The following is a 72089-nucleotide window of genomic DNA, read 5'->3' on the forward strand; positions in this document are numbered from 1 at the left end:
GGTGAAAGTTAAAGTCTCCAAGGAGGATGAAGACCATGGAGTTGATAATTAGGGGTATGATGAAGTCTGTGATGTCACTGGCAAAATTGGCGTGGGTTTTTCATGTCTGTATATGAGAGTTCCGCCTAGGGAGAAGTTGACTGTGATGTGCAGCTTGAACATGGAATGTTTCATGTAGCCAGTAGGGGTCTCCATGTAGGTGGGGCAGCTGATGTTCTCCTTGAATATGATGGTGACTATGCCTCCAGGCTTGCTCTGACGGCCTTGCTTGGTGAGCTTGTAGCTGGCCGATTTGACTGTAGTGACGCCCAGTGCAGAAGTTGGGTTTAGCCATATTTCCATGATGAAGAGCAGGTCCGAAGCATGGTTGTGCAGGAGGTTCCATATCTCCCTGGCGTGTTTGGTGAGTGAGCAGATGTTGCCCATGCATGCAAGTGTGGCATGTCGAGTGAGTGATGGTTAGTTTGTATGAGCGTGAGTGGGTAGCTGGTTTGTGTGAGTCTGCTGGGTGATGTTAGTGCAGGAGTGCTGGGGGTGGAGTGTTGGAGAATGAATGAGAACTTTTCAGGAGATTTATTTGGATGGTCCTTCCATGTTGTGTGGTGTGGTGGAAAGCAGAGTGGTGAGCCAGTGCCGGAGTTGAGGGTACGGAGGAACGCAGCAGGCTAGAGGTGGATAGTGGGAATCAGGATTCAGGGCTGGGGGTAGTCCAGGCACAGACAGGCGCAGACATTCTTGTCTTTGGTGTGCCACTGTGTGTGTTCGTGCTGTGGCTGCCATTAAGTAGGTCCTAGCAGCGGTGAGGAGGGCAGGGAGCAATAGGCGGTGATGAGATGGATGATGGGAAATGAATTTCTCTTGAGTGGCTTTATCATTTTAAGTTGGTTTTGACAGGAAACCAATGATGGCATTTTTCTGTGAAGTTAGGTCATAGGAAATGAAGTGATGTTACTTCCTGTGCAGAAGGATGATGGCAAATGAAGTTCTCTTGTTTGGCTTCTTCTTTTGAACACAGTTTTGGCAGGAAATCAGTGATGTCACTGCCTGTGCAGATGAATGATTGGAAATGCAGCAATGCCACTTCCTGTGCAGATGGATGATAGTAAATGGAGACTGTTTGCTTGGTTTCTCATTTTAAAGACTGTTTTGGCAGGAAATCAGTGATGTCACTTCCTGTTCAGATGGATGATGGGAAATCACTATACTGAAATGAAGCACTTTTGCATTTTCTACTCAAATGCAACCACAAAATGGCATAACCCTAGTTGTTTGTGTCTCTGACTGACTATGTGTGCATCTCTGTGTATCTGTACACTGTTACATTTCAGCAGCACATGGCCACAGTGATTCTTTCAGAGAGAGGTTGTGCCATGTAGTCGCACATATCTTGCTCTTTGTGTCACCCTGACTGCATTGTCAATGTACTGTTTTTAACTAATGGTGTGGGCTATATTTACGGAGTACTATTCAACACCAACTGAATTCTTTCAGAGATTACATTGTGACAAAAGCAAGGCAGTTTTTATGAGTGCACATGCATGTCTAGCACGTAGACACATTATGATGTGTGTTCTGAGATGACTGAAAGGAATGTTCTTTTACACTGGGTCTCATAGGCCCGGTGCAAGGGGGTCTGAGAATGCTGAGGGGTGCTCTGTTTTATGCTGTAATGGGCTAGCATGAAATGATGGATGGGAGAAAATGGGTTACAAGTGACATCATTCACTAAAGCAGGGGATTCTACCATATACATTGCAGAAGATACCATCTCAGCAAACCCCTTTCAAGGTTTAATAAGTTGTTTAGAGTGACTAAATTAGAGAGCATTACTATTCTCTGGTTCCCAGGGGACAGATTCAGCATACTTTTTCTCCCCTGCAATGTGGTAGGTTGTAGCATTCTCCCTCTTCAAAGTAGCAGTCGTAACAATTCTTGTAGAAAATGCCATCCTCTCCTCTTAACGGTGTCATAATCCTATACCATCCTCTGTAGTAATGTGTACCTCCCATTCCTCTCATTGCTGCCATAATAGCCACACCTTGGCAGATGCATGGTGACTCCAGAATAACCTTGGGTGATATTTCCATCGAATCCTCCACCCCAGATGCACGGAGACTTCAGGAAAACTATGTATGAAATGCCACAAATCATTTCTTAATGCGCTATCATGAGTAGCCAACTTTGCACTGAGACATTTTTTAGGTCAAGCCTACCGGACAGCATAAGCTCTCAGGTTGCAAACTATATGTTGTGGACTTACCAAGAACATAGAGGGGCTAGCAGCCTACCAATTGCTTACCATTGGTTGGATTTACTGTCACACTAATTTGCTCGCATCTTATTCAATGACTTGTCGTGGTCATTTTGTGTCTGTCCCTTCCCTAGAGCAGTTGTATTTACTTGTGTCCATCCACAACTCACTTTTATGGAACTACTTTTTTTATTTTGTCTTAACCACTCCACAAGTGTGCATGTGTTTTCCAGCTGACTCTCTAGTGTTCTTCTTTCCCCTTCCATCCTCCATATTGCTCTCTCGCCTGTGTGCTTCTATCCGGCCCCCTCTGTGATGCACTCGCCCATGTGTGCTTATACCATCCTGCGCTGCTTTCTCCCCTAAGTGCCTCTCCCCCTAGACCCATGTTGCTCTCTCCTCATTTTCTTTTCTCACCCTGCACTCTTTGTTGCTCTCTCTCACCTATTTCCTTTTCTCTGCACTCAGCTGCACCCTCCATGTTGCTTCCCCCCTCAGGTCCCTGTATTGCTTCCGCCATCCCAATGTTGATTATGCCCCTCCAGTTTGCCTGCCCCACCTGCTTTAAAAAAAAAGTTTCGTACATTTGTATTCTTTTTTTGTACAGCTCTTACTAAAAAGAAAAAAAGACACCCACAACTTTTTGTAGGCGTGTGCATGCGTGATGGGCTTGCCTGCAAAATCATTTGAACAGCTGCATCATATACTTGTTTTTTCTTCTTTAGCCATGCCGCACAGTATTGGGGATTCTGTACAGCATCAATAAAAATCATTGACAAAGCCAATAGGTCCCAAAGGAAAGATCTCTTTAGTTTGCTATTGCTTGTTTTACAGTAGCGTTGTTGACAAGGAAAGCTTAGGGTATATTAATTCTTTCTATGCATAGGATGGTGCTTTTGATAATTACATAGAATTTCTGAGACAATGGACAGATAAGTGTTTAGGTTTTTTACATCTATTGTGAAAGGTTTCTGTGTGTTCCAAAAGAGCTGGCACAATACCATGAATGTTCAGCTCCCGAAAATGGTACCTACTCATACATGCCCTTCAAAGTCTAGTGACCTTGTCTGAGAAACTGGAAACCGGTCACAAGTGGAACAACAGTCTTTCCCGACCCCTCGCCTTCCCGCCCCACCTGAACCACAGCTCCAGCTCAGCTCCTTACCAACGGCTGATCACTTCTTTATCAGCTTCCTTTGCACAACCACCTTCATCATCACACTTCAAGCTGCAGAGGTACATGTCTTCTTTTCTCCCCTACAGAAATTAAACCTGACAGCAAAAAACGTGGAATGTGAATTTTCTGTGTTTTCGTCTACATATCAACTTTGTGGTTTCATGCTATACTCTCTATTGTGTCTAATGTTGCCTTATGATATAAACATTCATTCTTTAACACATAGATTCTTCATGTGATAATATACAGATGTACCCTAGACTAACTGAAGACAGCCGCCATGCTTGATAAGGTTTATTTTACAGTGTCTTCCATTCAGGTCTTTATTGTTCCACAAATGGGAACTCTACGAAACAGTCAATCTGCTGTTTTCTTTAGGATTGTGTTGTCTTCATGTGATTGCCTTTCTTATCCTGCATCAACACATTTTTGACCCCTCTTGGGACATGGGGTCATTATCAGGCTGTAATTAGTCTGGGTTGTCTTAGTATAGTATTTCTCAGTTGTAAAAGAGTTTTAATTGTAGGTTGAGTTTTAGTTGTTCTTTTGCAAAGTGTCCTTGATGCCCGTAATTGTCAGATGCCAGGACCATACTTTAATTGAGAGTGGCTTAGGTTATGTCGGATGGTCAATTCATCCCAAATAAGCTGGAACTGATCGAACATGTTCTGGTGCACGTCTTGGTTTTGTTGAATGTCCCAAACTCATCCTCATTTGGGTTGTCCCAAGAGGAGAGGAAAGATATCCAGAAACGCGAATAAGTTCACCAAATGCCCCCAAACCCCACTGCAGTGACAACATCAGACTTGGATCACAAGCTGTAGGGACTCCAAGCCACCTTGTTTTATAACCCTTTGTCCCAAGTTCTGACGCGGTTGTTGCTTTCGACCGATCAGACTGACATGAATGATTGAAATGCATTATGTGGGCAGCAGTGGTGGGGGAAGCCAATCAATCAGTTGATGTTCCCAGACAATAGTTCACAAAAAGGGACCTGATTGGGCTTTTAACATAAAACCTTCCACTTGGGTAACTACCAGTGGCGGCCCCTCCGCTATGGCAGAGGAGTGTCACCCCACTACTTTTAAGCAGTGCAAAAAAGAAACTTAAAACGATAATAACTTTGAATTATTATCGTTTTATGCTTTGTGCTGCTTTGTGGGCAGGGCTGCTCTGCTCTAGAAGAAGGGCAGGGAAGGAGTGGTTTGCCCACACCTAAGTGCGCAATACTTGTTTGGTCGTCCCTTCCGGGCCACCCAAAACAGTCATGCGCACTTTCCCTGTTCTCCATGAAGGCTGCATTACAGCCTGTGTGGAGAACATGCCCAGGCCCCCATCCCTGGCAGAGCGTCCAACCAGGATGCTTAGAGCAATCACAATGCTGCTCTGCAGCATTGTGATTGAGATTGGTCAGGGGAGCCTGGGTGCTTACCAATCACAATGCTGCATTACAGCGCCCCCCCCCCTCACCCTCTTGCATGACATGCCCACCCATCCACCCGCAAACTATGCTGCCCACCACTGGTAACTACTACAAAGATGACTACATGAATACTCTCCACCCCAGCTTATTTCTCGTCTGCTCCATCAAGCCTCGCTGTGGCTGATCCACAGGTATCAAGTTATAAGGGCTCATGGAGCTTTGGACCCACCAATCATTTATCATAGGAGCCAGAGGACCGGCCAGGATCTTTCACATTGTTTATTCACGTCAGACCTGGCTGTGGGAGAAAGCACTGCGCACATAGGACGGGGCGAGGTAGAGGGAAGGAGAACTGCAGGTCGCTGTACAAGGGTGGGTGGCAAACTTCACTCAGCCAGGTGAGTTTGCAGAGTTTTGCCAACTTTGAGCTCTGCTGAGAATGCGGAGTTCGGCAAAACTCTGATTCCTCGGTGTGGCGGAGTTTGCCACTGCCTCCCACCCCCAGAAAGAGAAGATAAGGAGTCTTACCTGGATCTGTCGTTCTCTGTGCTCGGGCTGTCCTCCTCCTGGCTGACTCCTTGTCCTCGGTGGGGCAAAACCCCTACGCTGCAGGACTTGTGAGGACTACTCATGCGCAAGTGCATTCCTCCCAAGTCATGCAGCGTAGGGGTTTTGCACCGCCGAGGACGAGGAGACAGGAGGAGGACAGCCCAGGCATGGAGAACGACAGATCCAGGTAAGCCGTAAAGCAGGTGGCAGTCTGGAGGTGAGGAACCCTCCTGATCTGCTGCCTGCATGCATAGTTAGGGCAGAGCGGAATTCCATGGAGTTTTTAGACAACTTCATGAAATTCCGCGCAGTGTCACTCCGTCAACTCTGCCCACCCGTCTTGCTGTATAGCACGGTGTTTGTTTTCTATAGACCTGGGGCCAGATTTACAATGATGTGATGCAGCGTAACGAATCGCAGCAAGACAACTTGCTGCACTCGCGGCCAGCATGACTCGCGGGTTGGGGGGGGTAGGGGGTCGTGCGGGGAGGGGGGTTAATTTAATTTTTAAAAATGTTTTAAGTACCTTCGCCTCCGGTCCCAGACTCCCATGTCGCGTCTCCTGTTCTCTCTGTGCTCACAGGAAGCAGAAGCAGGCAGCCTCCCTCTCCACCCTTAAGCCAATCACAACGCTGCAATGGCAGCGTTGTGATTGGCAAGGACACCGTCCTTACAGGCGTCTATGGGGAGGCCGTTTTCTTCATGCAGGCTGCGCAGCAGCCTACATGGAGAAAACAGAGATTGCTATGACTGGTTGGGTCGGCCCTGAGGCCGACCAAACAGCCAGCGCCCATAACATTGGGCTAGCCACTCCTCCCCGACCCAACCCAACCAGGCATACCCTTCTGCTTTCTCGCAGTGCGAGAAACAGAAACGTAAAATAGTATTTATACTATTTTACGTTTCTACTTCTCGCAGTGCCAGAAAGCAGTGGGACGACGCTCTGACGCCCACGTGGAGAAACCGCCCCTGATTTGCTGTGATGTGTCACATGGAGAGAACAGGAATGTGCCATATCTACTAAGATAGGGCATGTGAGAAGTTGGCCTGGCATATGCTATCCACTAGGTAAAGTGAGCACCTTGCACCAGTCCAAACGACCCTTATTGATGATTAGGTTAAAGACAACCTTTATTGAAAGCTATCCTAGTGGTAGCTATGGAGAGCAGCCTTCAGGCTAAGTCTCGAAGGAATGTAAAGCAGCTTGGTTTACCAGATTATAACCTCCTGAATGACCAAATGAAAGGAGAACCACACAAGGTATATATAAAATATATGTATTTATTTCTAAACACTCTCTACTAACCTCTTTATGAGATTAGAGAACAAGATACACATATTAAAGCACTAGAACGACAGTAAATAGCACAATACACAGTGGGCCCCAGGTGGAGACCAAACCATATATTAAGAAAGTGGTATAACAACCACGTCTTGACTAGACACAGTGCCTAGAGCACGTAGAATCGCAGGGACCCCAAGGAACCACCCAAGGTAGTGACACAGGGGACCCACGAGGGACGTGTGCAGTGTGAGAACACAGCCGCGAGCTCTGTACAATCCTATGGGAAAGTCACGGTTAGAATTTTACAGATTAAGGACACTTAGGAGAGGACTTTAAGCCAACCCTTTGGAACATAGAAGGTTCTAATGCCAGCACCCTTGAGAGTACCGAGGTACCCGTGTTATCTATCCCAGGAGAATCGGGTGCAGGGGGGTCAAGTGGTGTCGGAAACGCTTGTTGATTTCAATGGCGTGTTGCGAAGAAGTGCTGCTGCCGGGAAGATGAGAAGTGTCCGGTGTGATCCAAGCCTGGATTGGAGCTGAAAAGAACCTGAAAGCAGAGGGGAAAGAGTCTGTGTCACTTCACAGTGACCAGGGTCACGATAGACCAATGCCCACCAATGTCGGGTGTTTCAGGTGAGATGAGGTGAAGCTTTACTCTGCAGCCACGGGGACTAGGAGATGTCGACAATGACCAAAGTCCACAGGTGAGCTGTTCCACAAAGGATGGTGAGTGCTGGGGGGTCAGTGTCTGGATTGGAGATGAACAAACCTTTGCAACTGCAACCAACGCGGTAAGAGAAAAGATGCTTCGGTGAGGACCAGCAAGGTCCTGAGGACTCCCCAAGGGATGGAGAGTCAGGGCACATCTGGAGCAACCAGGAAAGCCCACTGAAACTTAAAGTTCCCATCTCAGGGACCCACAGGTCGACGTACCAGGGTTCGTGAAAGGACCTCGAGAGAAATCACAAAACACCAGCCCATGGAGCACTCGTGGAGTATAGGCCGGTAATCTTCATGGAATCACTGCTCGGGGTCTGGACTACAAGTAGCCCAAAGCACAGCCTCCGGGATTGCCAAAAATCATATGCTGCTACAAATGTGCACTGTGTCCAGGGGTACGGGTTGCACAATCCCCACGAGGGCTGCGGGTCTCAGGTTTGCTGAGAGCATTAGTCGGCCTCGGTGAAGCTTGGGAACCCACCTCCTGTGTTGCAAAATCTTCGGAGTCCTTCAGGAGCTGCATAGATGCAAACCGGTCAAATGCGTTTCAGGTGCCTGCCTTGCAGGGTAGTAACTCCTTTACTCCAAGGAAGATTCTTTGGTAATCCAACGTAGTGTAGATAGTTGAAGTACGTAGTTTCTGTAGCAGAGTTTCGTCCAGGCAAATCCAAAGTCCTGTAGGAAGGGGTGGAACAAACTCTGGGAACCCACCTATGGGAGGGTCAGAACAGAATGGTAGCTACACCCATGTCCTTTGTCCAGTTACCGCCAGAGCAGGGGCTGATAGCCCATGCAACTGGTTTGAGCTGGACTATGCACAGGGACACCAAATGTGCCCCCAGTGCAGACATCAAAGCACTCTCAGAGTGCACCCACCCAGCCCCAATACACTAAAGCCTGTCTGGGAGGTGGTCACACCTCCCTGTGACGGGAAACCTATTGTCCAGCCTTCCCCTGCCGGCGTTTTGTCCAGCAGCAGGAGGGCAGACTCGTGTCTGTGGCTGGCAGCATCCATTTTGTGATGCCAGGGTCTGTGAAGTTAGTACCGGGTGCACCGGTGCTGTAATTTTCTCCCTCTAGTAGAGTGGAATCATACCTCCCACACCAGTTACTGGTGTGAAGGTATGATTCCAAGGTGTTTGACACCAAACACGACATGTTTCCATGCAGCCGTTTTAAAGTTAGCATTTACAGCGAGGTTATAATGCACTTAAGTATATATGGTTGGTTGCATCACAAACAACCCCGGAATATAGGTTCCGAAAGCTGTAGAGGGGCTCTGCTCATGCATGGGCACCCTCTCACATAAAGCCCAGCATCCTGCCTTCAGGATTGATAAGGCCTACCATAGGGGTGACTGATAGGTTTATATGTGCAGTGATAAGGATCGATATAGTGAACCTGTATCTAAGTAAGGGGTGCATGCACCACCTTACACAGGTTGCTGTGTCATTTTGAATGGCCTCCCAGGGGTGGCTTAATACATGCTGCAGCACCTGAGAGGCCTCTGGGGTACCTATGCCCTGGATACATAGTATATCATATACTAGGGACTGGTAAGGGTACCCCAGAATCCAATCTGGAGTGTACCTAAAGTACATGAACAACCAATTTAGGGAGAAAGCAGATAGATTGGGGCCCAGATGAGCAGGATCCCAGTCAGACTAAGTCGAAAACCAGCAAAACACCAGGAAAAAAGTGGGGGTAACTATGCAGTCAGATTCAATTCTCCTACATAATCCCCCCCACCACCCAAACAAGAGGAGATAAGGCTAACCTTGGCCAGTTGAGCCTTTATTGACTAAGTGGTCATATAAGGAAGATCCTACCCTAGCATGGATACCCCCTGTCTTATGGTCCACTAGGCAGTCCCTACCCATAAGGGTATGGGATGGTCTCCGAAAGTTGGGATTTCTACCTGCAGTGTGTTTTGGCAAAGTAAAAGTCTGGTGAGGTATCTGAGTAGAGAAGTGAGGCCCTACTAAAGTTGGTCTCAGCTTCCTCAGATCATTATGGAGGCCTTTCTTTCCATGACTGAGTCCTGGTCTGAGTCTGGTCCTAAGAGTCAACCTCTGGCTGCCTACAGCTGTGGGTTGGGTCCCTTTGGTTGGAACACTGGAGGGACATGGTAGGTTTGGGACCATTTGGTCCCAGGTTTGCTTTTGCCCAACAGAGTCCATCTGGGGGTGGTGCCTATTCAATGTTGAGGGATCCCTCAGGCGGTTGAGGAATTTTCACCTAGCTAGGGCAACTAGACTGGGTGCCCCTAATCTGTTGATGGGGGGGTTCGTCTGGGCAGTAAGCCCTCAGGGGGCCACTGACCTCCCTGACCTCTGCAGCCCTAGGCTGAATAAGGTAGGATACAGAGGGGCAGGTTACCTGCTCCAGACTGGGTACCACCTTGGAAGGGTCCCCTATCATAAGGGGTGTTGCCAAGACAGGCCTAACCACCTCTGGGGCAGTTCCTTCAATAGGGGTAGGATCAGTTCCCTGAGGAGGCTGACCCTTACCTATAGTCGGGGGGAAGAAGACTTTTCTTCAACCCTTGTGCTCTCTTGTGGAGTAGAGTGGGCCATTCTTTCAGGCTCCATCACTCCAAAATTTCCCTGGGATTGGGCTGTGACCCTAAGGGCCCCACCAACTCTCTCAGGGAGGCCTTGCATTCTCAAATGGGCCTGGTGTTCAACTTCAGCCCAGGCTGACATTTCCAGATCATTGCCCAACAGGCAATCCACAGGCAAGTTTGGGGACACTGCCACTCTCTTTGGGCCACTGACCGCTCCCCAGCTGAGATTGACTATGGCCATGGGATGATCTGTCCTGATACCATCAATGTTGATCACCTGGTACTTAAACTCAGGTAAAAGCTGTTTAGGGGGGACTAGCTGCCCTATCGCCATGGTGACACTAGCCCCTGTGTCCCTGAATGGCAACACCTTCTGACCATTGATTAGTGGCACCTGTCTGTACTTGCCCAAGGAATTGGGGCTGACAGTAAAAGTGGCAAATCCCATGCCACCATCACAGACTGAGAAGGCCTGTGAGGGGGACCGACCTTTCTAAATTATAGTCCACCTCAGTTCCCCATGAGGACCCACCTACCTTTTTGGGTGCACAACTACCAACTGGGGGATTACTACTTACAGTACCAGGAGGAGAGGTAGTATTGCTAGGAGGAACATTTTCCTTATTGCTGACCCTTGTGCAAATGGGATCATTTTTCCAGTGGCCTGGCTTTTTATAGACATGGCTATAAGGTTTCTTTTCAGGGGAGGAAGGAGTTTGGGACCCACACCCAGAAGAGGAGTTTTGGGGCCCTGTAGTGGATTTATCTCTTGCTTTATCCCCACCTTTCTCTTGGGTCTTAGAAGAATCTTTCTTCTTGTCACCACCCTCGATCTTTGACTTTACTCTAGTTCTGACCCATTTGTCTGTACATTTCCCAATTCTTGGGGAGAGGACAGATCAGAGTCCACCAGGTACTGGTGTAAAAGCTGGTTTTGACAATTATTAAGAAATGCTCTCTCGTAATCAAATTGTACAATCCTAAAATGTCATGCACCTTATCCAACCTTCCAGAGCCTTAGTAGCACAATCTACAAAGTCAACCCAGTCTTGAGTCTGTGCCTTTTGGGTATCTCTGAACTTTAACCTGTATTGTTCAGTGGTTAAGCCAAACCCATCAATCAGAGCACTCTTCAAGACTTTGCCATTATCAGCATCCTCTTCTCTAACAGTGAGGGGCTTGTCTCTACCTTTCTCTGCAAAGGAGAGCCACAAGATTGCTGCCCACTGCTCCTGAGGGACCCTCTGTTCTTTACAGGCCCTCTCCAGTGCAGTTATCCATTTGTGGATGTCATCCACACTCTGGTAGGGAGGGACAATCTTGTTCAGGTTCCTATGGTCATGAGTATGTTCTGTACCTCTACTGTTGCTGCCACCATGGGGCTCTAACCCCAACTTTTTAGAAGCACTCTGAAGCTCCAGGGATTCCCTATCTAATGCCAATTGCTCTCTCTTGATCCTGAGCTTAGCCCGCTCAAACTCAAGCAATCTGCACTTCCTCTCATAAGAGGATTACCTTGTATGAGAAGTAGAGGTCCCTACAGATGTACCAGAATGATTAGACTCCTGAGAAGGAGATCTTGATCTTCTTGGTAAGCTGTTAACCCCTCCAGGTGGGGTAAAGAGAGGGCCACTGAGGCCTTCTCCCTCACCTTCAGGAAGAATTGGATTGTCCAGGTTAGAATCATCTTGATCGTCCTGGTCTGCATCAGAGTCTAGGTCCTGGATGTTTTCACTTCCTGGCCGTTCCTCTTCTGCTGTCCCACCCAACTTGCCTGCCTCATCAGACCCTGGGGTCTTTCTGTGGTCATCTAAAAGCAAAGCCTCTATGAGGCGTTGAGTTCTGGGGTTTTTCCCTGTCGTCAGTTTCCTAGCTGTACATATACTCCTCAATTCTTGGAATGGGATATGGTCATACTTAGTGGTCAGAACCCCACTGGCTTCTGTCCTAGAAGACATACTAGTGTTGTGTGGTGTGGCACCTACCTAACCTAGTGGGAACTACTAAACTCTCTTGAGTTTTGCAAAATGGTGTGCTAGACCCTTGACTTACCCAACTATAAGTTCAGTTGAATTTACTTTATTCTAGTCTTGTTTATATGTATCTAAGTACCTTCAGTGGTTTTCAGTTAGTCACTTAATGAGATTATCTGGTAAAGCAATACCAAGCTTGAATCCCAACCGCTGCACACCAATGTGAGAAGTTGGCCTGGTATATGCTGTCCACTAGTTAAAGTGGGCACCTTGCATCAGTCCAAACGACCCTTATTGAGGATTAGGTTAAAGACAACCTTTATGAGGGGACGCATGCAGTGTGAGAACACAGCCACGAGCTCCGTACAATCCTACGGGAAAGTCGCGGTTGGAATTTTACAGATTAAGGACACTTGGGAGAGGACTTTAAGCAAACCCTTTGGAACAAAGAAGGTTCTAAGGCCAGCACCCTTAAGAGTACCGAGGTACCTGTGTTACCTATCCCAGGAGAGCCGGGTGCATGGGGGTCAAGTGGCGTCAGAAACGCTCATTGATTTCAATGGCGTGTTGCGAAGAAGTGCTGCTGCCGGGAAGATGAGAAGTGTTCGGTGTGATCCAAGCCTGGATTGGAACTGAAAAGAACCTGAAAGCAGAGCGGACAGAGTCTGGGTCACTTCACAGTGACCAGGGGCACGATAGACCAATGCCCACCAATGTCGGGTGTTTCAAGTGAGATGAGGTGAAGCTTGACTCTGTAGCCACGGAGACCAGGAGATGTCTACGATGACCAAAGTCTGCAGGTGAGCTGTCCCATGAAGGATGTCGAGTGCTGGGGGGTCAGTGTCTGGATTGGAGACCAGCAAGCCTTGGCAACTGCAATCCACACGGTCAGAAAAAAGAGGCTTCGGTGAGGACCTGCAAGGTCCTGGGGACTCCCCAAGCAATGGAGAGTTAGCACACGTCTGGAGCAACCAGGAAAGCCCACTGAAAGTTAAAGTTCCCTTCTCAGGGACCCACAGGTCGACGGACCAGGGATCGCGAAGGGACCTCTACAGGAATCACAAAACACCAGCACACGGAACACTCGTGGAGTGTAGGCCGGTAATCTTCAGTGGAATCACTGCTCAGGGTCTGTACTACAAGTAGCCCAAAGCACAGCCTCCGGGATTGACAAAAAGCATATGCTGCTGCAAATGTGCACGGTGTCCAGGGGTACTGGTTGCACGGTCCCCACAAGGGCTGCTGGTCTCAGGTTTGCTGAGAGCTCTAGTCAACCTCGGGGAAGCTTGGGAATCCACCTCCTGTGTTGCAAAATCTTTGGAGTCCTTCAGGAGCTGCGTAGATGCAAACCAGTCAGATGTGTTTCAGGTGCCTGCCTTGCAGGGGAGTAACTCCTTTACTCCAAGGGAGATTCTTCGGTCATCCAACGTAGTGTAGCTAGTTGAAGTACTTGGTTTCTGTATCAGAGTTTCGTCCAGGTAAATCGAAAGTCCTGTAGCCAGGGGTTCCTACTTTATTCCCAAGGAAGGGGTGGGACAAACTCTGGGGACTCACCTATGGAAGGCTCAGGACAGAGGGGTGGCTACACCCATGTCCTTTGTCCAGTTTCGTGCCAGAGCAGGGGCAGGAAGCCCCTGCAACCGGTTTGAGCTGGACTATGCACAGGGACACCAAATGTGCCCCCAGTACAGACATCAAAGCACTCTCAGAGTGCAGCCAGCCAGTCCCAATACACTAAAACCTGTCTGGGAGGTGGTCACACCTCCCTGTGACAGGAAACCTATTGTCCATCCTTCCCCTGCCGGAGTTTCCTCCAGCAGCAGGAGAGAAGACTCGTGTCTGTGGCTGGCAGCATCCATTTTGTGATGCCAGGGTCTGTGAAGTTGGTACTGGGTGTACCGGTACTGTCATATTTCTCCCTCTAGGGGGAGGGAATCATACCTCCCACACCAGGTACTGGTGTGGAGGTATGATTCCAAGGTGTTTTACATCAAACACTACATGTTTCCATGCAGCCGTTTTAAAGTTAGCATTTACCGTGAGGTTATAATGCACTTAAGTATATATGGTTGGCTGCATCACAAACAACTCCAGAATATAGGTTCCGAAAGCTGTAGAGGGGCTCTGCTCATGCATGGTCACCCTCTCACATAAAACCCAGCACCCTGCCTTCAGGATTGATAAGGCCTGCCATAGGGGTGACTGATAGGTTTATATGTGCAGTGATAAGGATAGATATAGTGAACCTATATCTAAGTAAGGGGTGCATGCACCACCTTACACAGGCTGCTGTAGCAGACCTGTTGTGTCATTTTGAATGGCCTCCCAGGGGTGGCATAATACATGCTGCAGCCCCTGAGAGGCCTCTGGGGTACCTATACCCTGGGTACATAGTATACCATATACAAGGGACTGGTAAGGGTACCCCAGAATCCAATCTGGAGTGTACCTAAAGTACCTGAACAACCACTTTAGGGATAGATGAGATAGACTGGGGCCCTAATTAGCAGGATCCCAGTCAGACTAAGTCGAAAACCAGCAAAACACCAGGAAAAAAGTGGGGGTAACCATGCAGTCAGATTCACTTCTCCTTTAGGGCACATTCTTGCTCTCTCACTGGGCTGGCGCACACAGTAGCCTAGCACCAACGCAGGCACCTTTACACCATGGTGCAAGGATGCATGCTTTGCAAGCAAGATTATATTTGTGCAAGAAGGGATACCTTTCTGCATAAAAACAATCTTTAGAGCTGTTTCCCTCTTTCGAAGTGTGCTGCAGAATGCAGCACACATAGAATTGGGAAAAACGAGGAGAAATGATCCTATTACCACATTACAGGCTGACCGTGTGCTTTACTCGATGAGAAACAGTCCATTTTCAACGTACCCACTAGAATTACCTCACTTAGGGGCATAGTTACAACGAGGCGATAAAAAATTATCGCCGCTTTAGCGGCCGTTTTCGGCTGAAAAGCAGCGATAATTTTATCGCTATATTAGCAAGGTCACGCTAACGCGTGAAACATTGCTTTAGCCTGGGGATTTCTAACGCCCAGCTTTGCATCTCTAATGAGATGCAAAGTGGGCGTTCCTGACCTGACATGATAGGAGAAATGTCGCTAAGCGACATTTCTCCTATCATCAAGCCCCACGCTATGAAGCATAGCGTCAGGAAAAGTAGCGATAACCCCTGTTATCGCTACTTTCCTAACACCTGCTTCAGGACTGATTTAGCCATAATATCCTATGGAAGGAGGATATCATGGCTAAGTTTGTGAGTCCCTATCAACAAGCTAACGTGAGATTATCGCTGGGTTTCCAGCGATAATCCCACGTTAGCCAGTTAGCGTGAGGATTTTTATCGCTATTGAGATTAGCATTGCTAATAGCACGCTATCTCAGCGATAAAAATCCATGCTAGCCGACGATAATTATCCTAGCGCTAAGTGCGCTTTGCGATAATTATCGCCGATTGTTGTTGATATGCCCCTTAACTCTTTAAATCTTGTCTTTTCGGTTCACTTAATTGCTAAACTGCCCCTAATTGAGTAGGTAACACATATGTGATTTACCGTAATTACTATAATTCAAGATGTTCTTTTCACATTTCCACATGTGGCATTTCGCCCTCATGGACCTACTCATATGACAGGGCCTTGGCCCCCACCAATAATTAAATGAACCTCGTTCCCATGATATTGACCCCACTGTTTTGTTCTTTTTTCACCACTTTCTGCTTCAGAATACCCCTATTACAGAAATACAGGATTCTTAGGGCATTGTTTCACGCCCTGGGAGTGAGGACGCGGAGGACTGGCTGAGTGTTTTAAGTATTGTAGCATTAGGTTATTCGGCAGAAGCTGTACCCCAAGGCGCTCCTGTGAAGGTTGTGACGCAGTCATCTTGCTCCCAAGGCGCTCCTGTGAAGTTTGTGACTCAGTCATCTTGCCCCCAGGCGCTCCTGTGAAGGTTGTGATTCAGTCATCTTGCCCCCAAGACGCTCCTGTGAAGGTTGGGACGCAGTCATCTTGCCCCCCTCCCCAAGGCGCTCTTGTGAAGGTTGTGACGCAGTCATCTTCACCTCCAGGCGCCCCTGTGAAGGTTGTGAGCAGTCATCTTGCCCCCGTCCCAGCACCAAGGTGCTCCTGTGAAAGTTGTCATCTTGCCCTTGGAGAGGCCGGTATTGGTGAACCTCACATGGGAATGTCCTCATTGGTGTTGTCGTGGTAAGTCCCACCAAACATTTCACGCGCCAGGCTTGTAGGGTGACTTGGGCACTAAACGTTCGGGGAGGTGTGAGGTGAGTCTAGACCCGGGTTCGGCCTGCCTCTTCTTTCACTTTGGGGAGAAGGGCTTTCTAATTCTGGACTGTGGCGGACTTGAGAAGCCCACAGAGAGGCGTCTTGGTTCTGGAGGGGTAGTAGGTCATGCGTGTGCCCCGCTGCAACCCCATGACGAGTCCTGCTCCCTGCGCGTCCTCCTCTCCAACACCCCTTTCTTGATTAAAGTTCCTGGGGCCTGCAGCGCCCTTACACACAGGGCTGGAAGGTAGGGTTGCCCTCTCTGAACAAGGGAGCTCTGAACAGAGAACAAGTCTACCTACCTTGCCCCTCCTTCCCACATCACAGCCCTTCAGAGTCGGCAGGAAGAAAAACTCCCGCGGTGGGCATCCCACAGAGAATAAACCCGATTGCAGTAAGTGACCACGTGCAAGGCACTGAATGATGCAGGGCTACAGGGTCGCTCCAAAGAAGATGCAGTGCACTGTGAGCAAAAATGACCTTACGGAAGACGGATACTAATGCAGGGGGCGCAGTGCCATCCAAAAGAGGCAACACTTTCAGTGCAAAAAGGCGCCGTGTGCCAGACCCTTAATAATTCAGACCGCGCAGCGCTACCTCGGAGAAGAACACTCCCAGGGTACCAGTGACCCTGGCCCCAGACTCGGCAGTGTAGAGGGCTCAGTGTACCCGGAGATGACGCAACACTCCAATCACCCCAAAGAAGAGAGAACACTCGTAGAGCAACACTGGCCTCGTGCCAGACACTTAGGGACAGATTTACAAGCCTCTTGCGCCACTTTTGCGTCATTGTTAACATAGGAATAGTGACGTACGGGTGGTGCAAGGTGCTTGTAAATAAGCCCCTGAATTACGAATGAAGCAAGGAGGCAGTGTGGGCGCGCCCCGCGCGCACCAAGGTGTGCATTCAATATTTGGGGCCTCCCCAGAAAAGAGAGAACAGTCCCACTGCAGAAAGTGACCTCGTGCCAGACACTTAACGATGAAAGAAGCAAGGGGGCATGGGGGCGCGCGCGCCAGGTGTGTGTGTGTCTGCAGTGGAAGTGCGCTCTGGCCTCCCCGGAAAAGAAACAAGACTCCCGCTGCAGCAAGTGACCTCGCGCCACACAGGAGATACAGAGGGGATACGTAATTGCCCCCACGGAAGAGGCAACGATTTTAGCAGAACACGTCACCTTGTGCCAGGCAGGAATAGTGCGAGGGGAGTGTGCTGTCACCCCATAGAGGTGGCAGCACTCCGCGTGCAGCTTGTAATAATCTTCAAGGCACTGAATAGTGCAAGGGGCCGAGGCACCACCGAGAAAAGGGAAAACACCTGGGCAGCAAGTTACCAAGTGCAAGACTGAGTAATTGGGGGAGGGGGAGGGGCAAGCGAGGCTACGCTGCTGCCGGGTTTTCATGATGAAAAGTGGTTTCTGAAAACCGAGTTTGCGTTTGCCTTGAATATGTAATATTTCTCATATACGACGTTCACTAATTAATCACTAATATAGGTTGTGCACATATAAACACGCGTGTAACTGGAGCAACAATGACCACCCTTCACTGACAAGCCCTTGTTGTCCCACCGCCACGTGTTAGGACTATGCTATTTATATTACAGCATTTGCCAGCCGTCCTGCAATTCTGTAGCGCTCTACTTAACACGGGCTACTTTACCCGATGATCCTACCAGAACCCTTTTCACCTCCGCAGACGGCTCTGAAATGTTGGGAATGCTATACAAAAGCACCAAATGTCGTAAAATACAGCCGCTACTCCATTTCACTGACGCCCATCGGGGTTCAGGTGCGGCAGCTGAGTGGAAGCCGTATCACCTGAGAGGCATCGCCAGAAGGAATGATGCTGCGTCGGCCGTTTGACACCCAGAGTTGCCCGTGGGCAGGATTATCCCTCAAGGTCGCCTGCCCGGTTACTGGCACCGGGCAGTGTAACTTTGGGAACACTCTTAAGCGATGGCCTTTTATCATTTACTTTTATTGTCACTCTCTGCGCTTTTCTTTTTAGGCTCCGACAGATAATCCAGCCATCCTTCCTTCCTTTTCCTGTGATGCGGCCTTCTGTCCATTCAGGTAAACAATCAGCTACCCTCTGGCATTCTACCTTTTTGCCGTCGCTTTGATGCATTTTTTTCTTTGTTGATTTTTTCTTCCTGTCTCTAACATTATTATTTCTCTCCTTTAACTCTTTCCTCTCCTCTTGCCTCCCTCGTGTTTCTTTTTCTTTCATACTCATTCCTCGCCTTACTCATTCCTCCTTCACATCTTATCACCATTTCACTTTTCTTTCTTTCTTTCTTCTTTCCTTTCTTTCTTTCTTTCTTTCTTTCTTTCTTTCTTTCTTTCTTTCTTTTCAAAAACTGTTGAAGGAGTCTTTTCAATGTATTATGACACTGGATTTCAGCTAAGGTGAGTATTCATGGGCTCACCCTGGCACGCATATTCTCTCTTTTAACACCGAGCTTTTCTTTACGAGTTCTAGTTTACTCCTAGTTTCTCCTACACGCCTTGTAAAAGAAACTCATACTCAGTTTCCGATCAGTGAATTCCACCGTCTTCTTTGTTAGATGTCTTCAACTTCCCCCTTCTATGTATCCTCGTCCATAGGTTACCGATCCACTCGCCCGCGGGTTCGGGATCAGAGTGTTAGCAATGGGCACCTCGACAGCCCCTGGTACAAGGTGCCCGCGGATGCTGCGGGGCGTGGCAGGCCTTATTCCCACTCAAGTCTCGCGATCTATTCTCTAACATACCTATGCCAGCCATTGCCTCCAGCGCGCAGTGCAACCGAGTTTAAATGCATGTATTGAGTGGATGTGAGTTCACAAAATGTGTCGCACTCCCCTCCCCCTCAGCACCTTGAGACCCTCGCGGGTGAGTAGCGCGCTTACAATTCCCTGATTGATTGATTGCGGGTAAAGCTGCAACGTCTAGTCAGAGGTAGCAAGCGCTATATAAATGTAAATGCAGAAAAACAAAGTTCACTCTGACGTCACGCGATGTTTGTGTTTCAAGCTCTCTCGTCGTCGGATCCTCGTAGCGCAGAAGCAAATCAACAACAAAAAATAGACGCATTATTTGGAAAGTTAGAAGATCTGCTTTCAAAGGACAATTTTACTTTGTTTGCCAACCTATCACAGGCGCTAGTTTAATCATGGGTCGAAGCCACGGTCGAAAGTTAGGGGTTAAGTATGACGGGCCAGCATAGCACGCTTTTAAAAGAAGGGATGCGAGGCCACTCGCCCTGTGCCCGGGAAACTGCAGGCCTCTAGGGCAGAGCCATGGCAGTGCCTGCTGTAGTGTCAATCTGACACCGCGCCATTCAGCACCCTTCTCAGTGGACAGCGCCTCTACATTAAAGTGTTCCTGTTGCAGTAAGGCTCTGGTCCAGGCTCTGTCACAAGTAGATATGGCATACACAGGGCCCGCAGGATCCAGGCTTCTTCACCTCTCATAAAGATGCACTCCCCGGCAGCCCTGTGCCAATAAGCGACAGGCTCTCACCCCTCGGTCGCTAATACTTGTTATTGTGTCACTGTGTGCGGCGTCAAAAGCTGTTAAACTTTTTGGCGCGCCCTTTCTATATTAAACTTCTAGTTTCGGTGCTGTTTATTCTATATTTAGAGTACATATATGTACATGAGGATCAAAATGCGCGTGTATATACATTATTCCTATTTCATTTCTCTGCAACAAAACGTGCGAGGGCCTCTAGGCGCTGTCTGGACGGGCTTTGAGTTTTATAAATCGTGCAATAGATCAAGAACCGTGTGCGGACTGGCTGTTACTACGACCCTCTTGTGCAGCACAAGCAACAGACGCCCACCTCTCCTCCCAAAAAAAGGAGTACAGTAGGTGAGAGAGCGCACTATAGGTGACCGCCTACAGCAGAGCAGGGTCACGGACTCAACTCAGCCGTTCAACCTCACGAGGAGGATACAAGCAGTGCCACTGAGTTGAATAATTATAACAGCTGTTGTTTTCGGCGCTACTCATAGTTATTGCCAGAGGTTATGATATTTCTAGCTTTGAGGCCTCGCCACACATATTACTCACGTCAACTCGCTTACAAGGCCCGTCACCTTTTGAATGAGGTCTTATTCATACATCGGCAGGCGAATCTCTCCAAACCCACCGCTGCTTCTTTGCTCGCGTAAAGTGCCTAGAAGGGGCGCTAGAATACAAAATGCCACAGTTAGCAGACGAATTGCAAGGAAGGCCAGTGAGTGACAACCCCGTAGACACCTGCCAAACAGGTATACAGCAACGAAGGCGGCACAGAAAGCGCTAGAAAACGAAGCGCTATCGTTTATTGTTTGCTTGTGAGCTGGAGAGCCGTAAAGTTACCAAGAGTCAGACGCCGGACAAACGTTCGCACTGCACGGAGTGGCTCTTGTGAAGGGCGAGTGCTTTTAAATGCCCGCCGCTTCGCGCCTAGTGGGCAACCACTGCACCTTCTCTCGAAGCACTAGACTGGCGAGGTGAAACCGTCCAAGAGTCTCAAGACACGCTCTGCAGACTTGTTCCGTTTGAATAAAGGCTCGTATTTTTGTCAAGTGCTTTCCCAAATTATACAACCACCACTAACTGTCAGTTCATATAATAGGTCAAACTGGAAACTTTCAAAACAACAGATTAGGGACATTATATTAAAGTGGCTATACATCATATAATTCCTCCACATTGACATCAAACGTATGCATCTAAACTCCCCACCCAAATAAATCTGACGAATCAGCCCGATATATAATGGTAAAAAAAGGGTCGTGTAAAACCGTTATATATATATTGTTAAATAAATATGTTTCTAAACTATTACCAGATATACCTGTTGCTCGCGGAAGTCCGACTGGTCCGGCTGCGCAGCAACATTTTATAATAATCTTCTGTATATAAATATTAGGTTTCCGACATTTGATGCAAAAAACATACTTTACCACACAAAAAATGCTTTTTAATCCAAATTTTACATACTGTGGAAAACTGCGAATGTCTTCGTTGGTTTTAAACCTAACGGGGCGTGTGGGCTTTCTCGCTTGATACATTCGAGTGCTCTAGAAACAGCCCCCAGACAAACTCTAAATGTATCATTGATTGCACCAGACACGTGTTTCGCGTGTCTGAGAATAAACACAAAGGCAAATTCGTTGACAGTCAGATCTACAGTGTATTGTTCATGCACTAAAAATTAAAAAAAGAAACTCTTTAAGAATAAATACTACCCTTTGTTGCCCTTTCACGGATTTATAATTTACATTAATATAATTCATGTGCTTTTAAAGTGTGACTGAACCTCACATTTAATATTACAATGAACGATATATCATAAAATGTATACCTGTTGCGCCAGTAATAACACCGACTTTAAAATGAGTCACTTGTCGTTATATACGAAAATTGGCCGCACGTTTTATACATATCTTTATTTATGGACTTTTCAGGTTATAAATGTAGACATGTTCATATTAGAAGACAGTCGAGAAATGAGATGCTACACGAAATTTAAAAATAAATATTGACATTTTAGGACACTCATTTCAATAATATTCATTGGTGTTTAATTTTGGAGTGTTTTTTATTGATAGGCTAGTGCAACCACTGCGGCTCCCACGTGAAAGTGGAAATTATCATGAACATACAACGAATCCCACAGGCTGGTGTCGTCTGTGATGGAAATTCCAGCTAAACTTGGTTTCAACTTGATCCAGTTGCAGCATATGTTTTTGGAACACTAGACTGTACAAGTCAAATGTAGAAAACAAGGGAAATTCAACAGTTTGAATAAAAACATCAACAGAATCTAATACACGCCCTTAGATACCACTCAAAAGTTTTAGGCAGAACCTGCAATAGCCTAGAATGTTCTCCACAGCAGTACCGAATGGACATACAAAATGTCAAAAGCAGCGAACTCAAAGTAGAAACCAGTGTCCCTGGGCAATTGGAATCCCGCCAGGGATAGGTTAGGTAATTTAGACTGAATATCATTTACAACTTTTTTTGTGAGCAGTTGTGTCTTACTTCATGCTTAGCTATAAATTATTCGTATATTTTACGGAAGTAAGGAATGTTAACCCCTAGAACAAAAATCTTTGTACATTTCAACTTGGTTAGTGAGTATGCATGTCTCATTCCTGGAAATTCGTAAGTATGATAGAGACATAGAAACATGAGACACAACTATTCACAGGCATGAGAATTCAGAAGTATTTCGTAGCTGAGACAGGTATAAGACGCATCTACTTACAGTAGAAAAAGGTTGCGCAACATATTTTAAGCATGTATTAAAACCTTGCGAGTTAGCTCCATCTAAGCAAAGATAATTGGGTTATCTGTCTCTGCCAACAGTCAACACCGCCTCTGCCAGTCCAGTTCCAGAATTTAATAGAACGTCTTTTCTGAAATATAGCTCTCTAGTGATTTCACTGTACAATATATATAGAGATAAATATTTTCGTCTGCACAAATGAACACAAACATAGTTATTAAATTAATGTCCACTTGCACCACTTTATTGAGGCGACAGTCTGAGCTGGGTGAGCAGTGGGGCCTGCTTCTGAGTGTGCCAGTCTACCTCAGGAGAGCACCTCCACGGTCTGCAGACTCCCACCTTTGCTCTCTGGGCCCCTGCCCTGCTCCAGGAGGGCGCCCCCTGTGGTCGGGGAGCAGAGGTGCTGCGGGCTGAGACTCAGAGTCGCTGGCATGGAGGGTGTAGGCTTGATGGGGAGCGGAACAGCAGGCAATGTCTGTCCAGGTGGGCTGCACAGGGCCTTCATATGTAACCCGAATGGCCCGTAGTCCCCAGGCCCGGAATCCATGACATGGGGCCACACCGAGCTGACCACACTGCCCAGCGGACCGGACATGGGGTAGCCCAGATGGTGCATGACCGAGGCGAAGGGCAGGCCGCCCACTACACCCTTGTAGTCCCGGCCAATGATGTTCTCTATGGCGAAGGGGTGCTTGAAACCCGAGGGCTGCAGGCCGTAGGGCGCGTAGTGCGGAAGCCGCTCAGCGGCGGCGGCCATCTTGGCTTGGGCTTGCGCGTGCTGCTGCTGCTGGTGGTGCTGGTAGTAGTGCAGGGCCTGCTGGCCCTTAGGGGGTGGAGGCTCAGCCCGGACCACTTTGAAGCGCTTCCGTCGCCGCAGAAAGCTGCCGTTCTCGAACATGTCCCCGCAGCCCGGGTGTAGCGCCCAGAAGCTGCCCTTGCCCGGCTGTTCTGGCCGTCGCGGGATCTTGATGAAGCAGTCATTGAAGGAGAGGTTATGCCGCAGCGAGTTCTGCCAGCGCTGCGTGTGCTCCCGGTAGTAGGGGAAGCGCTCCATGATGAACTTGTAGATGTCACTCAGGGGCAGCATCTTCTCCGCCGAGTGCTGTATGGCCATGGCAGTCAGCGAGATGTACGAGTAAGGCGGCTTCTGGTCGCTGTAGGAGTTCTTGCCCGGCCGAGGCATGACTGGGCTTACAGTCCTTCACTCCCAAGAGTTCAAGGGCGACCCTCTGAGAAGGTGCGCAGTTTAGTCAGAGTTCAATTTTGGGAGAGTTAAGTTTTATCAAAGTACCCTTCACAAACTCACCACTGATCGCTAGTTGTGTTCCCTTTGAAGTATAAAAGTACAAGTTGAACTTCGCCTTTTTATTGAGTATATGCCAACTTTTCTCTGCGTGTCACTCCAAGTGCTGCCTGCTGCGGTGTGGATGTCTGGCTCATCACAGGATAAGGTCCCCCTCACAGAGGGCAGTCAGGTGAGAAAGAGTGGGCCGTGGGACGTTTCAGTCTCAGACCATCGTTTTTTAGTTCAAATAGACCCTGAGTATGTGGGGCCGAGTTACCGGCACCGCTGGTGCTCCAGAGACTGAATGAAGGCAGGGTCTACGCTAGCAGAGTATGCAGAGAACAGGTGTAAGATCGTAGGTGCTCTGCAGGGTACGCACCGAATATTCCGCCCGGGAACGGGATGAGTTAAGGAAGAACTGAAGATGAGCCCCGGAAGAAGAGGATGGGAAGGAAGAGGAAGAAAAGCGGAGAAGTTGGTGCCTAAGCTGAGTGGAGACGAGGCGACCAGAAGGGAGCTCTTCCTCCCACTGACTGTCAGCTCGCTCCACACTCTGGTTTTGTTATAACGGCTGCAATTGAGATCCCCCTCTCCCCGCCCTCCCACCCCCTGCAGCAAGCACTTCATCAGCCCGAGCACATGACAATGGCTACAGGGGGAGTCTGAGGGGCAGCCAAGACCGCAGCCCGCAGCGTGGTTATTAGAAGGACCAAGTCGAGCCAATGGGCCACTGTGGGAGGCTTCAACGCGGTGTGGGGTTAAACTGGAGAGAGAGAGGAGGCGGCAGAAAGATGATCCACAAGGATGAAGGATGAATCGGATGATAGGAACGGGCAAAGACGAAGGAGTAAAACGGAGAGGGAAGGGAAAGAGGAATGCGAGGGGTAGAACGACGAGATAAAGGATTCGTGGAAGAGAGGGTGAGGGGAGTGAAAGAGGGAATGAATGATAATTGGGCGAGAGGACACTAGGGGAAAGAAAGAGGCCACCAAAAGTGGACAGGGGCAAGAATGGAAGAGAAGGAACGGGGAATGTCAAGAAAAAATTAGGAAGGAAAGGAGGAACACAGGGAGAAATGATGGAGAGTGGCCAAGGACGAGGGAGCGAAGAATAACTAAAAGAGGGAGGAAAGAAGCACAGTAGGAAAGAAGCAGGATGGGAATGAGGAAGTAGGGATGATGGTACAAGACGGAACAAAGGCGAGAAGGAGAAAATAAAGGAGGAAATGCTGGACGGTAGTAAAAATTATAAGTGGAATGAAAAGAGGTAGACAAAGGAACAAATGAGAAAGGGCGAACCTATCAGGAAAGAAACTCCAACAGGAGAATGTATTAGGATGTCTCAGTGGGACAGCCACGGCCACTGGCTCGACGTAGTCCTGCAGATGGCCACCACGGCCATCCGCAGGACTAAGTCGAGACAATGGGCCTTGCAGAAGTCTTCAGGACATGTAAGATTCAACTGACGAAACGGGAGGAAAGAGGGCTGGAAGAGAAGGGGCTGTACAAAGGAAAAGGGAAGGGACAAAGAGGAATAGAATGAAGGACGAGAAACGGGCAGACAGGTGAGAAAAGAGAAGGATGAAAGAACGAGAAGACGAACAGAAGGAATTTATGTCTGACTGAGGAAATTAAGTGTGCAAAGGAGAGCGGAAGTAAGCAAAAGAAGGGGAAGCGGGACGCAGCACGGGCGAAGGAAGAGCAAGAAAGTAAATTTAAGAAATAACAAAAAGAAAGGTAGAAAAATAAAGACGGGAAGACAGTAAGATACGGAAAGGATAATGGGTGGGAGAAGGAATGAATAGGGAATGCAGAAAGAAGTGGTCATAAAAGGAAGTAAGAAAGAAAAATAAAAGAAGGAAAGAAAGAAAGGTGTGTAGGAATGATGGAGCGAGGGGAAGGGGCACAGCGAGCAGTACTGGGCCCAAGGCGAGAAGAGGCAACTAGCGGCAGCGGGCTTTACTTTGAGGGAGTTTTCTTCATGAAATAGGTCTGACGTTGAACGGCAAATTGCATCTTTTTGATGTGGCAATTAAAAGCTTAAGAGCACACAAAAACATGCCCGACAGACGTGCGGCCGCACAATAACCCCTCACACATAGACACGCTTTAGGGAGGGACACACAGTGATGCGCAGTGAGTTCGTCCGTGGCTAGAAATGACCCTGCGGAAGCGAGTGAAAAAAAAAGTATATATAGAGAGAGAGAGACCACAAAGGCCAAGATAGAGGGAACGGAGAAAGAAGTTGCAGAAGGAACGAGTAGAGAAAACGCGGGAAAGGGGCCAAGTGAGGAGAGGAGATACAATTAAAGGATTTGGGAGGGCGTTAGGGGGACAAACAGACACGACTGAGAGAGACCGAGAGGGAATTAGAGTTGCTAAGTGGGGAACAAGAGTTGGAGAGAGCGGAGGGGCGAGACGAGAGAGATGTGGCATTGGAGACAAGGCATGTAGCCGGGCGAGAGACAGGTGTAGGGCATGATGAGAGAGGGAGACACTGGCTTGTGGGGATGCCCTGTGTGTTCTTTGCCACTGTGTATCCGTGGTATCAGCACTGTGCGAGCGGTGCCATGGTCCAAGGCTTTATTTGTGACAGTTTCCATATACCCGTTTATAAAGGGAGGAGAGAGAGACCCTACAACCGGTACGCAGGGTGAGGCGTTGGGAGACAGTGCTGTAAACCCCAGGTTTCCTGGCTGAAAGCTGCACTTGCTGCCCTCAAAAGTATCCCTGTACCACTGGGGATGCAAACGATGGAGTGTCCCGTGTGCTGCTCCTCTGCTTCCGGGTGTAAGGTGACAAGGTCACGGGGACAGAGGGGGCAAGAGAGAAAGTCAACAAGGTGGGGGGGGGGCGGAGGGGGGGATAGAGCAGCGATGGGAGGTAGCGACCGGTGAAACAAGCATCCTTGCGAGGGCACACGTTTTACAAAAGCAGAGGAGCTGATGGCAAATGCCCTCCCAAAAGAAAGAATAATACTTTTTTATGTATTCACACTTGAACCAGTAGGTGTGTAGCACTTGGTGATTATTTTTACAGTACTCACGCCAGTAAGAACATTTCACAGGTGGGTGGGCAATCAAGCGGGTAGTGGAGTGGTGTCTTTTTATCTTTGTAACTGAATGCGCCTAAATGGTAGCGCCCAGAAGCAGCACTTACATGGAAAAGGGGAATTTTCATCAGGGTAAAGAGATGTGTATATAGTAAACCATAACGCCTCAGAATTAGGGATTTAGAAAGTTATAAAACACACCATTCGCATTTTTCTGTGAAGCTCGACTGCATTGCATGTAGAGATTTCAGTAAAAACTCAGGTAAAGTGTAACTTGAGATGAAATGCGCTGCCCCTACAGTTTGGGGACAGTGTGTGTGGCACCACCACAGCATCCTGGTATTATTACAATGAGTCCGAGTGCCTTTACCTGTCAATTCGACGTTCAGTTCTCTAAATGAGATTGTGGACGATGCAAGCAAGTGATAATGTTACTGGGGTTTATTGCTGTGGGTAGACCCAGCAGGACATGTTGTTCACTAGAGGGCATGCCCCCCCACCCAGCACACACATCCCTCCGAGCCCCCGTCTGCAGTAGCTCCTGGATCGTGGTCCACGCAGCCAGACATCATTCACCACATTCACCTGCAAACCACCGGATACCAACCCGCCAGGCCGCGTGGTCTGTGAGCACCCCTGTAAATCTGCATCTACTGAGTGGCTTGTCTTTAATACAACTATCACGGGTACCGTAGATCGGCAACCAGTGCTGGCGAGCCTCACGTCCATCGAGAGTCAGACCCGTCCCGCGACTGCAGCCATCTCCTTGCACCGTGTATGTGTGTGTGTGTGTGTGTGTGTTTCCTAAACCACAACAGTGTTTTTGTAATGTATAAACTATAGATCTACGAAGCTGTGTTGGGCATCTGGTGTTTTGACAAGATATTATTAAAACAGTTTCCGGTTTAATCCGCAGTAAGAAGCATCGTGTTAAGTACCGCCCGCGTTCTTCCACGCCTGGTGTGCAGTCAGCAAAGCGCCTAGAGGCCGTCCTCTGGGCGATTCTCACAGGCGCACAAGCTTCGCAATCCGAGCTCCGGAGCTCCCAATGCAGAGGGAGGACGCGAGGGCACGTGCGTCCCAGGGACCCAAGAGAATGGACAATAAAGCCCAACTTCCAGCACAGCATGTACTGTGTTCTGAAGGACATTGAGGAGACAACGCACTATGAGGTAGATCAGTATGCCCAAGCCCAGAATCACACAATGCAGTCAAAGAAACAGCTGGGAGTGAAACCAAGGTTGATGGACGCAAAATAAGCCTGGCATTAGAGCGCGCCCTCCCCTTCCTCGTTAGGATGATGGTCAGTTAATTCGAAACATAAACGGGCACGCGAGAGGCCGTAAGTCCACTAAACTAAGGGCCTGGCCCCACAAATAACACCCCGACACGAGTCAGAGGAGCATCGCTCTGGACAGTACATTGTATTTTATTTTCTGGGCCATGAACTTGTATCTTGCCTTTTCCAAAAACAGTTCACATATTGAGTGGTACAACTTTTAAAGAGTGAAGAAAAGCAGACAGAGGTAAAACTTAGCAGAATTATTCAAATAACTATTACTTCTACGTTGAAATCCTTGAAGTCCAGAGAGGTAATGAACATACTTATCTTATCTTAAACACTGGTAACTTTCTCACCCGCAGATCTATCCGAATGGTGGCTAAAAGCCAATATTATTAGTATTATACGACATGTAATAATCTTTGTTATTATATGTGGCGTGCAGTGCAAATGGTGGGTTTATTGTGTACGAGTCGTGCTGTATGTAGAGCAACTGAATGTGGTGGATGTAATATTGTATGGGGTGCGGATTAGGTGTGCGCGGTTTCTGAGCGTCCCTGGATTGTCTGTGGCATGCTCTGCAGTGTGTTATGTGGGTGCGAGCAGCAAGTTGTGTGTTTTGTGGAGAGTGTATTGTGCATGGTGTAATAATGTATGCGGTGTATGGCATACGGTGGCCCGCCATTTGTTTTACATAGTGTGTGTGGTGTTTTCTGTGTGGCCGGGGTATTTAATATTGCGTGTGGCATGTTTTGTGTTACATATTGTGTGTGGTTCATTGCGAGAGGTGTGACGTGTGTGGTATGCACACTCCCTTTGAGACAGAAAACACCTAATAACATATAAACAAATCCACAAAAGGGAGCCACAGCCTTTCAAAGGGAATTTGGAGCGAGTCAGCAAAGATGAGATCTCTTCCCCGATAAACTTTTTAAAACTAGAATCTCACTAAAATGTTCTTTAGAAAGTAGATTTTGGCCAACGCAGTGCGGGATTTAAAGAGACTTCGTGTTAAATGGCGCATTTAACAGTGTGTTTTCCAAATACATTGGATATGGCGATATTCTTTCCTTACCTCCGAAATAATTCTAAAAGAGCGCGGCTCCAGGAGTTTTCGCTCAGTTCGACGACAAATACGCATTCAAATAACCCACATGCTGTGAAAAACACGACACGGAACGCTACTTCACACATTGTATGACATTCTGTTTCCTTTGGTGCCTTAATATTTCTTGGTAAAATTTAAAACTTCAAAAATAGATTCCAGCTCGGAAATGCTTTCGTTTAATGTTCTTCAGAGAAATGCAATCAGCGGTGGTATGAATCTGGGAAGCTCATATATGCCCCGCGCGTGCTTAAAACCAGTACAGAACTGGCGACGCAAGCGCCCACGGGAGGCGCAGGTATGCAGTGCTAACAGTGGCACCTGTTTGGCCTAAAGTTCCAGTTGGCAGAGCTCCCGCGCCAGGCTGGGGTGGGCAGAATTTATAAACACTGCGCTGGACAGAGACCGTGGCCACTGACGGCGTGTGCGTCATTTCTAGATGTCCATGAAACTTTCCGCACATAGGTGGTCTACTCTGGGACAGGGCTGAACAGAAGCGCAAATCACGTCAGAGAACAGAACTTCCAGGCACTTCTGTCCAAAGATCAGGGTTGATTAGACGCTGGGCACAGTTTCTAGGTATTACCGGGCAGCGGTTCCACTTCCTGGCCAATGCGGAAGTGGACTGTGTGTTGTGGGCTAGAGCTCCCTGTCAATGCAGGGGCGAGGCGATTTCCCAGGGGTTACTGTTCGGAGGCGTTGTCAATGTTGAGCTGAGTAGATTCTCTTTATGTTGCCGGGCAGAGTCCCTGCGACAGGCACTGGTGGGCACAATCCCACGGGGGTGTTGGGTAGAGGTGCTGGACGTTGCTGGAAAAGGCAGGGTCCTAGGCACTGTTGGCTAGCTGTCCTAGAAAGGCAAGGGAATAAAGAGTCAAAAACATCAATACAGGCAAATCAGCGTTTATGGGCAGAGCTGGTATATGTAGATGTATATGTCAAGTGTCTTCACACCCATAAGACCAAGGGGATAGTGAACCTGCATACCTGCCTCACTATTATTTTCCTTTGAGGGGTAGAACAGCACCCCTAGTTATGCAAATGGCACATAAATAAAACAGAAGCAGCATTTGCAGGGAGATTCCGAGAAGAGCCAATCGGGAGAAACGTGACCATTCACCTACCTATAGAGTCATGTGATGTGCAGCATCTGAAGCAGTCTGATTTTATTATGCATCCCTAGGCTCCAACGTGTTGATATTTGTTATTAGAAGGCACAAGGCCAAGCTTCTGCTAGAGCAGGGATTCTTGTATCTCAGTCTTCGAGTATTTGACCCTTGACCCCGCCATTGGTCGATGGATCCTTGTTTGTTTGTGGATAAGGAGAATTGAAAAGGAGCAATCATTTACATCAAACACATTGAACTGCATTTGAGGCTTAACAAGAATCAATAGAGAGAGTTGTTGTGAGTAAAAGGGTTTTATAAACAAATTAATTCAAATAGATTTATTTATTCAGTATTTATATATATTTCGTCATCATCATTACAAATTCAAACAATCCAGTAGTCAGTATTTCAAAAGAAGATAAAATACCACATTAATAAGAATTACAAATACAATTGAGAAAATACAGCATTAATAAGAATTACTAATAAAATGGAGAAAATACAGCAAGTGAATTCCATAAAGGAAATCCCAAATTTAAGTTAATAGAGGTTTAGGCATTTGAGGTCAGTTTCTTCAATGAGCAAGGTAAGGCGTCAGTTTCAGAAACCCAAATGAACAGTTCTGGTGAGAGAATGAAAATGCATAGGTATGAAGCCTTCGTACTTAAGCAATGGAAAACTTGCAAAGCGGGAAAGTATTCTCAACTATAAATCAGCAGGCATCAGGGACTGCTCCTCCATTAGGGTGGAGGAGCGTCGCCCCACTGCCTTCTCACCTTACGAGAAGCAGAAACATTAAAATGGCATTTTAAATACCATTTTCTGTTTCTGCTTCTTGCGCTGCGAGAAAGCAGAATGGTATGCCTGGGTGGGGGCGGGCCGGTGGGCGAGCAGGGGAGGAGTGGCTTGCCCAATCGTGAGGGCCCTGACTGTTTGGTCGGCCCTCTGGGGCCGACCAAACAAGTCATGCGCACTCTGCATTTTCTCTTTGTAGGCTGCATGCAACCTACATAGAGAAAATGGCCTCCCTACAAGCACCGGGCTGTGCGCCGTCTGCACCAATCACAACGTTGCCATTGCAGAGTTGTGATTGGCTTAGGGGAGGGGAGGGAGGATGCCTGCTTCCTGTTCCTGCCAGAGACATGAGGAGCAGGAAAGCAGCAGGAAAACACGGGCGCGGGACCTGGCCAGGAGTGGAGGCGGCGCAGGACCTTGAAAGGTACGTTTTAAAATTTATTTTAAAAAAAACCCCATGCGAATCCCCATGCAAATCAGCGCACCCACCACCCCACCCGCGAGTCATACGAGCCGCGACTGACAGTCATACCTAGTCTGTGGGTGAGAAACGATAGGGCTCAGAGACTCCCCCCACACCCACAACCATGTGTCAGCCTTTGCATTGCTCTCTACAAACTTACAGGTAGGTAGCCATCTTAACAGGGAGGTGGTGTTTGAGGGTGGGAAGCCAGCAATACAACTCCCACCAGGCCCCCTTGTCCCACAGATGAGCAGGATGAAGCACTCCCCCCGCCCACAACCATGTGATAGACATTGCATTACTCTATTCAAACTCACAGGTAGGTAGCCATCTTATGCTCACTTGTCCCACCCCTAAGCAGGATGGAACACTCCCCACACCCACAACCATGTGTCAGACATTGCATTGCTCCCTTCAAACTTACAGGTAGGTAGCCATCTTATGCTCTCTTGTCCCACCCCTGAGCAGGATGGAACACTCCCCACACCCACAACCATGTGTCAGACCAGTAGCGGTCCGTGGAGGGAGTTCCGTGGGGCGGTGAGGCGGGGCGGGGGAGGGGCAGGGTGGGGAAATGTAAACACCGGAATATGGATGAACGGAGGTAAGTACACATTTAAATAAATAAAACGAATTTCTTTGCGAGCGCTGCATTTATTGAGGGTAGACAAAGCTCTTGATAAACATATAACAGACAGACCAAACATGACATACAGACGGGGGAAATCTCTCAGAAACATACTTAGTCCAAGTTACCCTAGGGAAGAGTCGGGTGACAACTGGCTCACAGAACGCACTAGAGGCTTCTATGGATGTGGACACTGTGCAGCATGTAAATGGGCTAGCAAGAAGAAAACGAATTTTGATGGACCAGGAAATATAACTTATGATATAAAAACAAACATTAACTGCCTTACAAAGTATGTTGTGTATATTATAGAATGCAAATGCAAAAGGAAATACGTAGGCAGTACAATACGCACATTGAGGGAGCGTATCAATGAACATATACGAGCTGTCAAACAAGGGGATGTGAGATATCCTATCTCAGCACATATTGCGCAGTGTGCTGCACAACCTATACATAAATCCTTTGAGTATTTTGGCATTGAACAAACACTACAACATCCCAGGGGTGGTAACAGAGAACTAGCCCTATGCAAGAGAGAGGCAATGTGGATACTCAGACTACGTAGTACTGACATAGGACTCAACATTGACCAGGAATTGCATTATATCTTGGGTAAATGATACACATGGGACAGCCATTGCCCATGGTTTACTTCTTATGCCACATGAATTTCCCTATTCTGATTTGTTTTATAGAATTTTCATGAAGATAAGTACTGTATGCAACCATTTGCCGTACTTTTGATTTTCTGGTTTTCAACAACTTCTTATGTGGAATGTTTACTTGGTGGGTTTTTCTTATTATATTGTAATTTGATTACATCCTACTAAAATTGGGAGAGATGGAGTATATACTCTCTATATTTACGTATCTTTTGAAACTCGTACTTTCAGAACATCTATTTCATTTTGGACTTTTTCTGACATTGTAATTTCAATTATTTTTATTTCACCTGCTTTCCTTTTTTGAATAAGAACAGTGCTTTATGGGCTTTTAAATACTGACTATCAGTTTCCTGCAGTCATTAGACTGGGACACATCCATTGAGCTACCCCTCTTAAGATGGCCGCCGCTCTTACATTGACGCTAGTCCTTCTTTATGTTTATTGATGTCTACTGATGATGACGTTTCTGCTATTTTGGCGACATGCCGTTTAGTTTCACTTTATAAGCGCTGGTCAGGGCACAACATTGGTTCACCGTACTCGGTCTGATACACTGACCGGTTCTCACGATACATCCGTTGGCATCATATAAGAGGTAAGAGCGTTTCTTCGTCATTAGTGTCTTACTTTGGACACTTAGTCTGGTTTGGATTTTTATGTAGACATGGACGCGTGTTTGACAATGTTGTAGCTTAGTTTCTTAATATTTACGGGCTTAGACGTCAACGCTTGTGAATAGATATATATAATACAGCTTTGTTGTGTGCTTCTGTTGACGCTGTTAGACACTGACTCTGAGCACTGCGTCGTGTTAAACATGGAGAGTGATTTTCTCCTTTGAATGTGTCACTCCTTTCTTATACGTATACTGCGAGTCACAGTGTGTTTTGGGATTGAACTCTGTATTAGATTTATTTGTTATTTGTTGTTATTTAAGTGCGTTTCTCTCCAGATGGGCTTCTTAGGCACTCTAGAAGCAATGCGTATATATGTGTGCCTTTATGGGACCCCTTTTCATTTTAGTGCAGATCACTGTTTTAATTTAATGTAGCACCATTCCTCTCCGCATGGTTGGGTTCTTTTGATTTTTGGTCCGTGACAGCCTCAGCGCTGAGGCTCCTGATAATTTCATTAACCTTGATGTTGTCTTAAGAAGCTATTATTGATCTACTCTATGGTCAATTCAGCTACTTAGATGCTAGCTGCTGTGTTTGAGGTTACTTTTGATAGACTGATTTGCTTATTCTTTTGCAGCGTCACCATTTATTTGATCCACTAGTTCTTAGCGCATGTATTTTCTCTCCCAGGTGCTTCTTACACAACGTTTATGCGTTTCCTGATTTTTTGAACATTGGATTGAATTTTTAGCTGAATTTTATCCCTCGTGGGACGGAATTACAACCACATTGAATGTAGGTACTTTTTTACCTCTCATTTCGGGCACCATGTCTTAATTGACTATGGCTTTTCCTTTTCAGTCATGTCTGATAGATTGTCCTTCATTCTTTTTACAGAATCTTCTTTCTCAAAAGACAGAGGTACTTATATACACCCATCTTGTCACCTATTGACAATATGGGTTACACTTGACACACAAATGCATCTCATTATTTTTAATAACAGCACTTTTGCATGCTTGATCCTTCGACTACGCTTCACGCTCGTATTATTTTTATTTATTTATATTTTTTCTTTTCCTTTCTGACTTACTTGGATAGCCATATATATTTTTTCTTTTCTGGTTTGGTTTCTACCACTCAGCACAGATGCGTTCTGCACATTCATAGGTCTCTTCACATGAACTTCACGTATTATGTGTGGTCACACTCTTTTGACTTCATTTTCCTTATTCTCCATCTCTACCCAGGACCCTTTTAGTCCTCATTGAGATAATTTATGGATATAACATAAGTTTTGACTTCTTACACTTGTTTGCTGGCCTCTCTGATGTGTTTTTCTTTTTCATTTTATTTCACAAATGTTTATTTTTGTAAATCCTGATGTTGTAAGGAGATACATTGGTCTATTTGTCTATTGCAGCCTTGAAAAAGTCGCGGGATATTGCCCTTTGTGCGACAAAACACGTGTCGGCTGCTTATGTCTTAAAGAAAAATGTTTTCAGCCTGAAGAAATACTGGATTAAATTATCAAGGAAACTTACTTTTGTCTACGATATTTTGTGCCTACTAGTTTGCCTTTATCTGACTTACAAAATGTATTGCTTTGACGTGTGCTAGGGATTTGTTGTTCTATTTTTACAGTTAGTTTTTCACTACAAAAAGTATGCACGTCTTTTTAGAATTTACTTAAAAACAATATAGGTTTCAGGGACATTGCAGGTAGAAATTAGCAAATTTAAAACCTTTGAAATTCACTAAAAAACATAGGTTTCAGGGAGGTTATAGTTAGCTGGACATTTCACTCGTACAAAACCAGAGAAATTCCACCATTATAGTTAATTCACCTAACTATAACTCGCGCACCCACAATGCACTGCTCATGACGTCACATATTACATCATTCTTGATGACACTGATGACATCATCCCGTGACTGTGTATTTCTGTAATTTTTAAATATGTTTTATATATATTCCTAGGTGTATTGAAGAATGAGTGGGTGTATAAGTGTCTGGATGGACGATTTAGTAGGTGGGTGACTGACTGTTTAAGTGAGTGATTAAATGTGTCTTACTGAATGCATGAGTTAGTGACTAAACTGTGTGAATGTCTGTATCAGTCTGTCTGTTGTTGTGCAAGCTGCTGCATGGGTTGGTCAGTAGCTATATGAGTGTCTATATAGGTTATTGATTGGTTGCCTGGGAGACTGAGTGTGTGTGTGGGTGTGTGGGAGGTGTGTGACTCTGTGCATAGATGTGTGAGTGGTTGATTCACTGGGTGTATGGGTTCAACAGTGCATGTGGAAACACCTATATGGGCGCGTGAGTGTGTGTATCGGTGTGTTGGTGAGTGAATGGATGTCTCAGTGGTACATGTCCAAGTAACTACATATGTAAAAGGCAGTGTATGTGAGAGTTGAAGTATATACAGGACTCTACATGATAGTTGGTGATTTTGAGACTGGTTGTATAGATGAGTGTGTACTTGTATTACTGATTATATAATAGAGTATGCGTTAGTATCTGTATGAATAAGTGAGGTTGCGTGTGTATAATTGTATAGGTGAGTAAATGGGACTGTGATAGATTCTTTGCATGACTAAGTAGGTGTGTGAATAACTGTATAGATGAGTGGCGGTGTGTGATTGTCTGCATAGGTGTATGAGTGCATATGACAGTGTTGTATTTATGAGTGACTGCATGTATGAGTGATTGTATGGATGAATGAGTAGATGTGTGTGTAGATCTAGCAATCAGTGAGTGCATATGTAGTAACTGGTATTGGTGTGTTAACGATTTTGAAAATGGTTGTCTGTATTTTATAGTGGGTGTATTAATGGTTATATTAGAGTGTGAGGAGATGCATCCGTTTTTCACGTGGATGATGTCATCAGTGATGTCATTTGAGATGTCATCAGTGATGTCATCAGTGATGTCACTGACCATTTCATGAATGATGTAATATGTGACGTCATGAGCAGTGCATTGCAGGTGCACGAGTTATAGTTAGCTGAAGTAACTATAATGGTGGAATTTCTCTGGTTTTGTACGAGTGAAATGTCCAGCTAACTATAAAGTCCCTGAGACCTATGGTTTTTTCAGTGAATATATATTCACTGAAAAAACCATAGGTTTCAGGGGTGTTATAGTTAGCTGGACTTTTCACTTGTACAAAACCATTGAAATTCCCCCGTTATAGTTAGTTCAGCTAACTATAACTCGCGCGCCCGCAATGCACTGCTGATGACGTCACATATTACATCACTCATGACATGGTCAGTGACATCACTCATGACATCACTGATGACATCTCAAATGACATCACTGATGACATCATCCAGTGAATGTGTGTTATTCTGAAAATTAAATATGTTTTATATATGTATATCTCAAGGTCGATGGAAGAATAAATGGGTATATAAGTGTCTAAACGGATGATTTGTTTTTGAAAAATTGATTGTGTAACTGACTGATTAAGTGTATCATAGTGAATACATGGCTTAGTGAGTAATGTTTAAATATGTAAATATCTGTATCAGTCTCTCACTTTGTGTATAAGTGGCTGCATGGGTTGGTGAGTAGCTACATGGGTGTCTATATAGGTTATTAGTTGGTTTTTTGAGTATCAGTCTGAGTGTCTGCATGGTTCGGTTGGGGTATTACGTAGTGCATAGGTGCATGAATGAGTGACTCACTGTTTGTATGTGTTGAACACAGTATGTGTGCAGGACTGTATGGGTGGATGAGTGTGTGTATGGGTGTGTTAGTGAGTGAATGACTGTCTCAATAGTGTCTTTATGAGTAACTACATATGTTTTAAACTAGTATATGTGACTATTGGTGTATATATGTGAGTATATGTGAGAGTGAGAGATTGAAAGAGTTCCTGTATGAATAAGTATGTGTTTCTATAAGTGATTGTTTAAAAGACTAAGTATGTGTAAGTTTCCGTAGAAGTAAGTGTGGTGGTGTGTGTATAACTGTATATGCAAGTAAATGTATGTTTGATTCTTTATTAGCATGAGTGACTGTGTGTGAGTAACTCTATGGATGAGTGGCATTGTGTAACAGGATGTATAGGTGTATGAGTACATATGATGAGTGAGTACATGTATGAGTGACTGTATTGGACTGTTGGTGAATGAGTGGATGTGTATGTGGATCTTAGAATTACTGAAGAGGTTGTTGTAACTGGTATCGGTATGTCCATTGTTTTGAAAAATTTAGTCTCTATTTTTGAATGTGTGTATCAAAGGTTATATTAGGGTGAGAGGAGGTCTGCCACTCTATCACAAGGATGATGTCATCAGTGATGTCATCAGTGATGCCATTTGAGATGTCATCAGTGATGTCATGAGTGATGTCACTGACCATGTCATGAGTGATGTAATATGTGACGTCATCAGCAGTGCATTGCGGGCGCGCGAGTTATAGTTAGCTGAACTAACTATAACGGGGGAATTTCAATGGTTTTGTACAAGTGAAAAGTCCAGCTAACTATAACACCCCTGAAACCTATGGTTTTTTCAGTGAATTTCTGATGTTTTTTAAATGCTAATTCCTAACTATAACGTGCCTGAAACCTATGGTTTTTTCTGTTAATTTCAAAGGTTTTTTAAATGCTAATTTCTAACTATGCCTACAGAGATAGGACATGTGAAGAAAGAAGAAAAAATGCACAGAAAGAAACAAAAGAAGTGCAGAAAGAAGCAACAGAAGTCCTCAAATACGAAGATAAGTGCAGGAAGAAGGATAACGTGCAGAAAGAACAAAAAGAAGAGCAGAAAGAAGCCTTGTTGCAAAATCATCCTGTACCCTCAACTTTTTCAGACGGATACTGGTGGTAACTGAGTCTGACTAACCAGTCCTAGAGCCAGTGCTATGTTAAAAGACACTTAGAATACAGTGAAAACACCTACATACACTAGGGAACATTATGCGTTGGGGTCCCCCTGTGATTATCCTTACCTCCTCTATAAGCCCCTAGTATATAATAGGGCATGGGGATTAAAACTACCTCTTAAAACAGGCCACAGGGCGTTTTTGCACACGTTAACTCAGGCCCCGTCCCCTCCTTTCACCATTGTGTAAACACGCCCTGTGTCCGTTTTTAGTTGGGAGATTAAGTTCATTTGAGTCCTGAGGGTCCCTAGGGTCCAACTAGCCCACTAGGTACCTCCAGTAAGTGCCACAAAGCTGCGTTGCAGAGAGGTGTACCACCTCTCTGCAATGCAGCTCAGTGGCGCTTACTGGAAGCACTTGGTGGGCTAGTTAGCCCCCAGGGGCCCTCAGTATTGAAGGGAAATTATATCCCCAATTTAAAACGTGCCATGGTGCGTGTTTGCACACGTCACCTCAGGCCCCGTCCCCTCCCTTCACCACTGTGTAAACGCGCCCTGTGGCTGTTCTAAGTTGAGAGATTAAGTCCCCTTGAATCCTAAGGGTCCCTAGGGTCACACTAGACCACTAGGTACCTCCAGTAAGCGCCACAGAGCTGCGTTGCAGAGAGGTGTAAAAAGGGGCTTGGCCTCAGAACACCTGTCTGCAGCGCAGCTCCCTGGCGCATACTGGAGATGCCTGTTGGGGGCGCGTTTGCAGAGTGCTGCATGGAGGGGGCATGGCCTCCGGCACGATGCCAGTCTTTTATTTATTTTATTTTTTTAAGAAGGGGGGCTGTGTGGTTCCCCTTCTTATTCTAATTTATTGGCCCTGATGACCCCATCCCCCAGGGCCTGTCTCCTAATTATATTTTTTTGACCCCAATCCCCAGGGCCGGCCACTGTTTTTTATTATTTTTAAAAAATATATATTTATAGACACACCTAGGACATGCTGGACAAACCGTACGTACCTATCACCATGACGATTTGCGTGATATTCATTAAAAGGCGACTATTCATGCAATTAATCCACGTGGAATGTATTTACACCACTAGTGAAGCTCTGACATGTCTGATGCTCTACCGTGCCTAATCCCGGTAGACACCCTTGTCGTTTATTTATACAAACATGGGTAGCTATTGACGGGCACATTTAATACACATGCACACCAAGCCATTCAAAGGGGATTCGACAAAAATTCGACCAAAACTATGCAAGAAACCCCCCTCACAGTTAATAAAACACACATCCACTGCCGGATGTGTAATACTTTTTATTTTACTCTCTGGAAAGGGGACGAACATCACTTGCGAGTCACAGCGCGCTCCTGACAGAGCCCAATGCTGTGTTACACCCACCATTGCCTGCCGAGTGCCACACACCTCTGTATTGTATTCCACTAGCTAGTGCATATGCTATGACACTCTCTAGCCCATGTGCACTGTAACACCACCCCGTGAAAATGTCATGCCACACTTGTCTTCGCACGGGTTATATTGCCCCATCTAACGTGCCTTCCTCGATGCCTATGTTATAACGCACAGTGCTATGCCATACATATTACAATTTGGGATCCATATCTTTGTCACAGTGCATATGCAACGTTACACTCCCCAGCACATATTTTATATTACAACTTTAGAGACTAGTTAGGTTACACAACACTGCCCTGTGCATATTACACTCCAAGGCGCATATCGCATAGCACGCGCTAGTGCCTGTGCTATCTCGCGCTCTCCAATGAATCTGTCATTGCGCACAATGTAGTGCATATTATATTTCACGCCTGGTTCATCTTATATCACACTTTTTGGTGCATAGTTTATACCATACACTATATCTAGTTTTCATTTTCAATCGTGCTCTCAGGACTATGTTCTATATAACACTGTGTTCACCTACCCTTTTCACGGGCATTACATTTTGCGATAGGGGGTGGAGGGTCAGGGGGTGTTTTTGCCAAGTGAGCCCGGAGTCACAGTCACTAACGTCTTCTTCTTCCTGAATAAAAGTGAGATTATGCTGCATACTTGTTCATATTTTAAGTAGTTTGCACAGACAAAATGTTTTAAAAACAATAAAGTTTCTAATACCCGCCTTCTCTGAACAGTTAGCTTGCTGCCCCATCCCCCTCCTCCCTATCCTCTGTTGTGTGAATCCATGGACTAGCCTCCTCCCTCCTGCCATGCATGGTCTGATGTGCTGCCACTGCCCTCAATTTAGTATGATGTACCAGTCCACTCCTCCTGCCCTCCATTGCCCAATTCTATGCCCCATCATTGACCTCCTGCTTAAACTCTGTGCTTAGCTTGCTGCCCCTATTCTCCTTCCCCCTGCCCTCCGATGTCTTTGTGCATGCCCCTGCTCCATCCTTTTTGCCCACCATGTCCCATGGACCTGCCACTCCTATCTACTCTGAGTGTTCTGTTGAGCTGCCACTCCCCTCCCACCTGCCTAGCATTGTCAGATGACTGTAACCTGTCCCTGCCACCTCCACCCTGCCTGTCCACATGCCATGCCTCTATCCTCTTCCTCCTGTCCTACATGGTCCATTGTACTGCCACACCCTTCTGCCCTCCCTGGTCTGTTGTGCTGCAACTGCTCCTCCTGCCTGCCCCGTGTGGTCTGTTGTGAGGCCCCTTCCCCTGAACTTTCTTGTCTGTGCACAGGTCCTGACCCTCCCTTCTATCCTCCATCGTCCTTTGTGCATGCCCCTGCACCCTCCTTCTTGCCCATCATAGCCATTGTGCTGCCACTAACCCTCCCACTTGCCATGCATGGTCTTCTGTGCTGCCATGGCCCCTCCCACCTTCCCTGTGTGGTCAGTTAGCTGCCCCTGACCCCCTCCCACCTTCCCTCCATGGTCTGTGTGTATGCCATCACAGTCTCACTGTTGCTCTTCATGTTGTGTCTTGCTTCTAGTGCCCATCCTGCCTGACCTCCATGGCCATCTTGCTGCTCCTGCCCTGCCCCCTTGCCCCCAGCCCTCTGTTTACATGTGCAGACCCCTACTCCCTCCCTCCTGGCTTGTCTGTTCCATTGTAATGCCCCTGATCCGTCCCTCCTGCCCTTTATGGTCTGTTATGCTGCAGCCTTCTCTCCTGTCTGTCCATTATGGTCAGCTAGCTACCATTGCCTCTTGCCCCTCTGTTCTCTGTTGTCCATGTGCATGGTCCTGTCCCCTCCCTCTTGCTTTCTATGGATTGTTGTGCTGCACTCCCGTCCTGCATGCCCTGTGTGGTGTATTGTGCTGCTGCAAACCCTGATGCCTGCCCTGCAGGGTCAGTTTGGTGCACCTCTCCATGTCTCTCCTGTCCTCTGTTATCCAAGTCCATGTCCCTATCCCATTTCCTTCCATGATCCAATGTACCATACTTGCGAACATTTTGAACTTGGTAAGAGGGAGATTTTTAAAAAAAACTGGGGTATTGATTTTCCCCTTTGAGTTACATTGAAAAAGAGGATATTGTAGACAGGAGACAGATCAAATAAAGCCCATTTGAGCTTAAAAACATTGGACGTTTCCTGGCTGAATCGGGTCTGTTGGCATGTATGGTTGTACTACCATTGCCTCTTCCTTCTGCCCACAATGGTCTATTACATTGCCACAGCCTTGAAGGAGGGTAGATTTTGTATCACAGGGGGCCCCTGGCCCGTTCTGTCCACACCTGAAGTATGAGACCCTTGTCCTTGCCCTGCCAGCCGCATTTGTAGGCCGTATTAAATTGACCAGCAGGTCCTGTGTTGCTATATAATTATCCTGAGACATCCTTACCACTCAGCCAGCATAAAACCCCTGTGGAGGCCCTTCTGTTCAATATGTAGGCCTCTTTGTTAAATTGACCATAGCTCTGCAATTTTAGTGTATAGCAGTCTGAAGGCAGGCCTGCGAGGCCTTCTGCTCCAAACTAGTAGCCCCCACCCTACCCGAGTGCTCCGTGCTCGGTATCAAAGTTCAACATCCCCCTGAAGCTGTCGACATACAGTAGGCTGCATCCTGGACTGGTACTTGCTTCCTGGGCAGGTTTCCCGCTTTTAAGGAAGTGGCAACCGCAGAGCGTCAAGTTAGGAGAACTGAGGAGATTTTATACATGAATATATTGAATTCCTGTACAATACCCATTATTTTCTGCTTGCTCTATGGAACTTACGATAAGCGATTGGCCTGAGAGACTGACCTTTTCACCCAGTCCATTGTCAGCATTAAGTGGGTAAATGACGAAATGTCTGGTAAAATCTGCAGACGAAGCTTTTGGGTAGCATACGTAGGTAGATGTAGCGTGCAAAGGAGCCCACAAAATGATATAAAAAGGGAGCACCCACAGATATCGACGGACAACCTCGCCGTCTGTATGTAGGTTAACAGGCTGTGCAGGTTTTCCCCAAGAACTGGGAGCTCTTGTCTTCCTTTGCTTAAAATGTCTTGCTCTGCTTTGCTTGAAGTATCTTATTCTATTTTACCTATATGAAATGTCATGTTATGTTTAACCATTGTTCTCTTTACTTTTGCATTTAAAAGATGTTGTATTGTAATTGCAGGAATGCTTGCTCTAAGAGTAAATGTGAGTGTCCCTAGGTAACATTTTCCTTGGTGTAACTTGTTTCTCATGATGCATTTATAGATGTGTTTTCTCTCTCTCTCTGTCAGTCCATTAATTGAGATACAGAGAATATCATGACAGCTGTATGATTATCTGGATTCTGTATTTTGTACTTTATGTCTCTATTCTGCGGTTTCTTTGAAGTTGCATCTTCTCATTAAACTGCCATTGTATTCTGCCTCCAATTCCATGTCTCATATGTCTGTTTTCTTCATTTTTAGAGCAAGCGTTCCTAGGCACCCCGGCTCAAATTAAGGTGCCCCTTTTGTCCCTGACTCACTCTCCTGCTCAGTTCTGTGGTGGCTCCCGGGGCTCTGGGGACCGCCCCTAGCTTCCTTGACCCGTAATAGATCTTCCCTCCAACAGCCTCTCTTGCAAGTCCTGTATTGTTGGTTTGTTGCCCCTGCCCCCCTTTCCACTGCCCTCCATAGTCTGTTGTGCTTCCACGGCCCTTCCTGCCTGCTCAGTGTGGTTAAATTGTTGCCTTTGCACCCTCCTACCTGCCTTCAATTTTCAGAGTCCGTGCCCCTGGCCTCTGCCTCTCAACAGTATCCTAATGAACAACTAGATTGCTAACATTCTATATTTATTACAAAAGTGTGGAACGCCTGACATCATCTTGATGTAATCAAAACTGTAATACCTAGAGCATTCCTTTAGAAATTACATATATGAGAGGGTCTTATTGGCATCAAAATTATGGTTAGTGCTCTAAAAGACTAAAATAAGGACATATTTTCTGAGTTTTCTAATAGCGACAAAGCACTTTTAAATTATTTGTTATCTTTGTTTTTTTATCTAGTTGACAACTTGATTAAATGTTGCACTTAGGGGAGAGGATGTGGTGTTACTTCCAGAACTGCAGACTTTGCAACTGGGGAACCAGGTTGAAGTTTCTGCTTCAGCTCGACATTCTGTGATTCTGGTCAAATCACTTAGTGTCCCCATGTCTACAACCAAAATGAATTTGTTCTTGTGTGATGTAACCAATGCTCATGTAAAGCACTCCAATACCTGACAAGTCTGCACTATATAACACTGCAAAAACACAAAATAATAAGTGTTTTGCACACTTCTGTCATTGGGCTATATTTGGGCTATATCTGGGTGATTTTGGGCTACATTTGGGCTCTTTTGTCTCCGGTGGCCATCTTGGGAGATTTATTTGTTATGAAGTTTCCTAATTTCCTCATGTACTGCAGTCTCCTCAGTCGGAAATGCTTTCAGTTTTTTACTTTGATTCCATCATGAAGGTATTCAGATATGTCACACATTTGCCATGAATTCTGAATGTTAGCACTCTAGTTGCTCATTAGATCACTGTAGTAAAACTACTGTTCACCATGGAAGTCTGCTCCTGGTATTAAAAGTGCATGTTTCAGTCTGCATGTCAGAATTTTTTAATGAAATAGAAGAGGATTTGAGAAGTCACTCAAAATGTGCCCTCATTTTCTTTCTTCAGCATTAATCATAATTTCTATGGCAAAATGAACCCCCTCATTGTGTTCCTTTTTAAATTAAATGTTTTAAGTGTTACCAGTTTATTCCAATCAAGATGGCTTCAGGTGTGCCATACTTTTGTCATAATGAAGACAGTAAGTGCTCTAGTTGTTTTTAAGAACATTCTTGGACATTCTGTCATTGGGCTATACTTGGGCTACATCTGGGTGATATTTGGGCTACATTTGGGCTCTTTTGTCTCTGGTGGCCATCTTGGGAGACTTATTTGTTATGAAGTTTCCTAATTTCCTCATTTACTGCAGTCTCCTCAGTAGGAAATACTTTCAGTTTTTTACTTTGATTCCATCAAGAAGGCATTCAAATGTGTCACACATTTGCCATAAAATCAGAATGTTAGCACTCTTTTTGCTCATTAGATCACTGTAGTAAAGCTACTGCTCACCAGGGAAAACTGCTGCTGGTATTGAAAGTGCATGTTTCAGTCTGCATGCCAGGATTTGAGAAGTCACTCAAAATGTGCCCTAATTTTTCTTTCTGCAGCACTAATCATACTTTTTATGGAAAAATGAACCCCCTCATTTTGTTCCTTTTTAAATTAAATGTTTTAAGAGTTACCACTTTAATCCAAGCAAGATGGCTTCAGGTGTGCCATACATTTATCATAAGTAGGACGGTTAGCGCTCTAGTAGTTCTTTGGAACACTCTGGAAAGCTGCAGTAGAACACAAAGGAATCAACTGACAGTCTCTGCCCTTGTTGGATGTACATGTTTTACTGAGAATGTCAGACTTCATTCTCACATGACTGAGAAAGATAATGTGAATTTACAGAAAATAAGCTCTCAGTTTAGCTTATAGATCACCTTCCAAACCTCTGTGGTAAAAGCATGAGAAAATATTTTTCTCTCAATCATGATATCCCAGCAGAAGGCTTTTTCACATGGTGAAATCACCTTAGAACATACCACAATTCCTAAAATGAGTATGGTACCATCAACAAATGATTTATAATGTAACTAAAGTCTTAAAATCTTCTATTAACTGCAATGCTTTTTAATGAGGTGCTATCATGTATATTGGTCCCAAGATGGCTGCCAACACTTCTTGGATGAAGTGCTGACAGCCAATCAGATCTCAGGATGAGATGTGTGGTTAGGCTCCGCCCACATATATATATTGATTTAAATGCTATTTTCTCAGGAACTACTGAACAGATTTACACCAGACCTACAAAAGGCACTTCCTTGACCTGAGGACTACCTCTCTGCCAAATTTCAAGTAACTCTGTTCAGCCGTTCGGGCTGTAGCTGTGTCTAAAGGTCCTATGGAAAAATGCATGGGAAAAACGCGTTTTGGGACCCCCCTTTTTTCTCAGCCCCCGCTTGACGAATCCCCCCGAGACTTTCAGGGTAGGAGCGGAGCGTAGCGCCCCACCTATTTTGAAAATTTCGCGAGGATTCATCGACCGGCGCCAAAATTATTCCAAATAGAATGTTGCGGATTTCCTATGGAAACAGGGTCCTAACTATAACTATCTACTGGCGACCGCCAGTAGATAATATATATATATATATATATATATATATATATATATATATATATATATATATATATATATATATATGTATATATATATATATATATATATATATATATATATATATATATATATATATATTACCTACTGGCGGTCGCCAGTAGGTAGTTATAGTTAGGACCACGTTTCCATAGGAAATCCGCAACATTCTATTTTGAATAACTTTGGCGCCGGTCGACGAATCCTCGCGAATGTTTCAAAATAGGTGGGGCGCTATGCTCCGCTCCTACCCTGAAAGTCTCGGGGGGATTCGTCAAGTGGGGGCTGAGATAAAAGGGGGGTCCCAAAACGCGTTTTTCCCATGCATTTTTCCATAGGACCTTTAGACACAGCTACAGCCCGAACGGCTGAACAGAATTACTTGAAATTTCGCAGAGAGGTAGTCCTCAGGTCAAGGAAGTGCCTTTTGTAGGTTTGGTGTAAATCTGTTCAGTAGATTCTGAGAAAATAGCCTTTAAACCAATATATATATCTGAGCCAGCTTACGGTGCGCTTACCGTACGCGTACGGTGGCGTGCGCGAGCGCGATTCTGATTGGCTGTTAGATCTTAGTAAACATTCGAATCGGTCGAAACCAGGAAGCGGCGGCCGCCATTTTCTCTCTCGCTCTCTGAGTTGGGCAGCAAAAATGAAGCCCAAAAATGTGTAAAGAGGCAGTTTCTTGAGATCCTAACCACCCAGGATTGATATAGGGGTCCCCAAACAACCCCCAAGCCCAAAAAAAAAATGTTTTTTTTCGGAAATTCGCCGATTACGCTTACCGTACGCGTACGGTAAAAAATTTTTAAAAAAAAAAATTATCCACATTCTCCCCACCCCGTGTGCAAATGGTGCCCACAGTGCACCATTTGTGCATGGCCTATCCCAACTATGAAATTAACAAAAAATACATTTCACAAAGATGCGCATAATATGTCCCCCATGTGCGCACGGTGCGCGAAGCGCATCGTGCGTACATGGCCCATCCCGCATAACGTGGGCACGCGGTGCGCGCACCGCGTGACCACTGTGCGTGCACGGCACTAACTGCGTAAAGTGGGCGCACGTTTCACACACGTTATAGTTAGGAATTAGCATTTAAAAAACCTTGCAAATTCACTGAAAAAAACATAGGTTTCATACATGTTATAGTTAGCTGTACATTTCACTCGTAAAAAACCAATGAAATTCCCCCGTTATAGTTAGTGCAGGCAACTATAACTCACGCGACCGCAATCTTCTGCTGATGACATATGTGTCTTTATGAAAAAAAAATATTTGTAATATATGTATAGCTAAAATTTAATGGAAGAAGACATGGGCAAATAAGTGTCTAAATACAGTATTAGCATCAGCAGAGGATTGCGGTCGCGTGAGTTATAGTTGCCTGCACTAACTATAACGGGGGAATTTCATTGGTTTTTTACGAGTGAAATGTACAGCTAACTATAACATGTATGAAACCTATGGTTTTTTCAGTGAATATATATATATATATATATATATATATATATATACATATACATATGTATATATTACCTACTGGCAGTTGCCAGTAGGCAGTTATAGTTAGGACCTATTTTCCATAGGAAATCCGCAACATTCTATTTGGAATAACGTTGGCGCCGATTGACGAATCTTCGCGAAATTTTCCAAACCTTTGGCCAGCTCCGGTCCGCTCCTATCCTGAAAATTTCACGGTGATTCGTCAAGTGGGGCACGTTTTCCCCATGCATTTTCCCTTAGGCCCTGTTGACGCAGCTACAGCCCGAACCGCTGAACGGAATTACACCAAATTTGCCAAAGAGGTGGTCCTCAGTTTGGACTCATGCCTTTTGCATAAATGGTGTGAATCCGTTCAGTAGTTCCTGAGAAAATTAGAGTTAAAAGCACATATATATCTATGGCCGGGGAGGATCCGCGGACCCTACCCGCATGTAAGCGAACCCTCCCCGAACCAAGCGCGCACCCTCCCGATCGCGCGCTGAATGCTAATTGGATGTCGAGTGTCTGTCTACATTCGAAACCAGGAACTGTTGGCGGCCATTTTCTGCCTCGGTAGAAGCGAGGCTGAAGAAGCACGGGGAATAAGTGTGTAAAACATATAAAGGGGGCAGAGTGGAAATACTCTGACCCTGTAGAGGTTCTTAGGGGGCCCCTATTCTTTTTTTTTTAAACGGCGGAATGCGCGCACAGTGCGCGCATTCTATCACGTTTGGTGCACGGATCCTCTCGCGTTGGGTGCACGGATCCAAGGAAAAAAAAATTAAAAAAAGACAAGAAATCATTGGTTGTAAGACAACTTTCTACACTGAAAGGTAGGGTGTATATTTCTGTTTTTTAAAGGCATGATTCTTATTGGTTAACACAAACTGATTGTAAGGAACATTATATATGATAAGCTGATATGTTGAAAAGTCAAGCACACTTGCTGTCTTGTTTAGCAACATTGTGTGCTGAACTTGTGACCTGTGTGCTCAGTGCAGTGTTCCATGACCTGTTTCTATGGTAACAGGCAGAAGGCAGATTGGGGGAAGGGTTGAAATGTATTTCATCATAGAGATACTCAGACAACTAATCAATAACCCATATAGACACTCATATAGCTATTCACAAAACCATGCAGCCACTTATACACCTACACACAGACACATACAGACATTCACACAGTTTAGTCACTAGTCTGCAGTAAGATACATTTAATGACTCACTTATAGAGTCAGTTACGCACCTAGAAAATCATCCATTCACACACTTGTACACCCACTCATTCTTCAACAGACCTTTCCCTATATATATATTAAACATATTAAAACTGTACAGAAACACATACTCCCTGGATGATGTGATCAGTGATGTCATCAGTGATGTCATTTGAGATGTCATCAGTGATGTCATCAGTGATGTCACTGACCATGTCATGGTTTTTTCAGTGAATTTCTAAGGTTTTTTAAATGCCAAAACCTAACTATAACGCCCCTGATATATATATATATATATATATATATATATATATATATATATATATATATATATATATATATATATATATTCACTGAAAAAACCATAGGTTTCATGCACATTATAGTTAGGAATTGGCATTTAAAAAACCTTTGAAATTCACTGAAAAAAACAAAGGTTTCAGGGGCGTTATAGTTAGGAATTGGCATTTAAAAAACCTTAGAAATTCACTGAAAAAAAACCATAGGTTTCAGGGGCGTTATAGTTAGCCGGACATTTCCCTCGTACAAAACCCTAGAAATTCCCCTGTTATAGTTAGTTCAGCTAACTATAACTCGCGCCCCCGCAATACACTGCTGATGACGTCACATATTACATCACTCATGACATGGTCAGTGACATCACTGATGACATCACTGATGACGTCATCCATTGAGTATGTGTTTCTGAACAGTTTTAATATGTTTAACATATATAGGGAAAGGCCTGTTGAAGAATAAGTGGGTGTACAAGTGTGTGAATGGGTGATTTTCTAGGTGCGTAACTGACTCTATAAGTGAGTCATTAAATGTATCTTACTGCAGACTAGTGACTAAACTGTGCTAATGTCTGTATCTGTCTGTCTGTTGGTGTATAAGCGGCTGCATGGTTTTGTGAATAGCAATATGAGTGTCTCTATGGGTTATTGATTGGTTATCTGAGTATCTTCATGGGTGCCTGAGTGTTTGTGTGGGTGGGGTGTGTGTGACTCTGTGCATAGATGTGTGAGTGGGTGACTCTATGGGTGCATGGTTTTAAGAGTGCAACTGTGATGGACTGTATGGTTGAGTGAGTGTATGTATGGGTGTGTTAGGGATTAAATGTATATCTCAGTGGTACATTTGTGACTAACTACATATGTGAAAGGCAGTATATATGCGTGTAAGAGTATATAAGTGGGTATATGTGAGAGTGTGTGATTGTGAGAGTGGCTGTATGGATGAGTGTGTGCGTGTATCAATGATTGTATAAGAGCGTAAGAATGTTGTACTATTTTTATGAGTAAGTGAACTTGAGTGTGTATAACTGCATAGGTGAGTAAATAGGAGTGTGATTAATTATTTGCATGAGTGACTAGGTGTGACAGTACCTCTATGGATGATTGGTGGTGTGTGAGTGTCTATGTAGGTGTATAAATGCATATGATAGTCTTGTACGGAGTGACTGCAAGTATGAGTGACTGTACATGTGAATGAGTGGAGGTGTATGTAGACCTAAGAGTTAATAAGTGGGTATGTAGTTACTGGTATTGGAGTATCTATGGTTTTGAGAATGGACGTCTGAAATTTTGAGTTTGTGTATCAACAGTTAAATTAGGGTGTGAGAAGATGCAGTAATTTATCACATGGATGATGTCATCAGTGATGTCATCAGTGATGTCATTTGAGATGTCATCAGTGATGTCATCAGTGATATCACTGACCATGTCAAGAGTGATGTAATATGTGACGTCATCAGCAGTGCATTGCGGGGGCGCGAGTTATAGTTAGCTGAACTAACTATAACAGGGGAATTTCTAGGGTTTTGTACGAGGGAAATGTCCAGCTAACTATAACGCCCCTGAAACCTTTGGTTTTTTCAGTGATTTTCAAAGGTTTTTTAAATGCCAATTCCTAACTATAACGTGCATGAAACCTATGGTTTTTTCAGTGAATACATATATATATATATATATATATATATATATTCACTTAAAAAACCATAGGTTTCACACATGTTATAGTTAGGTGGACATTTCACATATTTCATCACTCATGACATGGTCAGTGGCATCACTGATGACATCACTGATGACATCATCCTTGTGATAGAGTGGCGGTCGCGCGAGTTATAGTTATCTGAACTAACTATAACGGTGGAATTTCATTGGTTTTTTACGAGTGAAATGTCCACCTAACTATAACATGTGTGAAACCTATGGTTTTTTAAGTGAATTTGCAAGGTTTTTTAAATGCTAATTCCTAACTATAACGTGTGTGAAACCTATGGTTTTTTAAGTGAATTTGTACGGTTTTTTAAATGCAAATTATTTTTTTTTTTTTAAAGTTTATCATCGTGCGCGCACCGTGCGCGCACCTCGCGATTTAAAAAAAAACAAAAAAAAATGTTTTTTTACCCTTCGGGGTCCTTTAGGGACCCCCTGACAAAGGCTAGGGGGTCAGGAACTCTGTACCCTGCCCCCTTTTCACGTTCGCCACCTCTCTTTTTCACTCTCGCACCCACAACAAACAAAATGGCGGGCGTCGCTTCCTGATTTCGACCGATTCGAATGATGACTGTCATGAATCCTCCAATCAGAATTACGCTCGCGCACGTTAGGGTGCGCGCACGGTGCGCGGCTATAGATATGTATGTGCTTTTAAATGCAATTTTCTCAGGAACTACTGAACAGATTGACTCCATATATGCAAAAGGCACTTCCTTGACCTGAGGACTACGTCTCTGCCAAATTTCAAGTAATTCTGTTCAGCCGTTCGGGCTGTACCTTCGACTAAAGGTCCTATGGGAAAATGCATGGGGAAAACGCGTTTTTGGACCCCCCTTTTTTCTCAGCCCCCGCTTGACGAATCACCCCGAGACTTTCAGGGTAAGAGCTGAACGGAGCGCCCCATTAGTTTTGAAAATTTCGCGAGGATTCGTCAACCGGTGCAAAAGTTATTCAAAATAGACTTTTCAGATTTCCTATGGAAACACGGTCCTAACTATAACTATCTACTGGCGACCGTCAGTAGATAATATATATATATATATATATATATATATATATATATATATATATATATATATATATATATATATATATATATATATATATATATATATATATATATATATATATATATATTCACTGAAAAAACCATAGGTTTCACACATGTTATAGTTAGCGGAAATTTTACTGATAAAAAACCAATGAAATTCCCCCGTTATAGTTAGTGCAGGCAACTATAACTCACGCGACCGCAATCCTCTGCTGATGCTAATACTGTATTTAGACACTTATTTGCCCATGTCTTCTTCCATACATTTTTAGCTATACATATATTACAAATATTTTTTTTTCATAAAGACACATATGTCATCAGCAGAAGATTGCGGTCGCGTGAGTTATAGTTGCCTGCACTAACTATAACGGGGGAATTTCATTGGTTTTTTATCAGTAAAATTTCCGCTAACTATAACATGTGTGAAACCTATGGTTTTTTCAGTGAATTTGCAAGGTTTTTTAAATGCTAATTCCTAACTATAACGTGTGTGAAACCTATGGACGGTTTTTTAAATGCTAAGTTACTTTACGCCATTCGTGGCGTGCGCGCCCACTTAACGCAGTTCGTTCCGTGCGCGCACGGTGCGCTTCGCGCACCGTGCGTGCACAGTGAGCACGCGGTGCGCTTCGCGCACTGCGCGCCCACTTTACGCAGTTAGTGCCGTGCACGCACGGTGGGCAAGCGGTGCGATGACAAAGCAAGAAAGCACGTCAACAAATCTGTTTCTGCTTTCCTCCGTGACTATGGTATGGGTGCCATTTACCACAACAACTTGCGTTATGACATGCAAGACATTTATAGAGGAGATGGTGTGCACTTCAATGATGAAGGGAACAGAGTCTTCCTCTTGAACCTTAGACTCTGCATCGGTACTTACTTGTAGGTACCACTAAAAAATCATTTCATAAACACAACGGCTCTTTTTAGAGCCCCCTAATATCTAAACACTTAAATCTGATTTTAATTTTTTTTTTTTTTTTCTACCGTACGCTTACCGTAAGCTTACCGTACGCGTACCCCGTGATTTTTTTTAAAATCAATAAATGTTTTTTTTGTACTTTTCTGTCCTTCTTTGACCCCCTTACAAATGTTAGGGGGTCTGTAACTCTCCTCATTGCCCCCTTTCCTTGTTTTCACTCTTTTTTTTCAGAGTGAAATACACAAAATGGCGGCCGCCGCTTCCTGGTTTCGGCCGATTCGAATGTTTACTAAGATCTAAGAGCCAATCAGAATCGCGCTCGCGCACGCCACCGTACGCTTACCGTAAGCGTACGGTAAGCGTACCGTAAGCGGGCTCAGATATATATATTGATTTAAAGGCTATTTTCTCAGAATCTACTGAACAGATTTACACCAAACCTACAAAAGGCACTTCCTTGACCTAGGGACTACCTCTCTGCCAAATTTCGAGTAATTCTGTTCAGCCGTTCGGGCTGTAGCTCGTTCTAAAGGTCCTATGGAAAAATGCATGGGAAAAACGCGTTTTGGGACCCCCCTTTTATCTCAGCCCCCGCTTGACGGATCCCCCCGAGACTTTCAGGGTAGGAGCGGAGCGTAGCGCCCCACCTATTTTGAGAAATTCGCGAGGATTCGTCGACCGGCGCCAAAGTTATTCAAAATAGAATGTTGAGGTTTTCCTATGGAAACGTGGTCCTAACTATAACTACCTACTGGCGACCGCCAGTAGGTAATATATATATATATATGCTCCAAGGTTGTACAGATCATTCCTGTACCTATCAGCAAGCAGCATGAGTGATTTGAATGACTGCGCACGCCATTGGAGAACAGGAGTGATCAGCCTTTGAGGAAGCTATATCAGCGAAACGCGTCAGGCTGCACCACAATAGCTGCATGGTCCATGTGGTATCGCTGGTCCTTGAGTGCTCCCCAATCTGGTGGACAACCATGGAGCATACATTTACACGCGGCAGTCCAGCCGCGGGGGTAGCACCACCGCATCAATCAAAGCGGGCCGCTGGGTCGGGAATCTGCCCGGTTCACTGTGGAAGAACTGGCACCGAAAATAAGGACTTTCCGGCCCTTGTGACCCATACAGGGGAAGCATCAGAAATCTTCAGTCTCCTGGCACCTATACAAGGTTCGATGGCGCAGCATGAACACTACATGCCCCACAATTCTGTGCGAGATGGCTGACCTATCAGCAAGGAGAATGAGTGATTTGAATGACTGCGCACGCCATTGGAGAACAGGAGTGATCAGCCTTTGAGGAAGCTATATCAGCGAAACGCGTCAGGCTGCACCACAATAGCTGCATGGTCCATGTGGTATCGCTGGTCCTTGAGTGCTCCCCAATCTGGTGGACAACCTTGGAGCATACATTTACACGCGGCAGTCCAGCCGCGGGGGTAGCACCACCGCATCAATCAAAGCGGGCCGCTGGGTCGGGAATCTGCCCGGTTCACTGTGGAAGAACTGGCACCGAAAATAAGGACTTTCCAGCCCTTGTGACCCATACAGGGGAAGCATCAGAAATCTTCAGTCTCCTGGCACCTATACAAGGTTCGATGGCGCAGCATGAACACTACATGCCCCACAATTCTGTGCGAGATGGCTGACCTATCAGCAAGCAGCATGAGTGATTTGAATGACTGCGCACGCCATTGGAGAACAGGAGTGATCAGCCTTTGAGGAAGCTATATCAGCGAAACGCGTCAGGCTGCACCACAATAGCTGCATGGTCCATGTGGTATCGCTGGTCCTTGAGTGCTCCCCAATCTGGTGGACAACCTTGGAGCATACATTTACACGCGGCAGTCCAGCCGCGGGGTAGCACCACCGCATCAATCAAAGCGGGCCGCTGGGTCGGGAATCTGCCCGGTTCACTGTGGAAGAACTGGCACCGAAAATAAGGACTTTCCAGCCCTTGTGACCCATACAGGGGAAGCATCAGAAATCTTCAGTCTCCTGGCACCTATACAAGGTTCGATGGCGCAGCATGAACACTACATGCCCCACAATTCTGTGTGAGATGGCTGACCTATCAGCAAGCAGCATGAGTGATTTGAATGACTGCGCACGCCATTGGAGAACAGGAGTGATCAGCCTTTGAGGAAGCTATATCAGCGAAACGCGTCAGGCTGCACCACAATAGCTGCATGGTCCATGTGGTATCGCTGGTCCTTGAGTGCTCCCCAATCTGGTGGACAAGCTTGGAGCATACATTTACACGCGGCAGTCCAGCCGCGGGGGTAGCACCACCGCATCAATCAAAGCGGGCCGCTGGGTCGGGAATCTGCCCGGTTCACTGTGGAAGAACTGGCACCGAAAATAAGGACTTTCCAGCCCTTGTGACCCATACAGGGGAAGCATCAGAAATCTTCAGTCTCCTGGCACCTGTACAAGGTTCGATGGCGCAGCATGAACACTACATGCCCCACAATTCTGTGCGAGATGGCTGACCTATCAGCAAGCAGCATGAGTGATTTGAATGACTGCGCACGCCATTGGAGAACAGGAGTGATCAGCCTTTGAGGAAGCTATATCAGCGAAACGCGTCAGGCTGCACCACAATAGCTGCATGGTACATGTGGTATCGCTGGTCCTTGAGTGCTCCCCAATCTGGTGGACAACCTTGGAGCATACATTTACACGCGGCAGTCCAGCCGCGGGGGTAGCACCACCGCATCAATCAAAGCGGGCCGCTGGGTCGGGAATCTGCCCGGTTCACTGTGGAAGAACTGGCACCGAAAATAAGGACTTTCCAGCCCTTGTGACCCATACAGGGGAAGCATCAGAAATCTTCAGTCTCCTGGCACCTATACAAGGTTCGATGGCGCAGCATGAACACTACATGCCCCACAATTCTGTGCGAGATGGCTGACCTATCAGCAAGCAGCATGAGTGATTTGAATGACTGCGCACGCCATTGGAGAACAGGAGTGATCAGCCTTTGAGGAAGCTATATCAGCAAATCGCGTCAGGCTGCACCACAATAGCTGCATGGTCCATGTGGTATCGCTGGTCCTTGAGTGCTCCCCAATCTGGTGGACAACCTTGGAGCATACATTTACACGCGGCAGTCCAGCCGCGGGGGTAGCACCACCGCATCAATCAAAGCGGGCCGCTGGGTCGGGAATCTGCCCGGTTCACTGTGGAAGAACTGGCACCGAAAATAAGGACTTTCCAGCCCTTGTGACCCATACAGGGGAAGCATCAGAAATCTTCAGTCTCCTGGCACCTATACAAGGTTCGATGGCGCAGCATGAACACTACATGCCCCACATTTCTGTGCGAGATGGCTGACCTATCAGCAAGCAGCATGAGTGATTTGAATGACTGCGCACGCCATTGGAGAACAGGAGTGATCAGCCTTTGAGGAAGCTATATCAGCGAAACGCGTCAGGCTGCACCACAATAGCTGCATGGTCCATGTGGTATCGCTGGTCCTTGAGTGCTCCCCAATCTGGTGGACAACCTTGGAGCATACATTTACACGCGGCAGTCCAGCCGCGGGGGTAGCACCACCGCATCAATCAAAGCGGGCCGCTGGGTCGGGAATCTGCCCGGTTCACTGTGGAAGAACTGGCACCGAAAATAAGGACTTTCCAGCCCTTGTGACCCATACAGGGGAAGCATCAGAAATCTTCAGTCTCCTGGCACCTATACAAGGTTCGATGGCGCAGCATGAACACTACATGCCCCACAATTCTGTGCGAGATGGCTGACCTATCAGCAAGCAGCATGAGTGATTTGAATGACTGCGCACGCCATTGGAGAACAGGAGTGATCAGCCTTTGAGGAAGCTATATCAGCGAAACGCGTCAGGCTGCACCACAATAGCTGCATGGTCCATGTGGTATCGCTGGTCCTTGAGTGCTCCCCAATCTGGTGGACAACCTTGGAGCATACATTTACACGCGGCAGTCCAGCCGCGGGGGTAGCACCACCGCATCAATCAAAGTGGGCCGCTGGGTCGGGAATCTGCCCGGTTCACTGTGGAAGAACTGGCACCGAAAATAAGGACTTTCCAGCCCTTGTGACCCATACAGGGGAAGCATCAGAAATCTTCAGTCTCCTGGCACCTATACAAGGTTCGATGGCGCAGCATGAACACTACATGCCCCACAATTCTGTGCGAGATGGCTGACCTATCAGCAAGCAGCATGAGTGATTTGAATGACTGCGCACGCCATTGGAGAACAGGAGTGATCAGCCTTTGAGGAAGCTAAATCATCGAAACGCGTCAGGCTGCACCACAATAGCTGCATGGTCCATGTGGTATCGCTGGTCCTTGAGTGCTCCCCAATCTGGTGGACAACCTTGGAGCATACATTTACACGCGGCAGTCCAGCCGCGGGGGTAGCACCACCGCATCAATCAAAGCGGGCCGCTGGGTCGGGAATCTGCCCGGTTCACTGTGGAAGAACTGGCACCGAAAATAAGGACTTTCCAGCCCTTGTGACCCATACAGGGGAAGCATCAGAAATCTTCAGTCTCCTGGCACCTATACAAGGTTCGATGGCGCAGCATGAACACTACATGCCCCACAATTCTGTGCGAGATGGCTGACCTATCAGCAAGCAGCATGAGTGATTTGAATGACTGCGCACGCCATTGGAGAACAGGAGTGATCAGCCTTTGAGGAAGCTATATCAACGAAACGCGTCAGGCTGCACCACAATAGCTGCATGGTCCATGTGGTATCGCTGGTCCTTGAGTGCTCCCCAATCTGGTGGACAACCTTGGAGCATACATTTACACGCGGCAGTCCAGCCGCGGGGGTAGCACCACCGCATCAATCAAAGCGGGCCGCTGGGTCGGGAATCTGCCCGGTTCACTGTGGAAGAACTGGCACCGAAAATAAGGACTTTCCAGCCCTTGTGACCCATACAGGGGAAGCATCAGAAATCTTCAGTCTCCTGGCACCTATACAAGGTTCGATGGCGCAGCATGAACACTACATGCCCCACAATTCTGTGCGAGATGGCTGACCTATCAGCAAGCAGCATGAGTGATTTGAATGACTGCGCACGCCATTGGAGAACAGGAGTGATCAGCCTTTGAGGAAGCTATATCAGCGAAACGCGTCAGGCTGCACCACAATAGCTGCATGGTCCATGTGGTATCGCTGGTCCTTGAGTGCTCCCCAATCTGGTGGACAACCTTGGAGCATATATATATATATATATATATATATATATATATATATATATATATATATATATTACGCCAGTAGGTAGTTATAGTTAGGACCGTGTTTCCATAGGAAATCTCAAAATTCTATTTTGAATAACTTTGGCGCCGGTTGACGAATCCTCGCGAAATTTTCAAAACTAATGGGGCGCTCCGTTTAGCTCCTACCCTGAAAGTCTCGGGGTGATTCGTCAAGCGGGGGCCGAGAAAAAAGGGGGGTCCCAAAACGCGTTTTCCCCATGCATTTTTCCATAGGACCTTTAGTCCGAGCTACAGCCCGAACGGCTGAACAGAATTACTTGTAATTTGGCAGAGAGGTAGTCCGTAGGTCAAGGATGTGCCTTTTGTAGGTCTGGTGTAAATCTGTTCAGTAGTTCCTGAGAAAATAGCATTTAAAGCAATATATATATCTGTAAGCGCGCTCCGTGCGCTTACGGTAAGCTTACCGTACGCGTACGGTGACGTGCGCGAGCTCAATTCTGATTGGTTGTCACATGACTGTAAACATTCGAATCGGACGAAATCAGGAAGTGTCGGCCGCCATTTCGTGTGTTTCACACAGAAAAAAAAGGTGGATAACATGAAAAGGGGGCAAGGAAGAGAGTTACAGACCCCCTAACATTTGAAAGGGGGTCAAAGAAGGACACAAAAGTACGAAAAAAACATTTATTAATTTAAAAAAAAAATCACGGAGTGCGCGTACGGTAAGCTTACCGTACGCGTACGGCAGAAAAAAGAAATAAAAAAAGAAATAAAATTCAGATTTAAGTGTTTAGATATTAGGGGCTCTAAAAAGAGCCGTTGTGTTTATGAAGTGATTTTTTAGTGGTACCTACAAGTAAGTACCGATGCAGAGTCTAAGGTTCAAGAGGAAGACTCTGTTCCCTTCATCAGTGAAGTGTACACCATCTCCTCTATAAATGTCTTGCATGTTGTAACACAAGTTGTTGTGGTAAATGGAACCCATACCATAGTCTCGGAGGAAAGCAGAAACAAATTTGTTGACGTGCTTTCTTGCTTTGTCAATCTGTGGACAAAATTGATTGGACCAGTTCCATTTTTGCCTTTGGCATATGTTAGAATACGCAAAGGCAGTTTTAGGGAAAAATTAAAACAGTTGTGCAAAGGTCTCCTTCATAAGCATTTCCAGACCTACCCCAGTCAAAGTGCCTAGGTCATTGCCACCACAATGCACTATTATGAGGTCAGGGTGTTGGATTTGCATGAAGGATTTCACCAATGGCATCAATTGGTGCCACTTTAACCCTCTCTGACCAATCCATTTAATGTCTACATTTGGCAAAGCAAGGTCTCTCACCATACCTGTTTTCTCTGCATACTTTTAACTCCAGAAGACATAGCTGTGCCCTACAATCCACACTGTGAACATCTTCCAAGGAGATCTGGATGCACTCAGGAGGTGTATGTCAGTAGAATGGGAAAAAAAATGAAAGACAGTTTGGAAATGGAGGCATACATATTTTTTTAAAATAAAAAGAAATCATTGGCTGTTTCACACCATTCTACACTAAAAACTAGGCTGTATGTGTAAATTTATAGAAGCATGTTTTGTATTGGTTCAGAAAAATGTGTTACCAAAGAACATTACTATGGATTTGCTGTTAGGTTTGAAAAGTCAAGCACTCTTGCACTTTGAAAATGAAACATTGTGTGGTGAACTTCTGACCTGACTCCACACAGCAGTGTTCCATGAGCTGTTGCTATGGTAGCAGGCAGAAGTCAAGTTGGGGGAAGGGTACTTTTGGAAAAGGGTTGGTTTTCAACCAATAGAAATGTGTGATTTCATTTGAAAAAAAGGGGGAAGCAATGAGATTTGTAATTAACATGTATAGGTGTGGAAAAAGAGAGGGAAACATTGCCATTATCTGGTTCTGGTGAGAGGAGAGAGGTGTACAGAACAGAGATCCCGGCTCTGATAATCTGCTGTTTGAGTGCCACATTTCTTTCACAACTAACTAATTTTAAAGGTGAGTTAAGAGTTTGAGAGGGGATGTATGTGGTAAATTTAGAAATGAATAATAGAATTGGAATTCCTTTTGTTGAAGTTGTGTTTTTCAATTTGTGTTTTGGGAGAAATTTAAATGTAAGGAATATGTAAAATATTATGGACTATGTTTTCACCATGTGCAAAGAGGAATTGTTGAAAGAGATTTATTGCGTATTACTCTGGTAATTTTAGATTGGCATTAGTAGGAAAGGGGCAGCTATTTTTCTGCAGAAGCAGACTCTTAGCACACACCACACTGCTTATCCTGTAGAATCATGCATAGTATTCACAACCAAGTGGTGTTTGAGGTTGCAGTGAGTAATACAAATACATTCAACAACACTAAGGCTGGTTGCCTTTGCTGGAGTGTAGTCATTCACGCAGGTTACACATGTTCCTGGTCTCAAAAAGCTGTTTGGACATGTGCTGTTTTCAGATTCTGAAAAGTGGATTGAAAATGTGTCAGATAGTAAAAGTACTTATCACTTGCCAAAAAATGAGTAGTAAGTGTGCTTTCAAAATGGCAAAGAAATTTCGTTTTCTGCCTAATATTAAACCATGACTCTGTGTGCAAAGAGGAATTGTTGACAGAGATTTTTTGCGTATTACTCTGGTAATTTTAGATTGGCATTAGTAGGAAAGGGGCAGCTATTTTTCTGCAGAAGCAGACTCTTAGCACACACCCAGCTGCTTATCCTGTAGAATCATGCATAGTATTCACAACCGAGTGGGGTTTGAGGTTACAGTGAGTAATGCAAATATATTCAACAACACTAAGGCTGGTTGCCTTTGATGGAGTGTAGTCATTCACCCAGGTTACACATGTTCCTGGTCTCAAAAAGCTGTTTGGACATGTGCTGTTTTCAGATTCTGAAAAGTGGATGGAAAATGTGTCAGACAGTAAAAGTACTTATCACTTGCTAAAAAATGAGTAGTAAGTGTGCTTTCAAAATGGCAAAGAAATTTCGTTTTCTGCCTAATATTAAACCATGACTCTGTGTGCAAAGAGGAATTGTTGACAGAGAGTTTTTGCATATTACTCTGGTAATTTTAGATTGGCATTAGTAGGAAAGGGGCAGCTATTTTTCGGCAGAAGCAGACTCTTAGCACACACCCAGCTGCTTATCCTGTAGAATCATGCATAGTATTCACAACCAAGTGATGTTTGAGGTTGCAGTGAGTAATGCAAATACATTCAACAACACTAAGGCTGGTTGCCTTTGCTGGAGTGTAGTCATTCACCCAGGTTACACATGTTCCTGGTCTCAAAAAGCTGTTTGGACATGTGCTGTTTTCAGATTCTGAAAAGTGAATTGAAAATGTGTCAGACTGTAAAAGTACTTATCACTTGCCAAAAAAAGAGTAGTAAGTGTGCTTTCAAAATGGCAAAGAAATTTTGTTTTCGGCCTAATATTAAACCATGACTCTGTGTGCAAAGAGGAATTGTTGACAGAGATTTATTGCGCATTACTCTGGTAATTTTAGATTGGCATTAGTAGGAAAGGGGCAGCTATTTTTCGGCAGAAGCAGACTCTTAGCACACACCCAGCTGCTTATCCTGTAGAATCATGCATAGTATTCACAACCAAGTGGTGTTTGAGGTTGCAGTGAGTAATGCAAATACATTCAACAACACTAAGGCTGGTTGCCTTTGCTGGAGTGTAGTCATTCACCTAGGTTACACATGTTCCTGGTCTCAAAAAGCTGTTTGGACATGTGCTGTTTTCAGATTCTGAAAAGTGGATTGAAAATGTGTCAGACTGTAAAAGTACTTATCACTTGCCAAAAAAAGAGTAGTAAGTGTGCTTTCAAAATGGCAAAGAAATTTCGTTTTCTGCCTAATATTAAACCATGACTCTGTGCAAAGAGGAATTGTTGACAGAGATTTATTGCGTATTACGCTGGTAATTTTAGATTGGCATTAGTAGGAAAGGGGCAGCTATTTTTCTGCAGAAGCAGACTCTTAGCACACACCCAGCTGCTTATCCTGTAGAATCATGCATAGTATTCACAACCCAGTGGTGTTTGAGGTAGCAGTGAGTAATGCAAATACATTCAACAACACTAAGGCTGGTTGCCTTTGCTGGAGTGTAGTCATTCACCCAGGTTACACATGTTCCTGGTCTCAAAAAGCTGTTTGGACATGTGCTGTTTTCAGATTCTGAAAAGTGGATTTAAAATGTGTCAGACAGTAAAAGTACTTATCACTTGCCAAAAAAAGAGTAGTAAGTGTGCTTTCAAAATGGCAAAGAAATTTCGTTTTCTGCCTAATATTAAACCATGACTCTGTGTGCAAAGAGGAATTGTTGACAGAGATTTATTGCGTATTACTCTGGTAATTTTAGATTGGCATTAGTAGGAAAGGGGCAGCTATTTTTCGGCAGAAGCAGACTCTTAGCACACACCCAGCTGCTTATCCTGTAGAATCATGCATAGTATTCACAACCAAGTGGTGTTTGAGGTTGCAGTGAGTAATGCAAATACATTCAACAACACTAAGGCTGGTTGCCTTTGCTGGAGTGTAGTCATTCACCCAGGTTACACATGTTCCTGGTCTCAAAAAGCTGTTTGGACATGTGCTGTTTTCAGATTCTGAAAAGTGGATTGAAAATGTGTCAGACTGTAAAAGTACTTATCACTTGCCAAAAAAAGAGTAGTAAGTGTGCTTTCAAAATGGCAAAGAAATTTCGTTTTCTGCCTAATATTAAACCATGACTCTGTGGGCAAAGAGGAATTGTTGACAGAGATTTATTGCGTATTACTCTGGTAATTTTAGATTGGCATTAGTAGGAAAGGGGCAGCTATTTTTCTGCAGAAGCAGACTCTTAGCACACACCCAGCTGCTTATCCTGTAGAATCATGCATAGTATTCACAACCCAGTGGTGTTTGAGGTAGCAGTGAGTAATGCAAATACATTCAACAACACTAAGGCTGGTTGCCTTTGCTGGAGTGTAGTCATTCACCCAGGTTACACATGTTCCTGGTCTCAAAAAGCTGTTTGGACATGTGCTGTTTTCAGATTCTGAAAAGTGGATTGAAAATGTGTCAGACAGTAAAAGTACTTATCACTTGCCAAAAAAAGAGTAGTAAGTGTGCTTTCAAAATGGCAAAGAAATTTCGTTTTCTGCCTAATATTAAACCATGACTCTGTGTGCAAAGAGGAATTGTTGAGAGAGATTTATTGCGTATTACTCTGGTAATTTTAGATTGGCATTAGTAGGAAAGGGGCAGCTATTTTTCGGCAGAAGCAGACTCTTAGCACACACCCAGCTGCTTATCCTGTAGAATCATGCATAGTATTCACAACCAAGTGGTGTTTGAGGTTACAGTGAGTAATGCAAATACATTCAACAACACTAAGGCTGGTTGCCTTTGCTGGAGTGTAGTCATTCACCCAGGTTACACATGTTCCTGGTCTCAAAAAGCTGTTTGGACATGTGCTGTTTTCAGATTCTGAAAAGTGGATTGAAAATGTGTCAGACAGTAAAAGTACTTATCACTTGCCAAAAAAAGAGTAGTAAGTGTGCTTTCAAATAGGCAAAGAAATTTCGTTTTCTGCCTAATATTAAACCATGACTCTGTGTGCAAAGAGGAATTGTTGACAGAGATTTATTGCGTATTACTCTGGTAATTTTAGATTGGCATTAGTAGGAAAGGGGCAGCTATTTTTCGGCAGAAGCAGACTCTTAGCACACACCCAGCTGCTTATCCTGTAGAATCATGCATAGTATTCACAACCAAGTGGTGTTTGAGGTTACAGTGAGTAATGCAAATACATTCAACAACACTAAGGCTGGTTGCCTTTGCTGGAGTGTAGTCATTCACCCAGGTTACACATGTTCCTGGTCTCAAAAAGCTGTTTGGACATGTGCTGTTTTCAGATTCTGAAAAGTGGATTGAAAATGTGTCAGACTGTAAAAGTACTTATCACTTGCCAAAAAAAGAGTAGTAAGTGTGCTTTCAAAATGGCAAAGAAATTTCGTTTTCTGCCTAATATTAAACAATGACTCTGTGTGCAAAGAGGAATTGTTGACAGAGATTTATTGCGTATTACTCTGGTAATTTTAGATTGGCATTAGTAGGAAAGGGGCAGCTATTTTTCGGCAGAAGCAGACTCTTAGCACACACCCAGCTGCTTATCCTGTAGAATCATGCATAGTATTCACAACCAAGTGGTGTTTGAGGTTGCAGTGAGTAATGAAAATACATTCAACAACACTAAGGCTGGTTGCCTTTGCTGGAGTGTAGTCATTCACCCAGGTTACACATGTTCCTGGTCTCAAAAAGCTGTTTGGACATGTGCTGTTTTCAGATTCTGAAAAGTGGATTGAAAATGTGTCAGACTGTAAAAGTACTTATCACTTGCCAAAAAAAGAGTAGTAAGTGTGCTTTCAAAATGGCAAAGAAATTTCTTTTTCTGCCTAATATCAAACCATGAGTCTGTGTGCACACAGGAATTGTTTTTAGATATTTAATTTGTGATGGTTTTATTGTGATTTTCACTTGTAGGAAAGGGGTACATAGTATTTTAAGATTTGAAAAGATCATAAAAAATATAGTAATATATTTAAATAAAATAAATGAATTTTTTTTTAGTTTCTTTCAGGTATTGCTGAAGAGCAGTGAACAAAATTTAAGATGTCTACAAAATCCAGACTAAGGAAAAACCAGAACAAAATGTATATTTGAAGACAACTGGAGGACCTAAGTTAGTTGGAGATGCACATGTTGGGAAAAAGAGAAAGTCTTCTGGTAAGCAGACAAAAGATTTTTTAAGAAATATCTTCAAAAAAAGGAAAAATGTACAAAATGTCTGTACTGGAAATAATGTTTTAAACAGAAAACAACAGGAGAAAATTGAGCATTTAGTTAATGCAAATATACCTTCAGAAACAATAAAGATTAACTTAAAAAGAAAAACAGCGTTTAAAGAGATTCGTAGAAAAATGTTTCACAGAAGAGTTATGTCCAATTTGATAAAGGATGTGAAGAAATATAAGAAAAAAGCAAAATTTTATCAGAGAAAAAAAGAAATTGAAGCCATTGTAGCAAAGGCTTTAGAATTAAAAAGGAAACTATTCATTTTAATTTTGAACAGGATGTGTACATTAGATAAAATGGTCAATGTACTGAAATCACAAAGCAAAAGGAAAAGACTAGTGAAAAGAACAAACTTTTGTAAAGTGTTTTTAGGAGAATGGATGCATAGTTCAAGTAGTGAACCTTTTTTTAATGAAGAGAGTTATCTTCAAAGTAATAGTTTGCTGCATGCAGTTGACACCAGAGGTCGTGCTTATGAAATGAAAAATGGTTGTATAATGGAGAAGGAGAAAATGGTTTCAAGAGATGAGGAACAAGTGATGGCGGATGAGGTTATGGGGAGACGTCCTAAAGCCCCAGTGTATACTTGGAATTGTAGTAGTATTTGCACTGTGCGTCAGGAATCTATTGATAAATTTCGTGAGTTTCTAAGAGAATATAGTAAAAAAAAGTGTTAAACAGAAGATGAAGGTGCTTCAAAGTCTAGATCCATGCAGAGTGAGAGAGAATACTGGTTTGCAAGGACACTCTCTGGCTTGTCTATCTAGGAAAGTGTGTCAAAGTGTTTTTCACCATTTTAGGATGCTGGCAGTTCATCATACTGAAATGAGAAAGTTTGTGAGACGATTGTATTTTGCTAAAAGTCCAGCAATAAAGTTAGATGAATTGAATAGGGCTCTGTTCCGTGGATCGGTATCAGATGTAGAGAAGGTTACTGATGAAATTCAGTTTAGTTACTTTGGTCCAGAACAAGAGAGTGCAGGTAATGACACAGTTATCGAGGAAGATGTGGAAGAGAATGTAGAACCCTCTGTAAGTAAGAAATTTGATGATCAAATCACAAAATTTGCAATAATCTCTAATGAAAGACCAAATATTACTTGTATTTGTTGCCGCAGAACTCATTATAAAAATCAAACCAGGAATGTTGATCTGTATAAAAAAAGTGAAAATGAAGATAATTATAAGTGGAAGGATTTTGCAACATATATATTTCTGGAAAATTGTTTTGAATTGGGTGAAGATCAGCGTATTTGTAAATACTGTTATAACAAGTTAGAAGAAAATAGAATGCCGACCAGAGCTGTACATAATAATTTAGAATTGGATGCTATTCCTGCCGAACTTTCTGATTTAAATACATATGAGTCTATACTCATTCAATGTGTTCATCCGTTCCAGACCATAGTACGTATGGAGCCCAAAACTGGTAAATTACCTCCTTCTGATTTACTGAGAGGTTTAAAAGGAAGAGTGGTGTATTTGCCCTTGGATTTGAAAAAAAATATGGAAACTATTGATGCAGATACTTTGGAAACTGAACCATTAGTAATTCTGGTTAATGGTGTACCTACAAAGAATAAGAAGATTTGGCAAGAGCTGGTGGATGTACGAAAAGTACAAAGAGCAAATTTGTATTTGAAAAAAAATAATAAATGGTATGAATCAATTTATATAGAAGAAGAAGAAGAAGAAGATTTACAAGAAGACACAGAAACACCAACTGGTCAAATTGAAAAAGTGGACAAGTCAAAGGAAGAAGAAATTTATGAACATTTTAGCATACATCCTCTTCATTCAAAAGAAGTTATGGGAGACACTATTGATCTGTTTCAGATGAAGAAAGCAAAAGGAACTCCTGTGAGTGTATGGGAGGAGAGCTTGGAAGCACGATGTTTTCCCCAGCTGTTTCCTACAGGAAAAGGAGAACGATACGATGAACGTCCAGAACAGATTCCAGCTTCTGAGTATCGGACTACAAGACTATATGCAGAAGATCCAAGATTTCGTCAAAGTATTCCTTATTTGTTCCATCTTTTATTTGAAAGCGACTTGTCTGCATTATCTTATGCAGTAAATCACATTTTGAAAACTGGAGTACATCTACGTAATGTGACTGCAAAGGATTTTATGGAGAAAGTGCAGCACCGAGATGATCATTTGGAAACACAACTGATCAATCTGATGGCTTGTCAGCGTGGGACAAATGAATATTGGTACCGACGCCATGGTGAATTAAAATGCATGTTACGGAATTTAGGAACTCCAACATGGTTCCTTACCCTAAGCTGTGCTGAGTACGCTTGGGATGATTTACTGGATTTTCTACGAGAGGCAAATTCAAATATTGAAAACATCCAATACAAGACAGCAGGAGAATTGTGCTCATTGGATCCGGTTAATGTTTGCAGATATTTCAATCATAGATTTGAGGCTATGATGTCCTTCATCTGCAATAAAAAAAATCCACCTCTTGGAGAAGTAGTGGACTTCTTTTGGAGAAAAGAGTACCAGGCAAGAGGTGCTCCTCATATTCATATGCTGTTGTGGATCAAGGATGCCCCAAAATGTGGAACAGATGCTGATGAAGCAGTGTTATCTTTCATTGAAGAATATGCAACATGTGCTATACCAAAAAGCACAGAAGAGAAAAAGTTAAAGGAGCAAGTTTTACGTTTCCAAAGTCATCGGTGTGGAAAATACTGTCGACGGAAATACAAGAGCAAAGATAAATTCTACACTAAATGTCGATTTGGATTTCCTAGACCTGTTCTTTCAAAAGGAAGAGTAAACAGTTTTATGTCAGCTGTGAGACATACTATTACAAGAAAATCACCTAAGAATACCTACAACCTAAAAAGAAAAGAAGAATCAAAATATATAAATGACTACAACCCAGTCATTTTATCCATGTGGAATGCTAACATGGATATACAGTATGTAGCTGACAATTCCATTGCTGTTGCTCGATATGTAACGTCTTACATTACTAAATCAGAAAAGACTGGATTGAAAGAAATGTGGGAAGAGATTTCTTACGAGAAGACTGTCAGTAAGAAGCTATACAGTTTCAGTTTAAAGATGTTATCGCATCGAGAAATTGGATCCTACGAATGTTCAGATAGGTTATCTTCTGCAAGTCTCTACTCGAAATCAAGAAGAATAATTTGGGCAAGTTTAGGCCTTGAAGCAATGAGAAATCGGGTACTGAAATCTGTTGGAGAAATTGAATATTTAGCACAGTTCGAACCTGAAAGTACAGACATTTTAAAAACAAACATGTTGGACACATATTACCCAAAAAGAAGTCATCACCTTGAAAACATGTGTCTCTATGAAGTGCTGCAGAACTTCATTTTTAAACGGAATGCCACAGAAGACATCAACAATGGAAAATATTAAGTCAGTGGTGAGGAAGGATGTTTGGTGAAGCAAACAAAAGGAAGTTTGATAAATCACCGGAAGCTGACTTGCGACACTACTGAAAAAAAGGAATTTTACTACTTGGCACTTTTACAGCTGTTCAAACCATGGCGTTCAGAGGACGAACTACTTGGAGAATTCCAGAGCTATGAAGACTCATTTAATGCATGTAAAGATACAATTGAATGCAGTACTTTCACAAATTAGGTCCAAATGTTAAATGAAGAAATTGAACAGGAAGCTACAATTGCAGCGGAAGTAGCTAGAGACAGTTCTCAAGACAGCCAAAGTTCAGGAACGCTCAGTCAAGATCCCCTTGGACAACCAATCGTAGAAAATGAAGCTGCAATAGCCATGACTGAAGTGGAAACGGCTATGAATCAAGCTCAAGAAGAATTAATAGACTTACCAAATTTGGAAGAACAACTGAATGAAGAACAGCAACAAATTTATGAAGAGATCAGAAACAAAATTGATCACAGATTACTACATGAAAAAAAAGAGTGCTCATGCACATCATTTGAACCAATCAGGATGTATGTGAGCGGACAAGCTGGAACTGGAAAAAGTTACTTAATAAAAGTCATCAGAAGCTACCTACAGCAAAAAACGGATTCAACTTTGTCTTGTGTGGTAACTGCTCCAACTGGGTTAGCAGCATATAACATAAAAGGAATTACCTTACATCGTTTGCTAATGTTACCAGTGGAGCATGAGAACAAAATAGAATACCACAAGGTAACAGGAGAAGCATGCTTTGAAGTGTCAAGAGTGTTGAAGAAGATGCAAGTTCTCATTATTGATGAGGTGAGCATGGTATCAAACTTAATGCTTGCCTTTGTGCATTTAAGAATGCAGCAAATTCTAAGGAGAGACTATGACGTGTTATTTGGTGGAAAACATGTCATAGTTTTTGGGGATCTTCTACAGCTTACTCCAGTTAAAGGACAACCAGTGTTTAATACTGTGACACATGAGGACACGAAGAAGTCATTGGGAAGCATTGGTAATGCAAATATTTGGTCCTTCTTTGAGTACAAGGACCTTACTACTAATATGAGGCAAGCAAACGATGAAGATTATGCAAGTATTCTGAAAGATATCAGAATTGGACTACTCACTGAAGTTGGCAGGAAAGCATTACAGAGTCGGTTGCTACATAATTTATTCCCAAGTGAAGAAATAGTTCCAGAGAAAATATACCAAAACATTGCAGAAAAAAATTCTGTAATCTGCTTAATGCCAACACTACGTGAGTGCTCAGTATTCAATGAGGAACTTTTGAAATTGGAAAAGGAAGAGATAAAGAAATTGGAAGCAGTGGACAAAATTCAGCATGAAAGAATTACAATTACATTAACAGGCGAACTGAGAAAAAAATTGGATTCTCTAGAGAAGAAAATTTCGAAAACAGCTGGATTAGAAAAAGATCTATATGTTTGCATGAACTGTAGAGTATTTTTAAGGAGAAATTTGGATGTTGAAAAAGGCTTAGTGAATGGAGCTATGGGTAAAGTTGTGGGTTTTGTGAACTACCAGAAAAAAGATGGGATTGAATTTTTAAAAATAAAGTTTGATCAGATTGAAGAGGTTAAACACATTTGTCGTTGTTCAGTCCGTTTTTTGCTTGTGAAAGACTTATATGTACGTAGGAAGCAGTTTCCGTTTTCTCTAGCATATGCTGTAACTATTCACAAGTCTCAAGGATTAACTGTAGATTGTGCTTTTGTGAACATTGGTTCAACTGTGTTCAAAGAAGGTATGGCTTATGTTGCTTTGTCACGAGTGAAAACATTATCTGGTTTATTCATGATAGACTTTGATGACTCAAAAGTTAGTGCTGATGCAAATTGTGTAAAGGAGTATAATAGATTAAGAAGAACCTATGCTCCTCATTTAGGTCAGTATCCTGTGTTGGAAAAACGTGTTGTTTCTCGGAAAAGGAGAATTGAGAATGTCTGTAATGAGGATGTAGAAAAGACAAAACAAAAGAAGAGTGATGTAATTGCAAGCAAAAAGAAAAAGGACACTGCTGAAGAGGTTGTTGGTTGTCATTTTGAAAATAGCTCTGGTGTCAACTGCTACGCTAATGTAGTGCTGAATGTTGTATTTTATCTTGAAAGTTTGCAAGAGCAGATAATAGTAAATCAGGGAAAAAGATTCTGTTCTGTGCTGAGTCTCCTTTTTGAAAAGCTGAGTATTGATAAAACTAAAATAGAAAGTGCTACTGAAATTAGAAAACTTTTAGATGTATGTTCAGGATGTACAGTTTTCTCAAAATGTACAGCAAGATGCACAGGAATTCTTGATGTATTTTCTTCAGGTACTGGAAGAAGAAGGGGTACAAATACAAAATATGTTTGGTCTCTCTTATAAATGGGAACATAGTTGTGAAAACTGTTTCAATACATGTGGCTCTAATGTTGATTCTGAAAGGTTTATTTATATAACATTGCCAGAGAGTAAATCAGTCACTTTTACTAAATTAGTTAAAGATGCTAATCATAGCATGGAATGCGGTGAATGTAAATCTGACATGTTTTCAACGTTAATTTTAAAGGAATACGGACAGTATGTAATTTTAATGATGCAACGATGTAGAGCTGATGGTTCAAAATTGGATACTTTAATAAAGAAGTTTACAGGACAGCAATTATCAATTTCAGGAAAAACTTTTGTAACAGTTGCAATAATTTTCCATGATGGACCTACTAAACTTCTGGTCATTACACAGTTACGCTTACGGAGCGCTTACGGTAAAAGTACGCATGCGCGTATAAAAGACACGCGCACGCACGCATGCGCATAACAGGCACGCCCCAACACTTCCGCGTAACGTGCGCGTGTAGCGTATCCGCTTACGCGCCGCGTACGCAGTACGCACGTCTACGTAAATTGCGTAACTATACGCAAAAAGCGTAGAAAAATTACGTACATAAAGCAACACGTGCGCTTACGGGAAGCTTACCGTACGCGTACCGAAAAAAATAAAAAAAATGGAAAAAAAGAATCACTATGTTATACTAATATATCTTACGTGTTTGGTTAAAAAAAAAAGGTGAAAAAAATATACATTGCAGAATTTTTACAATTTTACCATAGTGTTTAAAGAGAATATAAAGTAAAAATAAAAAGATGTAAAAAAACCTTGCAAAAAAAAAAAAAACACGTTAAATATAAGAATTAGCATTTAAAAAACCATACAAATTCACTGAAAAAAACATGGGTTTCACACACGTTATAGTTAGGAATTAGCATTTAAAAAACCTTGCAAATTCACTGAAAAAACCATAGGTTTCACACATGTTATAGTTAGCTGGACATTTTACTCGTAAAAAACCAATGAAATTCCCCCGTTATAGTTAGTTCAGCTAACTATAACTCGCGCGCCCCCAATCCACTGCTGATGACGTCACATATTACATCACTCATGACATGGTCAGTGACATCACTCATGACATCACTGATGACATCTCAAATGACATCCCTGATGACATCACTGATGACGTCATCCATGTGATAAATTACCACATCTTCTCACACCCTAATATAACCTTTGATACACCGAATCAAAATGTAAGAGTTCCATTCTCAAAACCATACATACTGCAATACCAATGACTACATACCCACTTATTAACTCTTAAGTCTACATACACCTCCACTCATTCACCTGTACAGTCACTCATACTTACAGTCACAACATACAAAACTATCATATGCATTTATATACCTATATAGACACTCACACACTACCAATCATCCATAGAGGTACTCTCACACCTAGTCAGTCATGCAAATAATTATACTCCCATTTACTCACCTATGTAATTATACACACTCAAGTTCACTTAATCATAAAAATAGTACCACATTCT

The 72089-nt window shown here is 44.3% G+C and overlaps 1 protein-coding gene across 1 annotated transcript; it reads right to left on the minus strand.

Annotated features, from left to right (window-relative positions):
- Positions 1–22723: 22723 nt before the first annotated feature.
- On the minus strand, positions 22724–23767 carry LOC146866110 (forkhead box protein B2-like). The gene has a single exon (XM_085640798.1). It carries the CDS (start codon positions 23697–23699, stop codon positions 22821–22823), a length of 879 nt encoding a protein of 292 aa, XP_085496924.1. The 5' UTR covers positions 23700–23767; the 3' UTR covers positions 22724–22820.
- Positions 23768–72089: the final 48322 nt, after the last annotated feature.

Source organism: Triturus cristatus, chromosome 2_1 (genome assembly GCF_964204655.1).
Source record: "Triturus cristatus chromosome 2_1, aTriCri1.1, whole genome shotgun sequence".
Taxonomy (NCBI): Eukaryota; Metazoa; Chordata; class Amphibia; order Caudata; family Salamandridae; genus Triturus; species Triturus cristatus.

What these genes read in the sequence shown, in the direction of transcription:
- LOC146866110 (XM_085640798.1), bottom strand. Translation starts at nt 23,699, where the DNA reads ATGCCTCGGCCGGGCAAGAACTCCTACAGCGACCAGAAGCCGCCTTAC.